Genomic DNA, 72,089 nt, shown 5'->3' with positions numbered 1-72,089 from the left:
GAATCACAGATGAGCCACGGTTAGCTGTAAGACTACCTCCCCCTGATGAACTACAGCTGATTTTGAGGCGAACTGTAAATCAACTTAAACTATCCACGCGAGAACATATAATAAGGATAACAAGAGGTACACTAAAGGCAGGTAATTTAGGACAATTAGGGCTTCCTCCAGATAGGCTGAGTCCGACTGTGAGGTACCTTCGTGGATCAGCAGTACAGTTATATATTAAGATTTCTCCAAGGGCTAGGTCGGGGGCGGGTCGAAATCGCGCGTATCACAGCTAGCATTGCCACTAAGCTGCAGCAAAAGTTCGACGAGTTCAAGTTTCAAAGTTTACACCATATGCGTGTTCTCGTAATTTCCGAGATTACCTGATAATACTATCTAACGAATGTGAATCAGACAGAAACGTTGTGAGATTTTGTTTTTCAAACATGGGTCCAAGAAACATCAATAATTTTGCAAGCGGGCACCTCCGGGTCCAATCTGAACATTACTCTTGTTGTGGACGCGAAAACTAAAAGATTCCAACGACGGGTTTACAAGCATACTCGCATGCATTCAGATTACGGCTCGTGTAGCCTTAATCCGTGGAGATATCAATGATGAAAACGACAAGATTACACACGAGAAGTTTCAGGATGGACTCTTTCCTCATACGCAGCGGTTTGGTGTGCGTTTTCCAGTATATACCTTTCCGTGGGTCGAGTTATATTTCAACACCAATGTGTATTCCATACCAAGCATTAATAAATGTGAAAAACGAGGATATAAGATATTTTAAATGGGCTATCACACCTCATCCATTCTGCATCTTCAGGGCGACTATACAGACCAACCTGGAAAACAAAAACAACGCCTGGGCAAATTCAAGTTTGGTAACATAATTTCCGGTATAGGATTCCAAGATTGCACTCAAGCAATTTGACCGACTTAACCCTGAAAGTGCTGTTATTGTATTTACTTAGGACAAATGTCATCTGTTTCAACTACCTACACATGCACACAAGTGGGATAAAATTATAGATCTATTGAGAAACACGGAAAACGCGGACAGTTCTGATGTTTCAGTGCTGCAGTACAACTATGTGGATAAAGGATTTTCCCCAATAGTTTACTGACATAGGAAGCATAAGATGAATATTTGGACCCTGCATGCATGTATTTTGCACCAAACAACTGCTTGAATATCATAATTTTACTTCAACGGGGTCAACGAGAAGAAGCAGCGCACGATCATTACATAATCTTGCAAGAACATTCGGAAGATGAAAATGCCTTAGTATCATTTAACTGACCTTGAATGCTTGAAGCCACGGTTCAATCAAATACAACGCGAATTGCTGAACAAGTACCGTTGTTAGATGTGACTGACAAACAAAGCCGAAAATATTATATCACAACCAGGACTCACTTAAAAAGTTTATTAATTTGTTTTAAATTACAAGCAAATGGAGAAGACAACAGCTTTACTCACCCGCAGACATGGTTATGATGCGTGATGACATTTACAAGTTTTCCGCGACAACACATGGTTAGATCTGTGATAGAGTTTTTCAGCTTGTCGTGCACCGATGAAATTACAAATTCAAACGTTCTCGAGCACTGTAATCTCACTCACTTGCGCTCACAGAGGATCCACACACAGTTACAATATTATCTAAACAAACAATAATTCCGGTTGTGCTTCATAACCTGCTTGGATATAATGATAACTAAATCAACCAAGGAGTCTCAGCAACATAAAATGCACCAATAACTGTTCTTCTGAACAACATACATCGCCTTTCGACTGGACCAGCTGTAGTTCATAGATTTGCTAAATGTCTTAATTATAGGCTGGACAAACTAGTTAACAGCCTTGCAGCAGGAATCGACGATCGCTTTTTGATTACTCGTTGATACTGTGACGCTGATTACGAAGTGTTCAAATTGCTTAAGCGCAAAGGAATATAATCCTGCGATAACATGACTGATTTGGAAACGTTTTGTGTTCCTCTGTTATCGTCGAAAGAGGCCCCTCGTTTATCGCTGTCCCTCGAAGTTATTGCCGCCGATGACTACGCTCTAGTCGATGTTTGGTTTTTAAAGACTCGGTGACTACCATAACTTGTATTTGCAAACGGATGTGTTGCCGATAGAGAATGTTTTGCGATTTTTTATGAAATACGTGTGTGTGTACAAGTTTAAATCCGCATTTAGGTTTTCATAATCGGGAATAGCTTGGGATGAGCTGTTGTAAAAACCAAGATAGAATTGGAACTGATGGATCAACATTTGTTTATCAAACGCGTTATGCGGAGGCGGATTTCCATGGTGAGTGACCGTGGCAAAATCATATATCTTGATGTGACCGATATATGTGGGTGATTTTACGTGGATTGACGCAGCGGGTACAAACAATAACAAACACGAGATGCTTCGCGTCTCACGCCAGTACGATACCTTGGACACTTCTTCGAAGTTGATTTGGAATACCCTAACGAGCTTCACAAGATCCTATGGTTGCAGAAGTGTTGTCGGTTTCTTGAGAATTGTTTTCACCGTACCAGTGTGCGATAGTGGATTATTCTGGGAGTAAGTTCACCGAAAGTACCAAGCTTGTCCTGAACCTGCGTCGCAAGTTCAACTATGCTGTACATATACGAAACTTACTGCTGAATATGTGGTTTGGAATGCTTCGTGATTTCAAAATTCCATCGGTGCTGAAAGTTTGCCAACGAGGGTGGATGGCTCCTTACATTCAGATGAATACAGTTCTGGTTAGTTCAGTCATCACCGTGTATTTGTGTATGCTACTCAACGACGTCTGGTGCAAGCTAAAATCGATTCGATGATTGCAAATCTGGTTTGGGAAGTGGATTAAGATCACGCAAAAGGTATTAGACGAACCGATAATGTATAAACAATGGCACATTTAAAAGACATCTCCGATCTCGCGTTTGACATGGACGCGTCTGTGTGGCAAGATCAAAACGTCAGCAACTTTCAATACCATTCATACACAGCTAAGGACCACATTTAACAAACAAAACAGAAATATAACTGAATGATAAGTTTCTTTATTTTCTCCCGTGTGAATCTGTCTTTGAAATCGATGGAAAAGACGACAAAGCCGATTACAATGTCGTTTACAAGAATTAATTTATCAACAAAAGCAGCATGACAGTATCAGACTAACTTTAGACAGTTGTTGCTAAGAACAGTTCTTGGTTGGCCCGAAAATTTAAATGAGATTTCAGCGGACAAACTAATCTTAGATACACGACCAGTCGGTACCATTTAGAATAATCGCCCGACTTGATCATGATAACATCGACTTTACGCCATCATTGGCAGGTACCGAGCGAACCTTACAGGTTCATCAAGTATCGCACCACTTGGCTATACATTGGTTTTTAGTTTTCCCGAATGTGTCCTTAGTGATTTGCTAACAATTTTCTCCCGCCACACCAGTGTATGTTTCATGTAACAATTCCCGGTTGGCACACCTTTGTTTCACACATATGGATCAAGAATGCCACGCCTCAGACCTCTGAGGAGAAATCTTAACAATACAAATGTACGATATCTCATTAATGGAAAGGGAATCGATGCATGTTTTGGACAGAGCCAGCGTCTCTACGACTATTCTCGGACCAGATGCAACGACGAATGTGCAACATCCTCTGGCCCGTCCATGATGCTTCACAAGTGACCTCTGTAACTGCTTTTAACCTGGATACCAATCTTGGCTTGGCAATGGTCTAAACCAACGCCACAGAGGCTCATGTGAATGCATGTAACAACCATTCGTTAACCGCAGAAGCGCGTTTATTAATTCTGGAGGCTTGTCAACGTTATAATTTATCGGTCAGACTCATATGAAGCCGCTGTTCAGTAGTCACCATGGCGTCCCAACAGGGTTTTAACTCTCCAGGACTCGAGCCTGTGGCGTTTATGTCTATAACACGTATACATGACAGACAGCTCACTAGTAGGATGAATTTGACAAGTTAGGAGTGTCAGACATTTCTCTGCGGTTAAGAGATCATCATGAATTCTTCAAAGAAACTTTACCATAAGCTATCGTCTATGGGTCGAATCCAAAACATTGGCATGGGTCAGCAGATATTCAAGAAAGACTTCTCTCGTTTGTACCCGTTGGAACTGTTTAAACAGTCCGTAGTTTATATACACTTTAATGAAATTGTTTCTGCCATTCCCATTGCATCGATTCTGCTGAAGCTCCTGCATCGAACCCCGGCAGAGTGATATCAAAGACTTATAAAAATGGTACTAACAGTTGCCTCGCTAGGTGCTCAACATTAAGAAGTTAGTGTTAGGACTGGTCTGCCTGGTGTTAGGGTAATGTGACTGGGTGGGACATCATGCTACATGTCTGCGGCATGATGCCTCAATTCTAGACATCACTATAAACTGCCATACTGCCGATATGACCGAAAAAGTGTTAAAGCTAAGTTAAAAATCCAAATCACACACACACACACGCACGCACGCACACACACACATACACACGCGCACGCGTCTTATGCGTCTTCATGTGGTACAAACTTTCGTAAATGATTTCCCGTGAGTTGAAAAATGGTATAATTCACTTGGATTCAACAACAGGTCCCAGAACTCACTGGGTTGCATTCGCGGTGACGCTTCGGTATCCTTTGTATTTTAACTGATAAGCCCTTGCACCGTGACGTGAAGTTCTTGATTATCTACATTGTGGCTTTGCATGTTCCGCTAACAACCCATGTCAACTTCTGTTGTCTTCAATACTGCCGTTGCAAAGTCTGAGAGACGGACCAATATGTATACATCTTGCTGTTGACGCACTGCATGCATTCGCAAGAAGCAAAGCTTCCTCAAGCCCAGTTCAGCAAGCACCTGTTGATTTTATTTTGTCACTTAGAAAGTGCTCAGCGACCAGACGCGAAGCAGCTGACGATTTAGCCAGGTTTGCTACCAAAGTGGATCTGAGTTACTTGGTTGTTGTTGGTGTCAACCCAAATGAGCTTGTAATTTTTCAAGACAAAACCGGGAAAATGATGAGCGTCCAACGTGGATATCAAAACTGCCGACAACTCCGTAAGTAGAACACGAAACTGGTAACTGATTTACCGGCTGTTGAACAATTGTAAACAGCTGTCAGGGGATAAAGATCTGTATGCAAGCTCACAATATTCCATCTTCACAACCGAAACACATGACATGGACTCACGCGGGCTATAGTTGTGGATGTACGCATGTGGAGAAAAGTTATGGAAATAAAGAAGGGGTTTCATTTCAGGTTGGAAAAGCCGGAATCGTTTATCCTATCTCAAAGCACCTTTATTAGACTAGTGAGAACGGCAATTTCGAATCCATGTTTTGAAATCATATGTTCATATTTGGATCATATTTAAATGAGTTTGCTTTGCTCTGTGCTATATATATATATATATATATATATATATATATATATATATATATATATATATATATATATGTGTGTGTGTGTGTGTGTGTGTGTGTGTGTGTGATTTTATACTACATTTACATTGGCGAAATTCGTACAATTAATGATATCGTAAACTGTTCTTACTCTCTACTTAAGACAAATGAATACATGTATGCCACATCGCTGCAGCGACGGGTTTCCCAGGTCTCTGACAGTTTTCAGCAGGTGATTTGCTGTAAAAGAGGAGAGATTACAAGTCGATTTTCTTATTACATACAGCAGCATACCATACTTCTCATAATCCATGAGTACGTTGGATAAGATGATGATGGTGAAGATGATGACGACGATGACGATGATGAGTATTTACTTTCACAATCCTTCAACTTCTATCATAAAACTCTGTACGAGCGAGTGCAATGTTCGAGAAGAAAACTTTGCCCTGTTCGATATGGTTATCAATCCTAAAAAAAAACGTGTCAAAGATGTTCTTTGTTATTTACAGAAAAAGATTTACAGAAAAAGTGGTTCCTCGTTGTTATTAAAGTACATATTTATGCTAACCATACCTCTGGGACAGTCAAATCAAGGTTTCTCCATCAACGTTCTCCCAAAATGAACACGTAATCTATATTCCATCCAGAACTAACGGCAAGTGATATATTTCCCTTAGTTGCAGATGAGGAGAAGTCGAGAGCGTTGTCTGTGCGACAAGAATCTTCAACAAAAACAGAGTGACAGCCTATTATTACGGGACATAAACAGGGCACGTTATTTTGATCCATTACATGAATGTTCTCTCAAGCTACCAATTACATTTTAGATCCCTTTGCACAAAAGTCAATCTTTATTAATTTACAAGAGCTTGTGAAAAAGACGGACAACTGACGAAAATATTCAAAGACATTGACCAGACTTTCTCTGACCCCGTAAAGCGATAAATTGGTTGAGCCGTGATTTTAAAGACACACAGAAAAAGAATGCATAAATCAGCAATAGCCGATCTCATAGTATTCTTTTTGATGTACTTGGAAACGGTAATTTCTATTGTTTCATTAAGTAGGCGATTAGTATAAAGTCTTTAGAATGTCATCAATGAAGATTAGTTCCTAAAGTATTTTTATTATTATTATCATTATTATTATTATTATTATTATTATTATTATTATTATTACTATTGCTACTGCTTCTCCTACTACTACGAGTATAATACTATTTTGTTATTGAGTACAATAAAATTTAAAAGGTATGGTAAAATCAATAACATTTTTATGAAAGCAATTTATGAAATGTTTGCTAATGAAAACAATATTGCACATCAAAAATAAAAGGAATCACTTCTAAATGATATTCCAAACATTTTCCACCTCTCTAAATACTTGGGCAATCTTTTACCAGAAACGTTAGCTGTCTAAGCAGGAAGAATAAAAGCTTGACCACTCTATTAAGCAGCACTATTATAAGCTTGACCACTCTAATAAGCAGCAACAGTCTAAGCTTGACCACTCTAGTAAGCAGCAATAGTATACCCTTGACCTCTCTAGTAAGCATCACTATAATAGCTTGACCACTCTAGTAAGCAGCAATAGTATATGCTTGACCACTCTAATAAGCAGCAATAGTATAAGCTTGACCACTCTAGTAAGCAGCAATAGTATAAGCTTGACCACTCTAGTAAGCAGCAATATTATAAGCTTGACCACTCAAGTAAGCAGCAATAGTACAAGCGTGACCACTCTAGTAACCCGCAATAGTCTAAGCTTGACCACTCTAGTAAGCAGCAATATTATAAGCTTGACCACTCTAGTAAGCAGCAAAGATTTTACAACTTTTATAGTGTATTACATAACAAAAACAAGCATGAGCATCGGTATGATCTTAAAAATTTATTAGATAATAAATCTAGCTCCTTTTCAAATATAGGAACAAGTTTTTTTTTTTAGGTTATCAAGGAAAACGTCATAAATCCACATGTAACGTGTTATCTTGACAATGACCACAAACTGATACACACACATAACGTCAGAAAGCAAAAAGTAATGCCGATAAAATATACAACAATACAATATTTGCATTTCTTATTTTTGTGAAATAGTTCATCGTGTTTTTTGGCAAGTGGGAATCACAACACTGCAAAATATTGGGGGATGTATATTATATGTTTACAATTCAGAAAACAATCAGAACGAAATGATGACCGTAGTAAACATTTAGTATACGGAATGTGGTTCCAACCTCAATGGGTAGCACACAAAATTTAGGAGAACTAAACTTGACAATGTATCCTGATGCCTTCAGAAAGATCCACACATTGACAGCAGTGTACAGTTTAAATATATAATTAGTTCTGAGCCAAACCTCTGGAAATACACCCTTTGCAGGTCCCGGTTTTTCCAGAGAAACACTAACTGAATTGAATAATTTGAACAAGTAAATTACAGCCAAATGAACTGCTATATACAACAATAATACAAACTGATTCTGCTTGATCTTAAAGCACGAATTAATGCATTTTTAAGTAACCCAGTAAAAAAATTATATAGTCTTCCACCTGACCTTCGGTCACAATCAACAGTTTTTTTAAAGAAAAATCCATTACCTAATTGAAAATACATACATATATACATCCCTCCATCCATACATTATTATTATTATTATTATTATTATTATTATTATTATTATTATTATTATTATTATTATATACTTTAAAAGAAAGAAACAGGCATATTAATAAATCTGTTATATTTTAGGAATAACACAACTGAAACAAACAAAATTATGTCAAAGTGTTGTTGAACATTCAATATGTCATTCATTTAATTAACAGAAACCTGTACACCTTGGAGTAATATACGTTACTTTAGTTGCTATGGAAACACACATATATGAAGTAAGAAATAAACATCTGTTTGCAAAACGAGAAATTGCAAATGCTGAATAGAGCACTTCCGCTATCAGATCTTCAGTTTTGGAGGTGAGTAGTTTTGCACGTTGTCAAACACTTTAATTTCGGAGGTAAGTAAATTTTGTATGTAGTCCGCAATTTCATAACGCCTAAATAGACGTGATTGGTTTTGCAAAATACCTGAACTCATGCTGGCCATCAGATATATAACGTCCTCAGAGTTCAACGACAATCGGAACGTCCTTGTTGTTTTGCATCGAATGCTAGAAAAAACTCGGGCCTAAATAATGACAATTTTTTTCTATCCTCAGGCACCTGGTTGTTCTACGTCAAATAACTTCACTGATGTCACAATGGTTAGATTACGTGTCATCGCTAAACGCAACGTAATCAATCATCTCAGGATATTAAAAACCGAACAATGTCTTCTGTATTTTCATGACAAATTTGCAGGAATACCATTCAAAAATACAAGTGTAGGAATTTCTTTGATTACTGAAACTTCGTCCAGTTTTATTTTCAATCCCTATATTTTTTATTATTAGAACCTGTTCTTAACGTGTCTAGTCGGATGTTTATCTGCCAGAATCTCACCAATTCGGGAAATATCACTACGATGTCATCTGAATCTCTTTCAAAAAGTTGAAGTTATTCGACTGGCATTGGAAAACGTAAAGGAGGTTCCGAATGAGCTACGCACATTCCGTTATCTGGCCATATAACACAATTAATTTTATTGTATGTTCTCTACATCTGTTTCTCAGTGCTGAACTTTCCACTGTGTAACAATCAATACAAATCATATATTAATCTAAAATACCTTCAAAGATGACTTCACAGTGAAATTCTTGTCAAAGGTTGACCTGCCCTTTTTGAGATGCTGGACTGTCAACAGAGCAGCATGTAAACAGAACACAGATTACTCACTGTGCACTGTCGCCGAAATACACACGGACAACCACACCCTGAGCTCATATTCTCAAGAATAAACAATTACCTTTTAAATCCCTACCAAACATGCATAAATAAAAACTCTTCTATCACCACCAAAATCATCAGAGAGGAAAAAATGTTCTAAAAATAGATTAGAACTACACCTGTGACCCGATTCCATCTGTAGCCAAAATAGCCTGGTTTTCGGCTACCATGTATCAACCGTACGGGCGCAAATTCGCTCTGCGAAAATGGTAGCAGTCTGGTTTAACTAACTATCCTGCCATTTGATTCTACAAGCAACACAACCAGCTCAGTATGGTTGATCAATTGTACTATGAAAGACGATTCGAGCGCACGTTTGTTCAGTTATCTTCAAGAAATGAACTTTAGATTGCCCATAGTTTAAATTATGAGTTATAAATACTACGTATTCATTTCAAATATAGAATACTCATACTAGACTAACTTGTAAAGGGGGACAACCTTGCTTCATTTGTTTACAGCGTAGACGCAATTCTTATAACTTTTGAAAGTTTCTACATGTATCAAATGACTTTAGCAATTCAGGCAATACTGACTTTTTCACTTTTGTAAATGAACTGCATAAAGGCAACTGTATAAAATTAACTATATGCACATACAAAAAAAAAAGGGTGTAAAGCATTCATTATTTTTCTCTTGATCTATTTGTCTGCACATGATTGTATACATTATGTATCCCTTCGTAAAAATTATGTTTATGTTCATTGTTTACAGATTGCAGTTGGGTGGTGGTGGATCCATAGAGCAAAAGAGAATTAATGTTAAGCAATACATTTTGTGTGCTGCAATAAAAAACTGAAATGTAGCAATTTTGAACGTGTGCACGTGCTATTGTCAGTTGGTAAATGTAACAGAACCGACTTTTGCTTCATCCCGAACGCTAATTATTGTATCAAATATTACAGTGCTGTATATCCTTTTAACGCATTCACTCAGTAATATAATTAAAACACGAAACAATGCAACATAAGAGCTAAAGATTCGAGTGATACTAGTTTTTGATCTTAAACTATGTTACGGAAAGAAATGAATCCTACAATTTTAATAAGATTATCAAATAATTCGTTTCTCTAATTTTTCAAAGTGAAAATTTAAGAAAATCATACAGTTGTATGAATTAAATCCCAAAAAATCCTAACTATCAAATCACAAGTAAAAAAAGGTTTAGAATGTTCCGGGTGAATTCTAATAGTCTTGAATGTGTTGATGCACCAATAATATTTATCTGCAACAATGATACAATGCAGTGTGTTTTTGAATGAGTTCTCAATAATGCCAAAATAGTGTTTTAGTCCAAAAATCAATTAGCACTTTGCAATACGAATCAATAATTTCACGAAATAATTCCACTCAAATTATATCTGAACACTTATATAAATTCTGATCATAGATTCCCAATGACTGATATTAAAACCGGAATGAATACTTGTTTACCAAGGCTGAACATGTCTTTCGGAATAAATATATTATTTGACTCAAACAACACAATTTTTCAACACAGAAAGTATATGCATGTTCAGTATGATGACATATAGTTTTGGATCGGTTAGAGAAATGTATAACAGCGAGAAAATGTGTCACTATGTTTCAATTCTAAGCATTCAGATTGTTGGGTATGTGATGGATGATTATGTGTGCAGATATTTCAGGATTACATTAATATATTTGTGACCGGATATTTGCATTACTTAATTTGGAACAGTAGCTACATCAGACGGAGACAAATTTTATGTCGAGTCGGAATTGCATCACATTATAAAACTATTTTACTGCGTAAACAAGCTTTGGTTGGATAACGTTCATAAAGTTTGGAGACCGGTTTATCTCAACATTCTTCTGAGAGCAAAAGTGTGTTTCCTTACTCCTATAGGTGAAACTTTAAACCTCTCTTGTATATAGGGTGAGTTCGGTGTTACAGCTTAACTACCCACCCCCACGTACGCTATCAGTTGATCAGTTTCGTTAGTTTTATTTGTTGCTGTTGTTCTTGTTTGAGGTTTAACGCTATATTTTAGCGCAAGATAGGATCTACATGGTTTAATGACCCCTCCTCGGGATAAAGTGGCCATAGTCAGACAAAATTGATCTTTTTCTCAATTATTTTTGGTCATTTGGTTAGAAGAAATGCCCGCCAAAAAAGTTGATAGTAGTTGTTAAAGCAACAAGTTAGAGAAGGCGGTGTAATGAAACTTATCCCACGGTCTCGGCCAATCACTAAGGAGAATACCGCGTTTTAACGTCATGCGCTTATATGGACCAATCAGAATCGTATAAACTGATATTTTAACCTGTTGTCATATCAAAAATACGAAATTGCTGATGCTATATATAAAGTGTACCGAAATTTGATAAACATATGATACTATAATAATTAAAATTACATCTGAAATTGTTTCATGAATGTCACAAAATAGATATGAAGCAATATATTGCTTCCGTACCCATGAAAGTGCATCTGCAATCACGTCTTCTTTTAGCTAATGTCGGTGTTGCATTCCTACAGCATCGAACTTCATTTAACAAAATCTGAATATTTGTTTATCATTTTATTAATGAAAGTAAGTGGTTGTGATCCCTGAATACAATAACCGGAGAAGAAACCAATAGCAAAGCCAAATATTCCTTCTCAACTGTGCAATGATTTATGTGTCCTTGTTTACTTTTGTTTAGAAAAATTACACACTGGATGATCTACACAATTATTATCTTCCTGAATCAATACTCCAGCATCTCCTACATCAGTTTCATCAACAGAAAGTTTAAATAATTGGCTAAACTTTGGAGCTGAAAGAATTACTGCACTTTTAAGTATAGCCTTTACTTCGTTAAAAGATACCTTTTACTTTTCAGACCAATAAAGCTTGGACTTCTTATTGAAGAAATTTGTTTGCGGCTCCACAATTATGGAGAAATTTGAACAAAATTTCCGATAATACTTAGCCAATTAGACACTGGGAATTCAGAGACCTAAACTTCTAGAGGTTTAACTTGACCATGTTTGACAATTTGTCCTAAAACTATGGAACAAGCACGGCAAAACTCACTTTCACCTGAATTAATTTTCAGATTTGCATCCCTAAGTCGATCAAAAAATTTCCGAATAATTTCGAATTGATCTTTCCAGGTGTCGTTATAGATGATGACATCATCGATGTAAGCATCACAGTTATCTAGGTGAGATATTACCATGTTCATTAAACGTTAGAAAGTTGACGGATAATTTTTCACACCAAACGCATCACTTTATGTTTATAAGTCCATCTGGAGTTTCCAATATCGAAGTTTCTTTAGCTCTTTCTGCGGGGGCCCCGAGTGGCCCAGTGGTCTAAAGCGCTCACCGTTACGGATCACTGCCATCTCACCTCTGTCTGCGTATGTTCGAGTCCAAGGCTCGGCTAGTGTGGGTACGTGGGAAAGCCTGCCAGTAGCTTCTCGTGGGTCGGTGGTTCTTTCCTGGGTTTTCCAGGGTTCTTCCTCCACCAGTTATACTGGCCGCCATATATGGCCTATCTTGTGCTGAAAAATGGCGTTAAACCCTAGAACAACAACAACAACAACAACAACAACAACAAAAAGCTCTTTCTGCGAGAGGAATTTCCTAGAATCCCTTTAAAAGATCAAACTTGGTGACATATGTTGCCTTTCCATTTTGTCAATGCAGTCATCTATTCTTGGAATTGGAAATGAATTCGTTTTGGTCACACTGTTGAGTTTTCTATAATAAGTACTCATACAGAAAGTATTATCTGCTACAAGAATATACGATGCCGTAACTCCAGCAAATATAGAATTTCTTTTGTCTAACATTCCTGTCTGGAATGATTCATCCTGAAGGATGCTGTTTCACATGTGTTAAATATACAATCTCATTATCACGATAGATTTTTATTTGGAACATCAGGAAACAAGTGTGACAAGATATACAGTATTTAGAACATCACCTTGAATTTTAGACCAGTAACAGTGATACTAGATCTTATGATAAGTCTTACTGACTCCTAAATGATCAGCCAAAGGAGTTTCATGGGCTAGACTAAGAATCCCCTGTCTTTATCACTTCGGAACGACATTATGATAGCTCACTGACCACTCGTCACCAGCGGGTACCTTTGGTGGTCTCCCTTTTCTGATAAGGACCCCATTTGTCACAGAGTAACACACTGGTACTTATGTGGCTTCCATTTCGCTGCAGCCCTATGAAACGAAAAGGAGATATCATGATCTTGTTTCTGTTCGACAACGATTGTTTGTCTTTCGTCACCCTGGTCAGAATAGAGATCCACATCATTTTCAAGAGCTACTATTGTCATTGCTCTTGTAACTGCGCAAGCGGGAGCCAAACCAGGGATTACATACTCATTATGATCAAGCTTTTGATCCAGATAAAGTTTGTCAATTACTAATGGATTAACCACAACCTCGTCTCAAACTAGGCCATTGTCTAGTTATAAATGAATAACCTCAATAGGTATAGAAGTCACTGCTCTGACACCACCTATCAAATAGTTGTTCTTTTCCCTTTGCGAATACGACATGGGTTTGTCCATTTTATTTCTCCTAAACATTTGTCTATAAGCATCAGGTACCAGCTCATACCCCACAGGATTTTTTCTTTGACCTCATCATAATCAGCACTTTGTTGTGCTAACCTCATCCTAATCAGCACTTTGTTGTGCTAACCTCATCTTAATCAGCACTTTGTTGTGCCAACCTCATCTTAATCAGCACTTTGTTGTGCCAACCTCATCTTAATCAGCACTTTGTTGTGCCAACCTCATCCTAATCAGCACTTTGTTGTGCCAACCTCATCTTAATCAGCACTTTGTTGTGCCTACCTCATCCTAATCAGCACTGTGTTGTGCCAATGACTTATTATATACCCAAATCATGATTTGTTTATACAAATGCATTGTGTGAGACGATCGAGTACATTTTCGACTTATTGGTTGCCTTCAAGCAATAAATGGATGTTGCTATGCACACCTAGGACCCAATTCGATTATTGTTACGTAAAATGCCACATCCGGTCTCTAATAACGCAGCAGTCGGTAGAATCCCATCACGTATGTATTTATGCGATATTCAGCACACACAAAAATCCCAATTAATTGTAACAGGGTTTCTCTTCCAATATACTATTCAATGTAATGTTATGAACTCGAATACAATTTATCAAGCAATCTGTAATTATCGATAGCACGTGACGTCATGCAATCAAACACATATCTGCCCGGGATCAAGAATTAATCTGGTTGACGGGAAAATTCCAAACGCAACTAATATTTCCGTAAATTCAATCGTAGCTACACAAACCTATACTTACTCTTGCATAAGCCACTGTAGTCAGAGGTTAGGTGCAACTTAGAACGGCATGAAAAACTACTTAACGTTCATGGATTTCCATCCTATGTACAAGTTGAAACAGAGGGAAAATACATTATCAACCTTTCTGAAATAATTAACTATGAATGTAAAAATGAATTAGATAGTTACACATCAATCTCTTATTTGTATTTGGTTACTAGTTTGTAAAAAGTTATGTTTCATGTTGAATTCAAAATTAACTATGATGCTTCCCATATCTAAGGAACTGCGTAGTATGAAAATGTATTTTCATTATCATTATGTATACCATGTTCTATCTGCAATGGATCTTAATTGTTCCTGTTTTGATTAATTCGATGGTTTATAGCAATTACTTTTAAGCAACACATGGAAATAAACGGAAGCCTATGATGTTTAACGTTCCGTTCGAATATTTACGGTGCATATACTGGCCTTTGATATTTCTAAAATTCAAAACAAGAAGGTGACAAAACCTAGATTAGCAGAAGCCATTAATAAAATCAAAGCTTACAATAAAGATAGGATTTTCATCTTCAAAACGTCGTTGCAAGTATACAAGATTTATTTGATTCTTAAGTCCCTTTCTATCATAACAAATAAGCTCATGTTATCTCGATATAAAACAAGTGTGCATGTGAATGCTATCTCGATATAAGACAAGTGTGCTTTCATACCAGGAGAAAACTCTTAAAAGCTGAGCTCAGGGGGAAATTTTGTTACATATCTTATCCTTCAACCATAAACACAAGCATGATGCAGCAGTTGTGTCTCAGAGTGAGTGCAGATAATTAACAAAAGGGAAGATAGTAAATTAACATCCTACACGGACGAATTATAATTCCTAGGCGCCACATTAATTACGAACATATTGAACCTCTTACGCAGTCATCTTGAAGTCCTTCTCATATGAATAGGTACAACACACACACACACACACACACACACGCACACACGCACGCACGCACACACACACATACATTCATACATATATATCACAAATATAAAGGCACTGTTGTAAACAGGTACATCATAAATATAAAGCCATTGTTTTGTAAGAAAGTTCACAAATATAAAGCCGTTGTTGTAAGAAGGTTCACAAATATATAGCCGTTGTTGTAAGCAGGTACAAAAGAAATATAAAGCCGTTGTTGTAAGCAGGTACATCATAAATATAAACTCATTGTTGTAAGCAGGTAAATTACAAATATAAAGCCACTGGTGTAAGCAGGAACATCATAAATATAAAGCCATTGTCGTAAGCAGGAACATCATAAATATAAAGTCACTGTTGTATGCAGGGACATCATAAATATAAAACCATTGTTGTAAGCAGGTACATCAAAAATATAAAACCACTGTTGTAAGCAGTTACATCATAAATATAAAGCCATGGTTGTAAGCAGGTACACCACGAATATAAAACCATTATTTTCAGCAAGTACATCATAAATATAAAGCCGTTGTTTTCAGCAGGTACATCACAAACATAAAGCCGTTGTTGTCAGCAGGTACATCACAGATATAAAGCCTTTGTTGTAAGCAGGTACATCATAAATATAAAACCATTGTTTTCAGCAAGTACATCATAAATATAAAGCCGTTGTTTTCAGCAGGTACGTCACAAATATAAAGCCGTTGTTGTAAGCAGGTACATCATAAATATAAAACCATTGTTTTCAGCAGGTACATCAAAAATATAAAACCACTGTTGTAAGCAGTTACATCATAAATATAAAGCCATGGTTGTAAGCAGGTACACCACGAATATAAAACCATTGTTTTCAGCAAGTACATCATAAATATAAAGCCGTTGTTTTCAGCAGGTACGTCACAAATATAAAGCCGTTGTTGTAAGCAGGTACATCATAAATATAAAACCATTGTTTTCAGCAGGTACATCAAAAATATAAAACCACTGTTGTAAGCAGTTACATCATAAATATAAAGCCATGGTTGTAAGCAGGTACACCACGAATATAAAACCATTGTTTTCAGCAAGTACATCATAAATATAAAGCCGCTGTTTTCAGCAGGTACATCACAAACATAAAGCCGTTGTTGTCAGCAGGTACATCACAAATATAAAGCCTTTGTTGTAAGCAGGTACATCAAAAATATAAAACCATTGTTTTCAGCAAGTACATCATAAATATAAAGCCGTTTTTTTCAGCAGGTACGTCACAAATATAAAGCCGTTGTTGTAAGCAGGTGCATCATAAATATAAAGCCATTGTTTTCAGCAGGTACATCATAAATATAAAACCGTTGTTTTCAGCGCGTACATCACAAATATAAAGCCGTTGTTGTCAGCAGGTACATCACAAATATAAAACCATTGTTTTCAGCAGGTACATCATAAATATAAAACCATTGTTTACAGCAGGTACATCATAAATATAAACCTGTTGTCTTCAGCAGGTACATCACAAATATAAAGCCGTTGTTGTCAGCAGGTACATCACAAATATAAAGCCTTTGTTGTAAGCAGGTACATCAAAAATATAAAACCATTGTTTTCAGCAAGTACATCATAAATATAAAGCCGTTGTTTTCAGCAGGTACGTCACAAATATAAAGCCGTTGTTGTAAGCAGGTACATCATAAATATAAAGCCATTGTTTTCAGCAGGTACATCATAAATATAAAACCGTTGTTTTCAGCGGGTACATCACAAATATAAAGCCGTTGTTGTCAGCAGGTACATCACAAATATAAAACCATTGTTTTCAGCAGGTACATCATAAATTTAAAACCATTGTTTTCAGCAGGTACATCATAAATATAAACCTGTTGTCTTCAGCAGGTACATCACAAATATAAAGCGGTTGTTGTAAGCAGGTACATCACAAATATAAAGCCTTTTTTGTAAGCAGGTATGTCATAAATATAAAGCCGTTGTTGTAAGAAGGTTCACAAATATAAAGCCGTTGTTGTAAGCAGGTAAATCACAAATATAAAGCCACTGATGTAAGCAGGAACATCATAAATATAAAGTCACTGTTGTATGCAGGGACATCATAAATATAAAGCCATTGTTGTAAGCAATTACATCACAAATATAAAGCCATTGCTGTAAGCAGGTACATCACAAATATAAAACCAATGTTGTAAGCAGGTACATCAAAAATATAAAACCACTGTTGTAAGCAGTTACATCATGAATATAAAGCCATTGATGTAAGCAGTTACATCACAACTATAAAACCACTCTTGTACGCAGGTACATCATAAATATAAAACCATTGTTTTCAGCAGGTACATCATAAATATAAAACCTTTGTTTTCAGCAGGTACATCACAAATATAAAGCCGTTGTTGTAAGCAGGTACATCACAAATATAAAACCACTGTTGTAAGCAGTTACATCATAAATATAAAGCCTTTGTTGTAAGAAGATTCACAAATATAAAGCCGTTGTTGTAAGAATGTACATCATAAGTAAAAAGCCGTTGTTGTAAGCAGGTACGTCACAAATATAAAGCCGTTGTTGTAAGCAGGTACGTCACAAATATAAAGCCGTTGTTGTAAGCATGCGTAAGACATATAACGCCATTGTTGTTAAGCAGTCAGTCAGCCATAAAATCATTGTTATTAAGCATGTACGTCAGAATTTTATATGTATTGTTTTTTTTTTAAAGCAGATACATCAGAAATATAACGCCATTGTTTTTTCAAGCAGGTACGTTAGAAAGATAAAGGTATTGTTTTTAAGCAGGTACATTATAAATATAAAGCTATTGTTCTTGAAGCCAACTTTACTTCTCTTAATGTATTAGTTTCGGGAATTAAAACTGTAGCTAAGATGGTGAAGTCATTGATTTGCAAATCTACTGTGTGTATGTGTGCGTGTGTGTTGCTGATGAGAAATATTGGCGTGCAAAGCAGGCAGTCAGGAAGAGAGGTAATTATGGACAATGACTTGTGTTACGTGTTTAGGCTCGAATAAACAGTAAGACAGAGTGAAAACAACAAGCTTTTTAAAACTTAACAAATAATTTATTTTCCTGGAAAAATTCTGTAAAAATGAAGAAAAAAAGGAGAAGAACTTACGGTTTCAAGAATCAAATCCAAAAATTGTCTAAGAATAATCCACAAATTAAATTGCAAAAGTTCTAGTAATAAATACCTTAATAATTTCAAGTTCGAAAATTCTGATGGAAAATCTGTAGTCTGTACTGTACTTATTTACAGTTCCTTGAAGAAATAATGACACTCCGGTGTTGGAAATCCAAATTAAATTTGTAAGCAATGTCTTTCCAAAATTTATGTGTACGTACTCCTCAAAATATTTCCAGAGAAAAAAAGAATTAATCCTTTTGAAATCCAACTGATCTAAAGAAAATTATAGCTCGAATCTGTCTACAACAAAATAACTTGACATCAGTGTAAAAAGCCCAAAACTGAAAAATCTCTCTCTACGCATCTCTATTAAAACTAACAAATGCGCAGTAATGGAAAACCCGGAATTAAGAAATCGAAAAAAATAAAAAAAAAAGGGGGGTGTCACGTGATCGTGTTTATGTCACGTACACCAAAAATGACCCTGACGAAAACCAATCATTTTAAAATAAAATAGAACTTGTTTACGAAGGTTGCTACAAATTTTGAAACAGGGTCAGAAATTAGATCAACACCTGGAGTTTACGAATGGATGATTCAGGTCAACTAATTTTCTGGAAAAATATCATCTCCAGTGAATAAATTTACATTATAATAGCATATAATAGAATACAAAATTTAAAACTGACAACAATTAAATTAAAATAAATATTAATTAAATCAGATATACGTAACACTTGTAACCCTTAACGCATTGCTATCATACTTAAGGCACAGACCAGAAGTGTTCCGTAACATAAAATCAAACTGATATCGGTGTTTGCATGAAAGTAAATAATATAGCACTTTAAATTCGTTGACTGCATCTGCAGACGGACTAGGAATCTACCCGGCAGGCTGACATGTACTGTTCTCAAATTCTGAACTCTTTTAAAAATTAAACCGATCAATGAATTCCATATAAACCTAAAATCTAGACGGAAAGAAAGAAACTTGCTGTATACCCATTTTAGAAACTTTATTTCAGTCTTTTCTTAAAAGTAATCAATGAATTCATCATTGTTCCATAATACATAGATATCTGGTTCAAGAGACTTAATTATATGTTCTCTGGTACAGTGTGTATTCAAGAAATTAGACACAAACAAACTGCCAAGTCCGCGGCACAGTTTAAGTTACCATATTGCCGGAAACTCCATTTTCACATAGATTAAAAAAGTTTACAGGAGGCACAACCACCGCTTGATTTATGAAATTAACTGCATCAGGTAATTGGCCATTTTATTCTGCTGGCTTTCTGTTTAAATTCATGAAGGTTGAGAGAAGAATACATTCCGACTGCATCCACTCTATTTCAAACGCAGCGAATATAATCTCAGTAAATGTAAGATATATAACTTGTTCCATGAAATGCAAATAACGGCAATGCATCCAGGCTTTCTTTCTGGATGGAAACTGACAATGACGTCATTTAGTTTTATTAGTGACAATGAAAATTGTATTTTCTCCAAATCTACGATTTTTAAAGAAATATTTCATCGTGAATGAATTGATTCCTTAGAAACAAATTTCTAATTAGAGCAGAGACAATTTTTGGACAAAAATCATACCTAAATAAAACATGAATAATTACTGTCCGAAATGAATATATCATTTACGCATTTATTAATTTTACGTGAAATACTGGGAGTCCATGTTTATAGCAACATTTCACAGCATTATGTATCTCCAAAATGTCTAAAAATTATAATCAAAGTTTCGTATTTAATATCCATGTGAGACTGAGAATGGTTTATAAAAGAAACATGAGGTTGACCATTGTATAATAAATACTCTCGTACTTTGTGTTCCACTTTAAATTAGGTCTGCATTTTCTTTCAACTAGTAAAACAGACAAAACTAACGCAATACACAAGTTTGAGAGATAGACTTCATGTCATATCTACATGTATCAAAACAATACAATTTGTAATAATTATGAAATTTAGGAACTTCTTTTAGTTGATGAAGTTCAGAACTCAATAATTATATCTTCCTTTCGTGTCATTGTAAAGAGCGAATCTAAGGAGTTAAGCACGCTGCTTTTAAAGTGTTAAATATACTGAATATTTTGTGTATAAGATATATGGGTATGAACTATGAGATATGGGTATGAACTATAAGATATGGGCATCAAGTGTAAGATATGGGTATCAAATATGAGTATGAACCAGGACCGGCCCTAGGCTGTGCGGGGCCCAAAGTTGCAAGCGGTGAGCGGGGCCCCAAGCAAAACAATTACATTGCGGAGTTGATTTCCTGAAAGCGCAGTGCCAAAGGCGGTTGCCTCGTTCGCCTTGCCCTAGTGCTGGGCCTGCAATGAACTAGGATATATGGGTATCATCTATGAGATATGGCTATCAACTATACCTAACCAAATAAGGGTTCGGGTAACCTCTCGTCTTGACGAGGTAAAACTTGGCTGTGCCGAAGAATGTCTTTACTACTTACTCCTACCTGGTCCGAGTAGATGTAGATTTGCCCCTTCAGATCAGTCTGTGTACATGTTCTACCTTTAACAAACACCGAAGTTCAACAGTGCTTAATATCCACCGTGCGTCAGTTATCTATGGCTTTCGATTTTTGTTTTTTTTGCCTTCTTGTTATCAACGCAGAACGTGTCACAAAGGAAGTCTATTTTGTGTTTTCTTACATATACCCGAGCAGAGCTGATACCAAATTGGGTCTAGATCATGAAAATATTACACGAAGACAGCGAAGTTAAAACTATTTAAATACATGGCCCTGACATAAATATGCTATACGAGATAAGGTTTGTATACTAAATCGAGAAATTGCTGTGTAACACCCGGCCCTCATTTTCATAATGGTATTCACCTTTACAGTCAATCTGATTAAAATCAGATCTTCACTGTCCTACGTAAAGATCTGACGGAGACCGATAAGGGGTTATGTTCTGGTGACCTATGCCATTCCATAATCGCTATTTGTATCAGCCAGGCAGATGAAGTCTTATATCTTTGCGTTTGGGAGACGGGCATTGTGGCTAAAGAGCATCAATATATGCCGGACGATTTGATTCACTTCAGATTTTGAAAACTGCATTTCCATCGACTAATTCAAAGGTCACCAGAACATGACCCATAAACGGTCGTTGTCAGATCTTCACGTAGGACAGATTGCGTTTACAGTGCACTTTTCAGTAATCTGATCTTCAGTTGAAGATGGAGACATTTTCCTCTTCATCTTTATGAGTAAGACCTGTGATATTATTAGGAGACAGAGAATGTACAGACGTTTGTGATTTTTCGTCTGGTCAGTGTTAGGTCACCTCAAGTCACCGACTTGAAAACTCTAGCATTATTGATACATTTTCATGCCAAAGCGATGAGACCAGTAGTTATTCCTATACGTATGTAATCAATTTTCACAAGAAAATGTATGTGACTTACATTCAAAAGATGGATTTTAAGTGACTGCGCTGATTCCCACCAACTTTCTCCCACTGCATGCCGTTGCAATATATTTATAAACTACATAATGTCGAGATAACAGCTAATTAATCGCAATTTAATTGCGTTAATTACGTGATAATCTTTCGGTTTTTGAGTGTGTCAGAATTGTTCCCTTTGAAATGTGCCCTTGAGTAGTTCTATAAAAGTGGAAATTTGCCTGAAATGGATTACTTCGTACGAAAGTTGGCGAAAATTGATGAGACGCTATAAATTTTCTCTTTCAGATGCAAATGGGCAAAATTTTCTCACGAAATGTAATTACATATTGACAGACATGGCAACATTTTCTCACGAAATGTAATTACATATTGATAGACATGACAACATTTTCTCACGAAATGTAATTACATATTGACAGACATGGCAACATTTTCTCACGAAATGTAATTACATATTGACAGACATGGCAAAATTTTCTCACGAAATGTAATTACATATTGACAGACATGGCAAAATTTTCTCACGAAATGTAATTACATATTGACAGACATGGCAACATTTTCTCACGAAATGTAATTACATATTGACAGACATGGCAACATTTTCTCACGAAATGTAATTACATATTGACAGACATATATGCTGGCGTCTGACGGTGTATCAATAAAGTAGTACTGTCTTGAAAATGCCGGTGATGTGGAGATAACTTGACACTTTTTGACCATACGAAAAGTGACAAAGTTGTGACATTTTCTGGTACTTAAGTCCCCAGATGTCTAACTCATTGATATGTGTGATAGCTTGTTGAAAAGCAAATAATTTTCCACATTAAAATGATTCATATATTGCTGAAAAATGTCACCTTAAACGCCAAAACCGTTAAAAAATAAAAGGCTAGGAGTGAAAGTGTAACCCACCTTGTGGGGCCGGGTTAATTGGCGGATTGTACCGTCTTACAAGATGTCCGCTTTATTCGGATCTCGTTATCTAGGAGATGATAGCCCTCGGTGTTATTGTCCGGATCGAGTAAATATTAATATAAAGTGTGGGACTTATAGGTGGAAGAAAATAGAGATCTGAGCAGATACATAGAACAGAATGACACGAGACCCCGTATATGAATTTTTTAATAAAAAAGATCAATTACATCAACAATTGTGATGACACATTACAATAAGAAGATACATTTCTTTTTTAAATAAATTTTTCACCATATTTCAAACACAAATATATTTAAATAAATAGCCGATCTGTTTGCCTTGTACAACTTCATAACCTGTGAATTTCCGGTTTACTCCAACGTCACGGTAGTTGTTCCTCTGGGTCCTTCCGCTCTTTTGTTTTTTTCCTCCAACCTCCCTACTGTCTCGTCTCTTTCCTGCCCTCAAACTTTGTGTGCGTAGGTGGATACGCAAGCAAGTAGATACGTAGATACTTGTATCAGTATGTACCTGGATAGTTCAGTGGATACGTCACTGTATATGTCAGTGGAGCTATTTCTCTTTTTAAAATAAACAGAGAAGCAACATAAATTTTCTGTCGGTTATTCTACTGGGAATCGATCATTACTCCCCTCTCGTTATGGTCAGATATCGTTTTATCGGAATTCAGACAGATACCAAGGCTATCTGGTCAGCTAAACATGGCAGACCATAAACAAGTCTAGTTGCATAAGATTAGTGTACGTCCTAATGGCTTTTCGATCCTGACTCACATTAATAGCACACGAGACATAACAGTTCCATTCTTGTCTCAACTACACAAATGTATGAATGAAATTCATTAACTACGCTATTTTCAGGTAATACACACATTCAAGTCTTTATCATACATGAAATCATCTAAGATCGGTGAATACAAACGGATTCTCGTAACTCAAATCAATTAAAGTAGTGCATGAAATCTTAGAATACCCAATTCCTATACAAACAAGACGACAACTTCAACCAATTCGTAAAGCTTATATAAAAAAGGTTATTGTACTAATTCAGATGAACTCACAGTTATACTCATATCAAGAAAATTGATATACGAATTTAAACAAATAAATTCATGCAAATATAAGCAAATAAATTCATGCAAGTCATAATATTGGTATCAACAAATTACATGAAATTGAGGCAGATACCTCGTGCTTTAAACTTTGTTCGCTAATACCGTCAGAATTGTGTCCGTTGACTTTCCAGACATCCGGCCCCTTTGATAACTGTTTTTACGAGAGAATTTCTTCCAAATTTACTCTCGGTGTCTCTTATAGTTTCATTCTTACAGGAATAATGCAGACTAATTAGATTTTTTCGATCAGGGCATTTTAAAACCCAGAACTTTGTGTGTGAAACACGACCATTATTTCGCGTAACCAGAGGTAGTTTAATGTGAAGGCATTAGACACGAGGCGGTCCCGAGCCAGTGTTGGGTTGCCACCAGCCTTTCATTTTCCGGATGATGCCTTAGTTCCAGAAAAATAGTTACAGAGAAGAAAACAAGAATGACTGCCATATTGCCTGAATGTATCCGGTTTTGATTTTGGCTTGAAAATCGTTTTTGATAATATCTCTATTTTAATACTGTAATTTGATCCTTTTGTAATTGCCATCAACATTTTTTCAGGTTCATTTTATGCGTGATACAAAACGATGCGCGAGTCATTTTGACTTAGCTGATTGGAATTTATTAAGTAATTGTATGTACACTTTGTACACTAAATTCTAACTTTATAAAGGAATCATTATGAAATTTATTGACATATTGATCTGAAAAATTGCATAGGTGCCTTACACATTATTGACATTTATTTTTTTGTTCATTAGAAATAACTGGACTAGATTTAAACAAGTACGAGCTGGCGTTTCAGGGCTCTGTGCGCTTGCGCCTCTTGCCGGTCCATTCATTCCTTGCCTCTCTCTAACATTTCGTACCTGGATGGACATGTGAACAATGTCCACCCGTTCACAATACCAGGTGCCCCGATGTGACGAAATAGTCGCGACCAATCGTGACTGACGTCTCATTCTGCTTTGGTTGACAGCTGTTATCTCAGTAGAACAGACTGAAATTTCTTTAACATGAGTGTGTGGTGGGTCCATTCCCACTTATGTACAGCCTTACTTTCAGGTCATTAGGGTCTTCATAAGGTCCCATGACCTGAGGATAAATTAACTACACTCTTTGAGTGTATTAATGCCTAAGGGATGTGGCTCAGATTTCTTCGCCCAGGAACAATTAACATCCTGCTGTGTAGGAATTAACCAGACGTACATGCTTTGGTGGACGAACACGTCTATAATTCAAGTAATCAATCAGTCTGGCTACCCAACGTTGATTCACCAACGTCAAGAACAAATGAGCAGAATTACCAAGCTCTTGGAGCTTCCGATGCACCTGGAATATGCTTGGCGCCGTTTAGATGAGTTGGCTATGGAGGCCATAGCAGAAAGTGCCAGGATAGAGGAGGAGGAAGAAGAGAAGGAAAGGAACGAAGAGGAGAAGGAAAGGAAGAGAGGGATCCAGCCTTACCTCATGCTGAGACCTTTGCATGAGGTGAAGCCTGAGGTTAGGACGCATCCGCAACCATTAGCAGCACCACCACAACAACGTCAACCACAGCTACAGCCATAACAATCAGTACAGCGTCTACAGGAGGCCAGGAGGCTAGATCATCCCCAAGTGCGGCATAGAAGACAGAGAGAACAACAATAACAAGTCTTCACTATCCTTCAAACTGAGAAAGGGGATAGTGAAGCAAATCAACGTCCTTCTGCGCTCATAACCACACGCATTAATTGGGAGCAGGGCCTGGATCAGACAATGTATCCGTGGTGACCAGCCTGGGTGGTGCCAACATTAAGCTGGTGCATCTGAAGTTTTAAAAAAACAGCCCTTCTCAGGGCTACTCGTATCTCTAGAAAAGAGCCTATTCAAATTGCCAATTGTTGTATATATGGAGTAGTGTGATCATAAACACTCACTCCTTTCCTGATATGTGTTGTATGTGTGTGTGATTGTATGCATTCGCGTACGTTTTGGTGGATAGTAGAGTGTGTGTTTGCGTGCGTTCGCGTACGTTTAAGTGGATAGTAGATATTGTGTTTGTATGCGTTTGAGCACGTTTATGTGGATAGTATATTACATTTTTTTATCTTCCCTCTGTGTGGATAGTATATTTGAGAGTTGTTTTTCCTCTTCCCGTGTGTGAATAGTATATTTTGGGTTTGTTTTCTCTCCTTTCTGTGTGGACAGTAGATTCTGGATTTGTATTTCTCTCCTTCCTTTCTGTGTGGATAGTAGAGTATGTGTTTGGGAATAGTCACGTTGTACAAGCCAGAAGCACAACAGTTATGGAAGAAAACACCGCAACACAAAGAGTGAACGGCGTGGCACCAAGCTTTCTACCAGCCATTGCAGTCATACCAGCTCCAGCACAAAGAGCCATTAAAGTTCTTGGCAAAAAACAAGCTTCAAATTGGAGATTGAGAGCAGGAGAAAAAACAACAACTCTACTACTGGTCTGGATTTCTAACAATGAAGGTGAGGACCTACATGTCGGAGATGAGGGAGACTACTGTATAGTCAAAAGAAAAAAATAGCAACAGAGAAGGAAACCTGTCCACAAAGAGGCAGCTAACCACTCTGATATTCCTGCTAATAGCTTAGGCAGTATACATGGACACCAACACCCGGCACAGGCTCCCCCAGTGGTTATAATTGCTATATCTACACAGACAAGCGATCGGCAGCAAAAGAAAACGAAGTGTGCAGAAACGCAAACGGACGTAGCCGCAAAATGATGCTACCACCATAACGTATATAGAAGAGAAGAACTCAGGAGAGCTAACAACAACAACACTGGAAGAAAAAAGCACTGACGAGGAAAATGAAGAAGGGGTCACGAATGAGCAACGATATGAGGAATTGGGTTTAAAGGAAACTTTAAGTGACCCCCAAAAGACCAAGAACTGTATCAGTTCGATAAAGTATATGGCCTGGAGGTCACTTAAACCGAAGAGAAGACCCAATACACAACAATGGCTCTTTGCGCAACGTATCCTATCGCAACATTACTCTAAGGCTTATCAGGAAACGTATCTCACTATCCTTGTGGTTTATGACACTGCGTTAACAACAATATATGGTAAGAGGCATTTCCCAATGAAACATACGAAGATCAACATACACGGCAGTAGATACATGGGACTTCGGGAATCACCGCAACACCTTCAGGCTGCCGACCTAAATCATAAAAGCCCTTCTTAGGGCTAAAAGAAAAATTGCCTAATATCTAAGAGATTCCACTTTGGCTTGGAATCCCGATTCGATAAAACCACAAAACTAATTTGATCGTTTTCTCCACCGCTTCAAAATTAACAACTTACTACACCTAACAATGACTATAAAAAGAATCTAAGTCGCTTAGACATAATAATTAGCACAAATTTTTAGGGCAATTACAACGTACACTATTTACTAGAATTCTTTGGAACAGATAAGATGTAGGAAAATTCCGAAACTCGAACAATTTGACAGAATTGCACAGGTGGCTTACACATTATTGGATTTATTTATTGTCCACTAGTAAAACTGGACTTGATTTGAAATGAAATAAGTCCTGGCATTTTAGGGCTGTTAGTGTGATACGCTCGGTGTATGTAGTTGTAAAACTAAATCTGATTGGCAGTTGAATTTTTCGGATCGTACTCTTACTTAGTGGTGGCAGGTATGTAAACCCAAATTTGATTGGTAGTTGAATTCTTTAGTTGGTTTTCTACCTTGGTTGTGTCAGGCATGTAAACTCGAACTTGATTGGAAGTTAAAACCTTTTTCTACTTGGGCTAACTCGAACGTAGTGATTATGAAAGTCTGCATCTGATTGGAGGTTGAATTATTTGGCTTGTTTTCGAACTTGATAGTGTCCAATGTATAAACTCAAATTTGATTGGTAGTTGAAAACTCGGATTGAATTCTGATCTAAACATGAGAGATTAAATCTAATTGAGAGCTGAGTTCATTACTTCTTTCATTTAGTTGTGAATATCTGGTATTAAATATGATTGGGAACACTAATTTAACTCAGTAAAACGCTTATTAGTTGGCGGAGGATTGGAATTGTTTATTTGGGTTTGAGCGCCGTTCCTGGATTCCTTTCCACCTTGCCTCGTCCAGACAGACTAATCAAGAAGTGTGACACTCACACATAAACAAAGACTGTAGTGTCACCATTCCTACAGTCCGACTAATTGAAAATCTCGACATTCTTAAATCTGGAAAATCTTAACCAATCGCGAAAGCACTCAGTGCATAGGCGACTTAAATTTATTTTCATCATTATCGTACATGGGAATAAATAGTCGAGTTCATATTGGTGCCATCACATATAGGAATCCCTGGCAATGAACAGGCAGATAAAGTCTCAAAAAGTAAGTTAAGTTAAAACCACACTTAGATACAGCATCACAGAAGCTCAATGCTTCATAAAAACATATATCAATCAAAAATGGCAGGTACACTGGAATTCCACCCCTAAAGGTAGGAAACTTCACTCCATCCTAACAACAGTTAACAGGTCCATTAAGCCACCCAAATGTAACAATGTTAATCAAAAAATAATTAACCAAATAATGACAGGTAAAACCAAATTAGCAGAAAGTTTTGGAAAATACATAGGCCCCAAACCTGTAAATATAAACTGCTACCACTTTCACACAGTAGAAGACCTGCAACATGTATTCAATGATTGCACTAAATTCCAACCAGCAAGAACCAATTTCCAAAAAGCACAAAAAGCAATTGGAAACCCTTGTACCTTTCCAGAAATCATAGACTTGAAAAACCGTAACATATAATTGACATCCCATAATATATTAAAATTCCTAGAAAAAACAGAACTTAAAAATAGGATATAACCAGCCTCAAAGACACTGATTCCTTACCCCAGAAACAATTAACAGGCCGCAGTGCAGTCCTAAACCCGATGTATGTGCACTTAATGTGCGCACACCTCGCTAATTCAATAATAGAAAGTACATGGGTATAAATAAGATCAGATGTATTTGACTTGTCTTAGCGACCCGAGCATTCGGCAAAGATATCTGTCTTATTCAAATAGACTTAGTCTGAGAATAAAATAACAACGTACTGATAGCTTCATCAATAAAACTAGGGAAAAAAAAAATCAAAACCACCCTAAACCCAAACATAAAGAAACAATAAAATGCAATAACCCGTAATCTATATTTTTAAAAAAATTATTTTATTTTATTTAAAGAAATTGTATTAATTGTTTTTCTAGGGCACTAAAATCCCGCAACATGGAATTAAGGACACTAACATCGCTGATTATCTGAAGTACAACCAACGCTATTGCACTAAGGCACAGCCTCTCTTCAAGGCACAAGAACAATTAGAACACCTAGATAAGACCCCAAAACAACTAGAATATATAAGGTGGTCTAAAAAGTCAGGCCCCGCTGCATAAGGTGGCAAAGTCTAACAAGATAAGAGAACTTACTTTAACCCCAAAATTAATACCTATAAGGTGATATAACCCCAAGGACCATCAGGCCCAGCTGCACAATGCGGCAACCAAATACTAGCGAAACTAGTTAGAACCCCAAAACTTAAGAATATATGAGGTGGTCCAAACCCCAAGGACCATCAGGCCTAGCTGCACAAAGCAGCACACCAAACAGCCTAGGAAAGCTTAAGATAAACATAAGAAAAAGGGTGAACTCAACCAAAATCACCCCATCCAAATCAGACAAACTGGATACAGTTATAATAACCCCACAGACTATCACTAAGCGGTCACTGGTGCGGTACTATCCTTAATTAAAACAGCACAGAATATTCTTCAATATATCTCAAAAGTCCATCAAGACAATTCAGTAACCTTTTGGCAAGGGATCCTAAAAATTAATATCCTCGATACACCAAGGTGCCTTCCTGTTGCGCGGGATCCTCCCTGACCGAACCTTTATCCTTGCCACTGCCGGACATGAAATTAATTAATGTGCCTAGCACATATTAATTACAAGAAGGGAGAGGCACTTTTTCCTTTCCTCATGATCAAATAACCAAAAACCTAGGTGTCCTGATGTGACGTCATAGTGGCGATCAATCGCTACTGGCGTCACATACTGCTTGGTCGACGCCTGGGCAGTAAATGCAGACTGAATTACCACTTTTAACTCGAGTGTGTGCTGAGACTATCCCCACTCGAGTATAGCCTTATATCCAGCCTTATAGTCTTACATCCAGGTCGCTAGGGTCTATGAAGCCAGTCATATTGACCCAAGACCTGACGGTCAATTAAACAGTGCATTCTATGCACAGTAATGCCTGGGGAATGTGGCACCATTCCGCTCCCCACGACCAATAAAATTGTCCGTTTCGGATATTAAACAGACGTGCATGCCCGTATGGGCGATTGCGTATATAATTTAAATATGATGATGATGACGTACAGGCCCCCAAGTATAGCCGAGTTACTTTCAAAGTTGCATGGTCGAATAATCCTGGTTCTCATTTTGGCTAGAGAACCTATATGATAATATCTATTTTAACAACAAAACCTAATTTGATTTGTTTCGTTACCGACATCAAAATGTTATTCTCTTATTTTCTTTTATGCGTGATACAAACTATTTACAAGTCATTTCTACTGTATTGATTGGTACTTAATTAGTATATCTAACGAACACTTTGTACACTAAATTCCAACTTTAGAATGAATCATTTTCAACATTTCTGACTTAGTTGATTTGAACAACTGCACAGGTAGCTTACACATTAATGACATTTTATTGTCCATTTATATAACTGGACTAGATTTGAAATAAGTACGAGCTGGTTTTTCTGGGAGTACACAACATCCATGGCTGGCTTGCCGAGTTCCTTGCCTCCTCTGCCTATCTCGGATATCATACAATGACGGAGATGTGGAACCATTTCCAACTGTCTAAAGCCTGGTGTCCCGATGTGACGTCATAGTGGCGATCAATCGCTACTGGCTTCACATACTGCTTTGGTTGACACCCTTCCTCAGTTGTGGCAGACTGAAATTCATCTTAGAACATCAGTGCGTGCTGGGTTCATCCCACTCATGACGGCTCTTCATTCAGGTCGTTAGGGACTTATTAGTCCCAAGACCTGCAGGCCAACTTAATCAGTTTTCTATGAACACATAAATGCCGGGGGGGGGGGGGGGGGGGGGGGGCTAAGGCACTAATTCCTTCTCCCAGTCCTCCAGGATCAATTATGCAGCCAGCTTTGCTGGCATTACCTCGTCGTACATGCCCTGACGGGCGAAAACGAAGTTAATCCAAATAGTCAGACAGTCAGTACATGCCCTTGTTGGGCGCAAACGTGGTTAATTTAATTTAAGTAAGTAATTTGCGCCACATGCAACACTTGCATATAAAAGCGGAGCCGTAGTGGCATCATTCATACAGTCCAACCAACTAAGGCTATTGACCATCAAGATTTAACCTGTCGTGAAAGCACCAAGTTTGCGTAAGCGACTTTAATTCGTATTGATTGATTGATTTGTGCCATTCTACACAGAATAACCAAAGAAGAAGATGGCACGGAACTATGGAGATGTTGAAATTACAGGAAGTGGTGGATACGATAGGCGTGGTAGAAGTGCTGCTAGTAAGAATAGAGAATGGTACCTATATTCCATACATTTTGAAAATGGAAATGAACAGTTTAAAAAAGGCTGAGGAACAACTGAAACAATGATCACAGTAGAAAAAGAGGAGAAGGAGTATGAAGAGGACATATAGAGGATAAGATAGTGGAATAACAAAATAGAAAAGGAAGAAGAAAATGAAAGGAAGAAAGAGGAAGCGAAGAAGGAAAAACAGAAGGAGGAATAAAATGAAATAATAAGAAGACAACAGCTGTAACAAAACTAAGTAGATGGTGGAGGAAAAGAAGAAACTAGAAGAACAAGAATAGGAAACCCAAAAGACCCTTTCAGGGACAGTTATATGCCTCGAAAAGATATTCTCTTTGCCTACATTTTTTTAGTCGATTTTATATTTTAGGGTTGCCTCCCAAGATATTTATTCTCTTGCCTAAATTTTTTTAGTCGATGTTATAGTTTAGGTGTGATAGAGTGATATTCATCAATCTATGTATGTGTTATATATGTCTATATCTCTACTGTCTTTGTTTACCCACCTCTCCTATTGGTCCTACACAAATCTTCCCCATTACCTTGTCCATATACAGTTCCAATATTCCCCATGTTAAATTCCCATTGTCCGTATATTGACCCAGGGGGTCTGAAAAATCTTGTCCGTATATCGTCTCAGGGGGTCTTGTAATGCTAATTCCCATTGTCCGTATATCGTCCCCACTCACTACTACCGTGGTTAATAATTTTTCGTGGGACCCAGCTCTAGTTGCATAGGTTCTTATGGGGGTGGGGGGTGGGGGTGGGACTAATGTGTACACTCACCATTTAACAAAGAATTGGTGAGGATACATATTCGTTTCCCTCCGAATCAAGTGCCTGTGTTTAGTTGCTAATGCACGGTATATAAGCTCATTGGAAACGTTATCGTTAAATTAGCCAGCGTAGCAAGATGTTTAAGGTAGATATCCGTTCCATTTGAAATCAGATAAACTCTTCTTCCTTATGCTTTTATGCATATTCAACAATGATGAGGTGTTACTTTTTTTGTCAAGTAATCGGCATTGATTGTTTTCCCTTTGCAATGAATCGATATTTTCTCTTTTTGGCCTTTTTGAAACAAATTTCAGGTCTCTATACATATATAAGCAGCACACGTGTCTATAATTATTTAAAGAGCAACCATTCAACGAGAAGGGAATAACCTAAACAAATGATACGTTCTGGACTTCAAAGTTAGGTCGTAAATTTGCTGATTTTGTAAAGGATAATAACTAAGTTTTAACCCGGATGTAAAACACTGTTGTGTGCTAACTAAAGTAAAATGTACATTTGCTTAAAGCCATAAATCTATAAATAGTTATTTATGGTAAATAAAACAGAGCGTAACAGCTGGCTAGGAATGAAAATCGTCTTATCAATCGATAAAATTCGTAGCATGTAATACACCATAATGATAGGCTGCATCACGTCTATTTATAAGGGCCAAATGTCGCGAGCATAACATACTCTCGACTGGTCTTCGACAATAAGCGGGCACTTGCCAAAACTCCTAAATGAGACATGAACAGTGCTCTTAAATATGTCTCTCCCCATCGGTAGAATTTGTGTCAAAGGCCATAATTGTTATTAAAAGTTGTTATCTTGACTGTCTCAGAGGCAAAGTTTGCATATCAAAATAAGGCACTAAAAGTGAAACATGGAACCAGTCTGTCATTAATCAAAAAGTCATTTCCCTGGGCACCACTGCCTGCATATATAATCGTCTCATACACATCAAAATTGTCCCTTACGGAGGCATATTCTATGAACTAGACCGTTTGATTGCATGCTTTTGACAGAGCACTATTCAAATTATAAACTAAAGATTCAGTTAGATTTGTTTTGTCATTGACATGGTACTTTTAAAACAGGCACTTTTAAAACAGTCCTATTTATTACTGTTCTTATCTGAGCTGGGTACCACGAGAAATTCTGTACGGCGTTATACCTTGGTATTTCTAAACATACCGTGATACGTAACATTGAATGCCCCAATTATATATTAGGGATCAGCAATTTAATACTCTGAAGCAGGGGCTTTTTCTTTTTTTCCCCCCAAGTTCCAGTCTGTCAAGAACTGGAAAAAATATTTTGCTCTGATATATAGCAAAATAAAACAGTCATATCAATTTTTATTATTTGAAAAAATTACCCTAAGATAAAAAAATAATAATAATATTTTAATAATATTTGAAAAGAAAATCTCAGCAACCACCCAACCCCCCGAAAATTAAATGGTCCATACCTTATACTAGATAAATTTGCTATGTGTATACTAATGGTTGTAAACGTTATAATCTAAAGTACAAATTAAATTGGGGTGATTAAGTATACACTATGGCTAACATCCTGTGAAGGACATTGCTCACACATGAAAGAACTTTTCGTTAAAAATAGGAAGTGTTGACCTGAAGCCTACAATTTACTAGTCACTGTATTAATATAATAGGCAGGGAAACTTTGAGTGGGATGCCTACACCCGGGCAAACTATTTATCAGAGAGGGCCAATAAACAAAATGAAACACTTACTCCTATAAACATGAAACTATTTAGTGGACTTGAGAAATGACGCAAAATTCAAACAGAAAACAAGTGCTCTCCTGAAAATCGTAGGATGATTCACAGTCTTACAAAGGAATACATGTACTTAAATTAACACATTAACGTACGCTATTAAATAACTAATAAATGACATGTGTTTTTCTTTTTGTTTGTTCTAATCAGAACGTTTCAAAAAGTTGGGTTAAACCCGATTTTGTTTCACAAAAGTCCATGTAGCCACCACGTTGACATACGTGACACGTGCCGCTAGTCTAGTGGGGTACCCAACGGACAATGGAAATCCGAGTCAAAAACCCCTTGGGAACGTTTACGGACAAGAGTTTTCAGATCTCCCTGGGAACGTTTACAGACAATGGGAATTTCACATGGGGAATATTGGGACTGTATACGAGCAAGGGAAAGTGGGGTTGTTGTTTAGGGTAGCGGGTAGCGGGTAGCGGGTAAGTCCATCTAGTTCAGCGGGTAGCGGGTGCATCCAGCTAGTTCATAAACTATACCAATAAACAGCGCTTGGCGGGGCGGGACATACATCTTCTTTATAGACAGAGACATAGACATAGGACACATACATATATTGGTGAACATCAGTCTACCACACAAACAACTATACAACCGACTAAAAAAGAATTAGGCAAGAAAGCAAATCTTTTTGAGCCCTGAAAATGGCTGTGTTTTCAACGTCAGATGCACCTCTTAATGTGTGCACATTCCAGGTCTGGCCCCACACACGCAACGTCTACTCCAGTCCTGCTCCCAGTTAAAGTCTTGCTCTTGGGAGCGCAGAGACTGCTATAATGGATTCAGTACCCCAATCTTCCGTTTGTGGGATTCTGAAGACTTCTTCTTGCCTTCTTCTCCTATTCCACAACCGTGGATGATGTGGTCTATTTACCTCCTGCTTACGCAACTCCTCCTCCCAGTCTTCCGTCTGGGGGTCCACGTGTCTCTGTGCTGGTGGTGATGGTTGTGGATGAGCTATTGGCCGTGTTTGTGGTAGTAGTGGTGTTACCAGAGGCTCCACTTCACACACTGACCTAATCATCAGGTGAGGCAAGATCCTTTCTTTCATCTCTATTTTCTTTCTCTTCTCCTCTTCCTCAAGCATGGTTTCCTCCTCTATTGCTTCTATGGCCAGTTCATCCAGAAGCCGCCTGGCATACTCCAGGTGCATCTTAGATTCTATCAATTTAGCAGATCTGATCATGTTAACGAGTGAACGCTGGGTAGCCAGACTGACAAAAGCTTTCGCTTTATATTTTTAATGCGTGGACGTGAAGGAAAACATTCCCCGTCACAAACTCAAACACATACAGAATTTTTTTTTTGACAAGCCATGGAAATGAAGTGCTTATAGACACACTTCTATTTATTTTGGACATAAAACAAAGAAACGAAGTGCTTATAACCATATTTCTATTTTTTTAAAACTTGCAAACATACAACTGACAACTGAACTAGTATATCTTTTCTTGAGTACTGGTGTAGCCCTGAAAAGGGCTGTTGTTTTGTGGATGCTGAGTTATGGCAATCTTTTATTGTATAAGATTGCATCCCCGTCTGGCGACAGACTTTTTCACAGGATATGGCCTGCTTCTTCGGAAAGAGACGGAAATCTTTTTCGTGTTTACACGACAGTCAACAAATCGTTTGTGTGGTTCCTGCTGTTGTTGTTACTGCTGCTCTCTCTGCTTCTGAAGTCTGTACTTCTCCGTCCACTCTTCTTGCTCTTTCTTAATTTCCTCTGAAGATCTCTTCTATCAAGTCTTCGACCACTTTCAACATTCGGACATTCTCTATATCTTCAGTTTTGAGTATCAGGCTTTGCCTGACTTGGTGCAAATGCACATGGCTTCATTTAGTCTAGCTAAAGTAGAAGGCATCTTCATAGGAGGATGAGTCAATAATGGATGGTCAGAATGGAGACTGCTTTGCTTTATATTTTCAAGAGCGAAGCGACAGAAAACATCCATACAATGTTTAGAGTCTGAACGCTATGATAGTTTGATTTTAGGGTGTTAGATAGAGAGAAGTCAAAGAGCATGCATTATAATAAAAATTGAAAACAAACGACAGGCACATTTTTCAAAACATTTTTGTTCAAATAACTGACAACAAAGAAACATTTTTCAAATAACAATATATTTTTGACAAGGTAGACAACGTTGTGAAGTTAAGCTAGACTTCCACTGATGGAAGTCATTGGGCCATTGATGTACACTAACTAATGACAAAAGATCGTCATAATGGTCACAAAAACATCGATCTACTTTGTCATATTTTCTAGAAGAGTGACGATCAAAATAAGTCACTAAATGTTATCAAGAATATCCAAGACTGCGTTGATGAAGAAAATACACTCAGTATTGTCCACTCACCAAGGAATCTGTGCCTCGTAATTTCACAAAAATTGAATCGTGTCGTCTGGGCGTTTCCTCTCATAAGGTCGATGATGTCGTCTTCCAAAGGTGGTAATCCATACGAATCAAAATGCTCAACACAACCATCGCGGGGAAAGTAGATGGCTACCCAGTGAGTTCCTGGGAGATGACTGTCGTTTGTGTTGATGATATAAGCTTGATGGTCTTGAGGTTTGCGATGAGGAAATTCATCTTTAGCACACACGACATGATTCCAAGAAGCAGTATACTAACTGTGGTTCAAAAGGTAATAAAGTTCCCAGGTATTCATTTCTTTGTGGTTTTTTTTTTTCTTCCCCGCAGGCAATGATAAGTCATCTATTCAATCCGAACATTTTGCTTGAAAATCTCTGAGTCAAGAGAGCTTCAGTGTGATGGATCTCTAGAGCCATCAATTAAGGAGAGGAATGATCACGCAAGTCTTTATACAACTGATGTAACGCTGCTTCTTCCGAGACGAGACTCCAATCTTCATCCAGATACTCGCCCAATTTGTCTTCGTGACTCACATCAGACCTATATCGTGTTTAACTTCACTGGGAGGATCGTCTTGACATCCATAGCAATCTTTCTTGATCAATTCCATAATTATTTCTGCCAGGTGTTTGGCAAAACAGTAGATTAAATGTTGTTACTTTTCTGGCCATCTGGACTTTATCACTATGTTCTCTTCATCTTTGTCTTTGGGTTGATTGATTGATTGATTACTTGGAATATAGATTCGTTCGCACGGAGCGCATTTGATTCTGGTGTATTCCTGCACAGCAGGATGATAATTATTCCTGGGAAAAGGAATTAGAGCCACATACCCCAGGCATTTATGCACTCAAGGGGTGTTGATAATTAAGCCGTCAGTTAGCGAGACATATTGTCCCATGCTCCTTGAATGGTGGGCTGTCATGGGTGGGAATGGACCCAACACGCACTCAAGTTTAAGTAAGCTAGTACCAACTGTGGGGATGAGTGGGATTGGAACCGACACTTACTCATGATTTTTATTGTTAAAAATTAATGCGCGCATTGCACGCTGTTAATTGATGTCCGGTCGTGGCATGAGAGGAGGTGGGCGGGAGGGCAGGTGCCGATCCATAGGAATCTGTCTGTTCACTAGTCCAGGGTGTTGATCTAAAGTTGTCGTCTTGCATGAATTTTGAATTTATAATCATCGAGTTTAATTCCGAAAGGTTCTGAATATTTGCTGAATTGAGAGAGGCTCTGTGCTGTTTAATGCTTTTAATAATGAGAGAGGAAACATTATAAGTTTGAGAGTGTTAATAGCAGGTAAATGAGATAATTTGTTTTGGTCTTTTGGTTCTACTTCCACGGTCTCCTCCCATTCCATTTCAATAGATATTCCACTATTCAAAGAGGGAATACAGTCTTCCATATCTTATAATAGTCTAGAATGACTTCTCTCAAACTGTTGATTTCCATCATATTATCAAATTCGGCATCAAAGATGACGTTTACCGTGTTATCTGGGGGTAGAGGATTTGCAAACTGAAGTTCTACACGAATCTGGCCTGATTTTATATGGTGGAAATGTCCTTCGTCGCTGCCTTGGTCTGGAGTGAAATCAAAATCCCACAAAGCATAGCCTCCTGCACAATCCTCGTACGTAATACTGTGACTGGTGTTGGTTCCTTACTGTCCGGTGGCTTCGTACATGGACAAGTACGATCTCAAGTAATTCTTCTCCTTAGGTTCGAAGGGTCTGGTACACAGTGTCTTGCCATTGCGAGTGACTTTGATCATTGTCACAAAATAATGCTTAAACTCGAAAGGATTTTCACTGTGAAGTCCGTTGAAGGCTGAATTTCTGATGACGCCAGTGATCAAATGCTTGAGTAATTATCGTTGGAACAGATGATCTTCGATGGATTGATAAACAGCGGAAATGGTGACGGTTTTCACTTCCACACGTAGTATCGGATACTTGGCAGTCGTTCTGCTCAAAGTGTGACTGATGTCAGTTCCCACTTTAGGTAACATTTCCATGCGTTGTACATAAAGTCTGGCTTCTTGGATAATGGTTTTGTAATCGGCAGTTTCAGCCATCAGATGGACAGCGTCGCTGCTAGGATTCAGTCTCAGGCGGACATCCACTCAGTTGATCAAATACTTCTCTTGCAGCCTCATGTCTAAATTCAAACGATCCATCTGTTCTAAACTACGGCTGTCTTTGATTTTCTTTTGACGTTCAATAAATCCCTTATATCGTCATCTACTTCGTTGAATTCTACTGCCGTGTCAGATTTCCATACTACGCAGGCATCCAGATGAGTGTTTTTGGCTTCTTTACCGTAAGTCAATAACTTTACCAGGTACGCTCGGTAAGGGTAAGTATCCATATTGTTTCTAACCACGCGCTCCGCCAGTGACACGAAACAATCCGGTGGTCCAGTTGGATAAGTAACGTTTCTTCGAAGGTGCGTTTTGTTTTGCCAATGCGCACCCAATCTCCTGCTACCAACACTGCACTTTGTATCCACCGTCGGGAATGTACCAAACAGACTGCTCTAAAACGGTCACTTCGTTGTTGGGAGTCATTTCTTTGGGGGCACGTCCGATGCTTCGATGATTAGATCGGTTATACGCTTGAACCAGGTGTTTTAAGGTGTCGATGTACTTGAGAGTGTGTTGATGCGTAAAACATTTCCACATCCATTCTTTCAAGGTGCATTGAAAATATTCCACAATGCTGGCTTTGGTTTCGGGGTTCTCGGAGGTGATAAAATGAATGTCTCGTTTCTTTAATTAATTTTGGAAAGGTTGGTTCAGAAATTTGGTGCCTTTGTCCGTTTGCGATCAAAGACGGTGACGACCACTTTGTTTCAACACCAGCTGGATGGCATGCACTAACTCACTGCTCGATTTGGATGTCAATGGCACGACCCAGGCAAATTTGGAAAATGCGTCGATGACACAAAACAAATATTTGTAGCCACGATTTTAGGTGGCCAAATGAGAGATATCGGCTAAATCGGCTTGCCAGTGTTGATGATACCCTCCAATCGGATGCGACTTCTGGAAACGTTTCGTCGAATGGGTTTGTGTAAAGTGTACGTGGCTTGTTCTTGTAACCATCGTTGCACTTGAGGTAAACGGAGACTTTTCAGTCGAGTTTTGGCAGCACGATACAATATCTGAACTCCTCCGTAACCTGCAGGATGGGATGGATAGTAGTAAATGCAAGCGAACACTTTCTCCATTTTTTACTAAGGCACCCACTCTTCGCTGATGATACTTCGGATGGAGCGAAATGGTGGTTTGGAAACGGCTTTACGTGTCTCATGTGCCACGGGAGTAGATGTCGAGGGTACTGGTAGTGGTGGGATGGTAATGGGAGAACTTTGGTCTTATTTTCTTTTTTTACTTCTGGTTTCCCTTCTTCCTATTTTACTTCTGTCAAAGGAGGAGTGGAGATCAACTCTTTAACCCAAGCGTTCAGATCGTCTCGTTGGAGAGTGGGGGAAGGGGTCAACAAGGACGCTGCAATCTTACTATTAATGGGAGCTGCTGACGGTGTTTGAAAGACTTCTCGTGATTCTTCTTCCTCTGGCATCATTGGTGCTGCGTCTGTCTTCACCCTTGGAGGTGGTGATGGTGGTGATGGTGAGGCACTTTTCATCAGGGTCTTAAAGAATTTTCAGAGTGGGCAGAACTGTTACATCTGCAGCTTTCTTGTGAATAAGTTGCAGTCGTTGCAATAGTTGACCCTACTTTTGTGATTTTTGTTTCGGACGAATCGCTGAGATCCATGAACGACTGCGATTCGTGTTGTAACTGGGACATCTCGGTCAAATGAGGATTGGGAGGCAAATGCGTGGTCTGTTGTTCTTTCCACGATGGTATTTCCATCCATCGTTTGTAAGACACTAAACCAGTTTGCGTCCTTCCATTCGATTTCAATGGTCACGTCTGAGATATTTAGACTCTAGAGGTCAATTTTATCTCCTTTGTCTTTTTTTTATCTTGCTCCCATGAGACCTCACAGCATTGTTCCTAATGATCCTTTCAGCAATGGTCCTAACAAAATGGGCGTACCAGCATCTTTTTCCTTTTTGACGAATGGGTATTTTCATTTGAACCATTTGCCGAAGAACGTGACGATGTTTGGCTACGCATTTATTCTGGTGTTTAGACAAAGGTATCGTACCTTTCAAGACATTCAAACAAAATTCGCACACGTCATTGATGACGTCATTGGAAGCTGTTTGAATGAGTTGTTTTCGTATGGATGGAGGGGCTTTAGACAGCACGCATGACACGTCCCATGTTTGGCCAAACGAGGTCGAAGTCCTTTCCTTTTCTTTCATTTGGGGTTAGAAGAAGGATGGTTTCTAGGGGTGGGAGTGACATCTTTATTTGTTCCTGAGCACAAATCACTGATTCACATTCTCTGACGCAGGTCTTTTTATATTGGAATGCGTCGCTATTTATTGTCTTTACGTAGTATCAGAAGGATGACAGGCATCACACTTAGTGGAGGGGTTCTCAACGGACTAAATCGGGTCAGTTCTTGCTTGGACAAATGCAGTAAACTATGTAACATGCCCGACCTCTCTTGGACTTTGATTTTGGACGAAAGTACTTTGTAAGCAGCTGCAACTGCAGCTAAAGAGGAGGAGGGTGTAACCGCTGAAGGAGGAGTTCTTGGAGACGCGGGTTTCCATTGGTTCATCAAATGAGGAAGAACGGGTGTCAAATTGAACTTGGCAGACATCACCAGCAACTGAGAAGTGCAAGAACCTGTGACTACTGGAGACGCGGTCACCGTCTCTGAAGGTCGTCGTTTGCAAATGTACGGTGAATCCTGACCAAAGTGCATGTTTTGCGGGTAGAAGCTGTTTTCTGGAGACTTTTCTGAGGACCTTTCTTTTTCTGGGGCTGTGACCTGGTCTTGACAATGTTGCTCGTTTTCTTCTTCTGGGTTCGTTTGGGAGTAGCTTATTTATTGGGGATGACTTTGGTGGTATTGATCCCATTTTAAGAGGGAGTGAATGGTAACACCTCCTAGAGATCCTCTACTTGCAGGCTTCAAAATGATTTGCTTTTTTATTTGAGTATCGATGCGGGGATCGACCAGTTGCTTTGTTTTTCACAAAAAAACTTTGGTTTGATGAGTAATGTGAATGATGCCTTGTAGTAATTGACGTGCTGTCACCGTAAAACATCGTAAAACTTCTTTGAGACTGGCTTCTAAGACACGAGCATGTATTTGGGGATTTTATTTCGCGACTGATGCCATACAATGCACGAATCAATTTGACGGGAAGATGAGACTGAATTGAAGGGACGTCATTGTTGAACCTGTATGAAACAGACCCAAAGTGTCTGAGGATTTTATGACTTGTTTGCTGTTGTTGTGAAGTCGATGACGGGACGTGTACACGGCAGGTCCTACGTCTTGGCACCAGTGGTGAAACAGATGGGTACGAAATCGCGAATAATTGGTGGTAGTAGATTTTAAATCCATAAATAGGTATGTGATGTTTAAGTGACATCGTCTTACGATCGAGCCAGCCAAGGTGTTCCTAATTGTTTGTGTTTTTAAACAAGACCACGTGATGAGCTTTGAAACTGATGGTGCGATGGCCTTTACTTGGTCAAAATAAATTTTGGGTGATGTAAATTACACTGGCGTTACCATATGCCCCTTGCGCGTAAACCACAATTTAATTATTTCGTCGTCTTCTCCTAACATGTCGTCGAAAATGAGCAGATGGGTTTGACTGGGGACAGACACGATCTTGTCGTCTTTGCCGTGAATGCCTTCCACAAACACGATGGAATCGCCTTGAATTTCTCCCAAGAGACTGTACATCGATTGACAATCTTTGTAAGACCACACGATCCGTTGAGGTGGACTATCGATCAAATGATGTTTATGTTCGATCAAACGTTTGACGAATTCGGTTTTGCTTGAACAGCTAGGTCGGGCAATTAACATTTTAAAAGGATGGCGAAGATACAAGGCCTCCCAACTGGTACGATCTAAGTGTTCGTCGATGACTTTGAAAGTGGAGGAAGAGGGAGCAGAGACAATAGTGGTAGTCATAGTGTAGGTTATGTCACTTTTGACACGAAGAAAGACAAGACAAGAGTTTTTATACTTTTTTTGAGGACACGTTTAGTTCTTTAAGATGGAACAACACGAAAGACAAAAATACACAGAAGTCAAAATGGTTAAGTACAGCGGTAAAATATACATCACAGTGATCAAAGTGGAATCTAAGCAAGTGACTGTACTCCATGTTTTTGGTAACAACGGTATCCTAGGGACAGCGTGTAATGTTCTTACAGTCTCTACATTGGGTACAGCCACAGAGGTGTCCTCCCGGAATTGTCGTTCGGTAATGTCCATGACAGTCCTGTCCTGAAGGGAGTGGATGTCCTCTGTGTCAAGTTCTTCTTCTGGTACTGTCACTAACACGGGTTTCAAAGTTATTTTTTCGCTGGACGTGTGAATTTAGGATCACAACTCTTGGGCATAATTGGCCTCCTCTTTGGTCCAAGCCTCGAAATCCCAATTTTGCTAGTCACGTACATCTGTCCAGTGAGGGTGTAAGTATCAAGCTACACACACATCGTCGTACACATCTTCAGTACCTAAAGGTTGATGAATCACTTTCTCCCGTAGAGATCGGGAAGTATCTAGATGAAAACGCAAGGCTTTTAATAAAATGAGTCTCTAGTGGACATTTAAAGGGACCACTTTCATGTTTTATTTTGTGGTAAGTACTGATCGTAAAGAGTCCACAAGGAATCGACTGATAAACGAAATCCCAGAAAGCAATTCACTAATACACACACCACATGTCGACCCTAATTCATGGGACACAGTTCTCGTAATAAGTGTTGGCAATAATCCACCGTTTGAATACTCTCATTGATTTCCTTCCATGGAATATGTTATATCACCACTGATAAAGGTCGTGGCATGGTAGGTCGTTTTTGTACCTCCTTTTGTCGGAGGGAATAAGTGTATTTTCTTCAGAGAGATGATCGTCCTCCAGTGGCGAATCGAAATGGTTTAGTCACAAATTTGCACATTACAACATACCGCTCAGAAGTTTTCTCTTGAACTAAGTTTACGTTGTGTAAAGGATTTAGGTAACTCTTCCCCTGGAATTCGCTGCAGTATGTCTACCTTGTAGTAAAAAGAATGAGTCACAACAAGCCAATCCTGCTCGCTCACGTCCAGTTTAACAATGTCTGACCACTGGAACACTTTCATCTGAATAAGTCCTCTTACAGCATTCAGGTACCAATGGTTTGAACATTGGTGACGTAACGGATGCAATTGTTCTTTGCGTTTCACATGTATTTGGACCATCACTCGGCCAATGCGTTCTCTCAACTCTAGAAGCAAACTACGAATGTTCTCTTGTGAAGTATCCATGATCATGACAGTCAGTAGTTATACCCACGTTAGAGGGTCACTTCTAATAATCCTTATTTTATTAAATATCTTCTCCTAGAGCGAAAGTAATGAACATAGTGAATAATTTCTGAACAGTGTCATTCAGGGTAAAGGTCAAGAATGTTAATAAAATCTTCTAATGTCAACGGTCGAAAGCGGAATAATAGGATGAACGCAGACTTAATCCAGAGAAATCTGATGAGTTGATTTTACTCCAGTGGCGAATCTCAATGGTTTAGGCACTAACTTGCACATCACACTCCGTTCAGAAGTTTCTTCTTGAACTAAGTTTACGTTGTGTAAAACATTTTGGAAATCCTCTAACTTTTCCTCTGGATTTCGTTGCAGTATGTCTATCTTGTAGTAAAAAGATTGAGTCACAACAAACCAATATTTATCGCCCACGTCCAGTTTAACAATGTCTGACCACTGGAACACTTTCATCTGAATCAGTCCTCTTATAGCATTCAGGTACCAGTGGTTTAAACATCGATGAAGTAACGGATGCAATTGTTCTTTGCGTTTCACTTGTAATTTAATCAGCTCTCGGTAAATGCATTCTCTTAACTCCACAGGCAAATCAAGAATGTTCTCTTGTAAAGTATCCATGATCATGTCAGTCAGTATTATTTTATTTAAAATCTTCTCCTAGAGCGAAAGTAATGGACATAACGAGTAATTTCTGACCGATACCATTCAGGGTAACGCGTAAAAATATCAGTAAAATCGTCTGATGTAAACGGTCTAAAGCGGAACAATCGGATGAACGTACACTCGATCCAGAGAAATCTGACGCGTTTGTCGACTTTTTTTCACTTTCCTCTTGTGAATTTCTCGACACAAGTTCTAGAGGCACCAAATGAGATTTTGCTCTGGCAAGTCCCTGCCAAACATCCTTGTAGATCTTCTCTTGCGGTTCGTTTGATAATCCTTGAATATTATATTTCAAATGGGATTTGAATACTTGTCTCGGTATTGTCCAACGTTTGACTCTTAGCCAAGCTGCATTTCTTAAACGACATGGTATGTCACTTCAATGACTAGAGTCCCGCTAAAGGTAAATAGTGACAAGGCGGAGACCATCGAACATGTTCCAGGTAAGCCGAATCTTTTTTTTTTCCCACTGGTGAAGTAGCACACAGCAACTGAAGCACTTGACCCCTTCGTCCAAGTAGAAAAATAATATCCTCGCTAATTCTTTGGGGATAGATCCTCCCAGTTATTTAGACCATTTTCCTTTGAAGGTTTGAAAACGACTTTCAAAGTTGCAGTATTCGGGAAATCGCTCAGGGTTTATTTCGATGAGGGTACGGTGAAATCCGCAGAAATTTGCTCAGTTTTGGATGACATCAGTAGGGTGGTAGCTCCATGGTTTCACGTGGAAGATACAACTGACACTGCGAACCAGTAAAGAGTCCACGATAACCAATGTCATCGCTTTCGCATCCGTCAGGTTTGACACGCACATAATCATTTTCCATGGTTGGTGTAATGGTAGTAGTAGTAGTCATAGCAAAGTTCCCATGATGTGACACTGAAATCGCTGAGGTCACCGAGTATGGCATCGCTCTCATCGCAAGGCACAGCATCAGACTCAAATTGAGAATCCCAGAACTTGAATGATGTCTGTTTAAAAGTATTCATCTTTCTCGCTTGGTCTTTGTAGTTACAATGAGCTATCGATCTTAGACATTGTCCTTTTTTATACGTTAAGCAATATTGACGTGTCGGTACGGCAATGTGAATTGGTTGGGAAACTGCACTCGCATCTGGAACATAATTTTATACACTTTTCCAAAGGTCTACTGACGATTTGGTATTTAGATAAACGTATAATCTTGTGCGGTTCGAAGGTGGTCACTTCAAAGTTTCCATCCTGCCATGATTTCAATGCTTCTTTCAAGACCCTAAAGTTCATCACTCAACTTATGCGATAATTGAGGTTCAATCCTTTCATTTTACACTCCGTGTGCACTTCTTGTGGGTCACGGTATTCGTAGCCGCAATTTTTAGGACCGCCACTAGCAAAACTTAGAATCTTGTCGTCGGGATGCTCGTCTGTTCAGGCTTCTAAAAGGTCTCCTTCAATTTTAAGATACCAGTGACCCAGGCGATCGATGTAGATGCAACTGTCCGTGCCAAAATACAGCACACGATCTCCTAACAGTTCTAATACTTCGTACAATTTTAAGCGAGCATGGGCTGTCACGCAAGCCGCAATGATGACATTTCCAAATTCGTCAGCTTATACAAAGTACAGTTCTTCTTCGTAATTTACCAGGATCAAGTCCTCACGAAGGACGTCCACGTGCTTCATGTATTTGGTTTCGTCGTGAATCGTACTGAAGTAGAGGGAAGGGTCTGTCAAATACTCCGACTTGGGTAAACACTGTCGTTGTGCCATTTTGCCCCACAAACAATTCAACATCACTTTGGCAAACGATCGCCTTCCTTCGTTTTTCTCGGTGTGGTCTAAAGTGAAGCATTCCAGCTCCCAGTATTTCTCTTTGAATTTCTTTTGGTCATCGGGAGTGTGGCACCAATAAGTATAGCCGCTGGCTTCTTGTTTCAGTTTCAAAAACATCCACGTAGTCGGCGAAAATGCCTTTCTGAGTCTCGTCGCCCTTGTGGTACTATTCTGTATTGGGAAAGTGGTACATTTTGTGCAGTTCTAACAGTTGGTACCCCAGGTCCAGAGCTTTGAACAATTCCACGCTGACCCGCGTTCCCGTCAAAGCAGTCTTCCTGGGTGTGCTGACAAGGCTGGTCTTGATTGCACGTTTCGGCACAAGCACGGCACAAGGGAATCATCAGTTTTCCCTGGCAATGGTGAGGTAAAACGGGATGGTGTAAGCCCGTGGGAGGCAAGACTTTGCACTTCATCAAGCCTTCATATTGTCGAATATTTTCCAGGTCGATGTGTACCGTCAGCAATTGCGGGTTCCCTGCAGGAAAGCGACAACATTTGCACTCGTAAGAATACAGCGAACACACTTCCAGGTATTTGATTTCTTCTTCTTTCTCCTCCTCGGCTTGGTACAGCAAACAGGTGCTATTTATCCGTCCTGTGTACAAACTATCCCTTGGGTTTAGAGGGTCCATCAACTTATAACTTTCCACAATACATTTAAACTCGGCATCCGTTTTCAAACGGCAATTGTACCCGTATTCCCAAATTTCCCCATCTTGGTATCCTTGTTGTTCTAACATCAAACGACGCTGACAAGTGATCTGGTACAAGTCTTCCATGGTCCGTTGTAAAAACTGTGTCACACTGAGGGTAGCAGAGGGGACATCTGTGAAATAATCATCAGGTAAACTAGTTCATGATCTTGGGGTTTTCTAAGTCGCAGCAATGAACCGAACACGTTATGATGATCTTTTCGCCTCTCCCGTTGCGTACATCTTGGACCCATTTGCCTTCCTTGTCGCACAAGTAATGTAGCCAACGTAGGGCTTTGACTGAGTATTGACGTTTGATAAAGTTCTTAGCTTGAGGGCTGATGACAACCAGGGTGTTTTCGGGCATGGATTTGTTGGTGTTACACTAAGGAACAGGCTTTGGAGATGTTGCAGGATTCCTTCAAAGGATCGATCCCTCCGAGCTCCGTGAACAGTTCTCGAAATTTTCCACAGCAACGCCGTACAAACGACGATACTTTAACATTTCTTCCTAAAAGGGGGTCCGATGCATGAGTCTGGTACCAAGCGTAGAAAGTTTCTCTTTGTTCGGTACGAATGTTATCGGGGTGGCAGTAATGGGCCTCATGCAAATGGAGTATAGCGGCGTGATGATTGGCTTCGGTATTGAAAACGTGTGGAAAATAGCCTTTGGCCATTTCTTTCATTCCAACGTTTTTAGGCATTCGGCTCAAAGGCATGGTCAAGTAACTCATCGAAGCTTTAAATTGTACTTGTCCCACTTGGATGGATATGATTTTAGCTCCGTTCAAAGTGACTTTAGGAAGTTGGGTACTTTGCTCCGTATAGTATCTCGAAAGTAACTGTCCATTGTATCCCGGGAAATTGTGAGCATTCACCGTGGCATGGCGATGACAATCTCTGTAACGTTCGATGTCCTCTTAGTTCCACGTCAAGTTGATGAGGTCTAAGGGTCATTGGGTAAAATCGGCCATCGTGTTCGGTCCCAGAAAGATTTTGTTTACGTCCTGCAGGAGTCTTGCTGCACTGAGGACAATGCCTACAGATAGGCTATTGGATGCACTGCTCGCACGCTGAATGAGGCACACATACATTCGGAATTTGAATGCCGGTCTCTTGCATGGATTCGAAATCGAAAAAGATAAAATTCCATTTCTTCTGGTCATCTTCCTCTCGATGCTTGGAATGATATTTTTGAATGTAGCTTTCGTGTTCCAAGTCTACGATTTGGCTACAAATGTAACATCGTTTCTTTCCTGAACATAAGTGTGCCTTGGCATTATTGGTACGTATGCATTGTCTACAAGTAGGGCACAATCTCAGCAGTTGACAAGCACTGTTCTGCTGTGAACCTTGCGTCTTTAGATGGAATTGGTAACAGGCATGGATAGCAATAGTGCGCTGACTAGCCGGGCAATGCACCCGTTCTTGTCATTCGTCAAGACATGGCTGAGAGGCCAAACTTCTGTCATATTTCGATCCGCAATGATTGTGTTGTTCTCTATTGTTATAGCCATAGTCACATTTCTCTCAGTAATAACCGTATCCCAGGAATGTGGCGATACCGTCATTGAAAGGTTTGCCTCAAAACAACAAATGTCCGCGCTTTTCATGAGGGTGTATTTTCAAGGTGAAGCGTGGAGCCAATACGTCTTGCAAGTTTTGAATTTTAGGAATGCCACAGTGTGTGTCTTTGTATAGCCCCTCTTGCTGTAATAAGAGTTTGGATTCTCTTTGTTGTTTGGCTCTGTTCGATTTTTGAATAGTTTGTTAAGATCTTTTCCATTCTACCGTGTCGTTCTTGTCGTGAAACATTCGACCCACCACGATAGCACAGGCAGCACACATCTGGTCTTGAGGGTTGTTAATTCGGACGAGACTCTTTGGTGCTGCGAAGGTTGTCCATCAATAATGCCTTTTTGCGTCCTGTTCCTTGGGGAAGAGACACGTGGGTCAGGAACAGCGTAGCTTTTCCATCGGTGATGTGAAACTTGTCGTTGGATTGTTGTACGTGTTGAATCTTGTTGATGACTTTGGAATGTGTCAATTCTGCTGGGCTGATAAACTGCCAAATCGGGGGACTTCAAACTGTCGTGATGAATGGAAAGTCCAATCGATCGACTTCTTTGGCTTGACATTGTCGTTTCAGTGTGGTTAACAAAGAATCCACACCTCGGTGATGAACCCATCTGCTTTCTCCAAAGGTACTTCGGACTTGAAATCTTTAAACTTCACCGTGTACGTGTAAGCCGTAGTTCTTTTCCGTCTCTCGTATGTGTTTATTGGTGAACATTGGTTGGGTGTAGACTCTCTGGGTCTGGATTCTGGCTCACTCATGTCATCGTCAAAATCGCTGGCATGAATTTTAGCCAAAACATCAGCTACTGTGCGAGACGATAAATCACGTTTCTGCTTGTTACTTTCTTCTCCTTTCTCCCCGAAATTATGCTATCGTTTCATCTTGACTGCAATATATCAAATGACTACATTTTAAACGCCATGGTCCCCTATATCCAGGGTCTTCCCTATATAAAGGATCAGTGTCTTCCCTTCCAGTATTCATTTCACTCTCAAATCCACCAGAAAGACGGAAGAGCCCACACAGATCGAAATTCTGATCAGAGCTTTGCGAGGTTTCATACGGTTTCACACAAACCGACGGACTATTCCCCCACATTTTGAGATGAAAATCAAGATGTCTGCTATATTTGTAAGAATAAAGGACACTGGGCTACAGAGTGCCTAGACCGTCAAAAGAGCAAGAGAAAAGTAAAGATACCTGTTATCATTGTCAAGAGAAAAGATATTGGTCTTCAGAATGTCCTAAGAAACTACAGCAGCAAGAGGTAGAGAGGGGTTTCGAACAGGAAGAAGAAGCACCCTCTCCAACTGAGGAACTCAGACACGTAGAGAAAGGGGGAAAAAGAGACGAAAAGAAGACGAGGAGAAGGTGAGGAAGAGGAGGAAAGATATGTGAAAGTAAAGAAATTAACACAAAAAAACAGAGAGAGTGAACGAAGACACAGAATAAGTCTATGAACTTTTTAAAGTGTTGTGTTGTGTTGTAAATTGTATTGTAAAATTTGTACCAGAATAGACCATAAAGAAAACGTGCGTGTCTCATGGTTTTGATTGTTTAGAATAAGGACCTACACTCATGCATTCTCACACACATACACACACATAGACAGACACACACACGTATATCATGGACAAAAAATAAGGGATTTGGAGTTTTAATTTATTTCGAGAGAAGTGGGCGGTTATGAAAAGGACCGGTGGTTTCTTATATATCAAACTCAGGAACTGGACGTAATCAGCTTTAAGTGCTTTAAGCCTTTGCCACCTACTTCTGGTCTTGCTCCTGTCGATGATTTGGTAGAAATCACAAGGGTGGGTATCTCAGGCCTAGCAACATAGTTGGACTGCTTGACTCGGGAAGGTCTTTTTCTCTTTGATCATATCAAAGAAGACTGATACATTTGTTTCAGACTCCTTAACACTTAGACCTTGTTTCTTCTCTGCTGCTGATTCTTCTTCCTGTAGTTTCATTCTTGCCTCTTCTTCTCGTTGTTGCTATTTAAGTAGAAAAGCTTCTTCTACTTCTTTCTGCTGCTGTAAAAATTTCTCCAATTCTTCTGTCTGTCTCTGTTTAAAATCCACGATTTGTGGGAAGGAAGAATAAGGCGGCGAAGGTACTGGAACAGGAACAAGTTCTTGCGAAGAAAAGAGAAAATCGACTAAACCCAAATTAAAATCGGTCTCTTCTGGAAGTAGAACTGTGTTGACTTTGATAGCCGCTGCTTCACCACCATCACTTCTCGTCTCCACAGCCAGTGCATCCCCATTCATCGTCTTCTTAGTTTCCGTTATGTTTGAAAATTCTGTCGCATTGATTCATTGCGTACAGATGCTCGCTAACCTATATAGGGAATGTGAATTTACAGGTATTTCTTTTCGGATTGTAAGACAGACTTCGCACTGTGGCTGAATGGTGTACCGCGCGTTACGATTGATGAAAAAACTCAATCCGTTTAGTTCCGCTCTTCCACTATAAATAACCGCAGTTCATTGCATTCCCTTGACCTGCTCTCGTCACAAGATGTGGACTAACGTTGAATCATCTACTCTCATATCGTCGATGCTGTTCGTTACGGACGTACCCATGTATGTCATATCTTCGTGGACAATCATCCGGATCACCGATAGGAGCGTTTGGAAAAGAAGAACCTATGTGGAGAGACAAGGCTGTCTGAAGAGAGTCATCATGTACGGAGCAGAAGTTAGAAGAAATTTGAGGAAAAGAAGAAGACCTATGCAATTCTCTCTAAGTTAACGGAATGATGTTAACAAACAAACCAAAAGGCCCTTTTCAGGGCCACTCATATGCCTCGAAAAGACTTGCTTTCTTGCTTAATATTCTTTTTTTTAAAAGTCGGTTGTATAGTTCTTTATGTGATAGATTGATGTTCATCAATCTATGTGTGTGTCCTTTGTCTATGTCTCTATCAATAAAGAAGTTCTATGTACCGACCCGCCAAGCGCTGTTTTATTAGTATAGCTTATGAACTTGCTGAATGTACCCGCCATCCGCTAAACTAACCCGCTACCGGCTGAACTGATGAACTTACACGCTACCCTCTACCCTATACAACAACCCTACTTTTCTTTGTCCGTATAGAGTCCCAATATTCCTCTGATGTTAAATTTCCATTGTCCATAAACGTTCCCAGGAGGGTCAGAAAAATCTTGTCTGTAAATGTTCACAAGGGTTTTTTGACTGCGATTTCCATTGTCCGTAGGGTATCCTACTATGTAATATTTTAAATTAATTTGTGACAAATACAATGTTTGTACAAAATTATAATAATGTTTGGAATTATTTCGTCATGAAACATGAAAGCATGATATATATATATATAAATATATATATATATATATATATATATATATATATATATATATATATATATATATATATATATATATATATATATATATATATAATTTAATTTCTTGCACGATTACTAGGGAAATACTGTTTAAAACACCAACACTTCCTCGTCGGAATCAAGTATTTATACAGGTAAAAGACAAACATTGTCTCATCTGAATCAAGTGCATACAGTTGAAAGACAAACACTGCCACATCTAAATCAAGTAGATACAGTTCAAAGACAAACACTGCCTCAACTGAATCAATTATATCGAGTTAAAAGAGAAACACTGCATCATTTGAATCAAGTACATACATCTGAAATACAAACACTAGTTCGTCTGATTTAAGTATATACAGTTTAAAGGCAAACACTGGCTCGTCTGAATCAAGTATATACAGTTGAAGGACAAGCAGTGGCTCATCGAAATCAAGTATGTCCAGTGGAAAGACAAACACTGCCTTGTCTGAATGAAGTATAAACAATTAAAAGACAAACAATTATATCGAGTGAAAAGACAAGTTCATTTCAATTTTGCCCGTCACCCCATGCCGGCGTATATGCCACCCACAAAAGATCGCCAGAGGATTCTGTCCACCTCAATGCCTGTCTGGTAATGTTGGTTGGCGGTTTACGTAAAGTGTGTCCTATTTAACCCCACCTTCTCTTCTTGATATCGTCCTCTACCGGAAGCTGAGAGGTTCTCTGCTACCGGTTGGTGTTGCTGATGGTGTCTGGCCAGCGGATCTGGAGATTTCTTCTTAGGCAGCTGTTGATGAAGGTCTGAACTCTCTTTATAGTCGACTTGGTAGTTCTCTAGGTGTCTGCTCCATACAGTAAGACTGACTTTGCGTTGGAGTTGAACAGTCTGACCTTGTTAGTCAAGGACATTTCTTTGGAGCTCTAGATGTTCTTGAGCTGTATTAGAGATGCTCTCACCTTTCCGATCTTTGCCTTGTCGTCTGCGTCTGTGCCACTCTGCTGGTTGATAATGCTCTCCAGGTACGTGAAGGACTCCCCCTCTTCCAGGGGACTTCCCTGTAGTGTGAATGGGTTGTTACTGACATAATTGATCTTGAGGATCTTTGTCTTGTATTTGTGGATGTTGAGGCCAACCTGTGCTGATGTGGCTGAAAGTATGTCTGTCTTGTCCTGCATTTGCTGCTGACTGTAAGACTAGAGCTAGGTCATCGGCAATGTCCAGGTCCTCAAGTTGACACCACAATGTTCACTTGATCCCAATTATCCGCCCATTGGTGGAAGTCTTCATAATCCAGTCAATGGCGAGAAGGAAGAGAAATGTCGACAGCAAGCAGCCTTGCCTGAAGCACGTCCGCACTAGGAAGCTGTCTGTGTGCTGTCCTGCATGAATGACTCTGCAGGACATTCCGTTGTAAGTGTTCTTGATCATGTTCACCAGCTTGGTTGGGATGCCGTAGTGGCGAAGAAGTGTCCATAGTGTATCTCGGTCCACGCTGTCGAATGCCTACTCATAATCGAAAAATATGATATAGAGCGAAGAATTCCAAACCAACGACTGCTCAACTATGATGCGAATAGTAGCTATTTGTTCCGTACACGATCTGTTCTAACGGAAGCCCGCTTGCTCATCTCGTAACTGGGTCAACAACCTCCTTCATCCTCTCCAAGAGGACCCGGTTGAAGCTTTTCCCTGGTACTGACAAGAGTGTGATTCCTCCGTAGTTGGAGCAGTTGCAGTCTTTTCCCCTCCTTCTAGTCAGTCAGTATTTCTTCTTCCTTCCAGATCTTCTCAAAGACGGAGTATAGCATTTCCACTGAAGCCTCTAGATCTGCTCTGAGGGCTTATGCTGGGATGTCATCAGGTCCTTAAAAGACAAACGCTGCCTGATTTGAATCAAGTGCATACAGCTAGAAGACAAACACTGGCTCGTCTGAATCAAGTATATACAGTTTACAGGCAAATACTGGCTCGTCTGAATCAAGTACATGTATATACAGCTGAAAGACAAACACTACCTCATCTGAATCAAGTAAATACAATTGAAAGATCAACACTGCCTGGTCTGAATCCAGTATATGCAATTGAAAGACAAACACTACCTTGTCCGAATCAAGCATATACAGTTGAAAGACAAACACGGGCTCGTCCAAATAAAGTATATAAAGTTAAAAGACAAATACTGCTTCATCTGAATCAAGTTTATCCAGTTAAAAGGCAAACACAGGCTTATCGACAACAAGTGCATAAGCTTAAAAGAGAAACACCGGCTTATCGGAAACAAGTACATACGGTTTAAAGACAAACAGTGGATCATACTTACGATTAAAAGTCAAACAATGGCTCATCAGAATAAAGTATATACAGTTAAAAGTAATACACGGTGAAAAGGTAAACCATGGCTCATTTGAATCAAGTATATACATTTGAAAGAAAAACACTGCCAGATCTGAATCAGTTATATGCAGTTTAAAGGCAAACACAGGCACGTGTAAATCAAATAGATACAGTTAAAAGACAAACACTGGCTCATCTGAATCAAGTATATCCAGTTAAAAGACAAACACTGGATCGTCTGAATCAAGTGTATATAGTTAAACGATAAAAACTGGCTCATCGGAAACAAGTGCATACGGTATAAAGACAAACACTGGCTCATCTGAAAATATATGACTCAGACCGAAACGTTCAGAAGTTCAACAACTGGATTAAGCTTCAACATTAACCCCAAAATTGGGATGCTCCATAAGAAGTTGTATTTACCTACTACATGAAAGAACGCTGTCCTCAAATATGTTGGCAAAAATGTGGGCATATTGAAAATTATGAACAACCACAAAATAACACTTCGTATATAGCACTGACTTAAAACTCGCTAAACACTACAACTGAACTGAATTGAACATCTGTGCAATCTGTTCACATGCTAATAATTTAGTCAATCCACAGATGCAACGTGCAAGGAAGAAAAACTGGATTGAGAAGACTTGAGGAATTCGGCTTAAAGGAGAAAATCTACCCATCAACTTCGATACTTACTAACAGACAAACAATCGCCACATTTTTGTCCTTTCTCGCTTCATTTCCTCTTCAGGTAGTTTTTCATGACCTTCATTCCAACTAACACTTCACTGTTATTATTATTATTATTATTATTATTTAATATATTTCTCTGTACATAAATTCATCACGAGATCTAATTCTTCGAGTATGTGTGTGATTTGGATTTTTAACGTAGTTTTTACAATTGTCCAGTCATATCGTTACGATGTCTGCAGGGGCCCCGAGTGGCCGAGTGGTCTAATGCGCTCTCCGTTACGGATCACTGCCATCTCACCTCTGTCTGCGTGGGTTCGAGTCTCGGATTCGGCCAATGTGGATATGTGAGAAAGCTTGCCAGTAGCTTCTCGAGGGTCGCTGGTTCTTTCCGGGTTTTCCCGGGTTCTTCCTCCACCATTAATACTGGCCGCCATGTATAGCCTATCGTGTGCTGAAAAATGGCGTTAAACCCAACAACAACAACAACAACGATGTCTGCAGTATGGCAGGTTATAGTGATGTCTCGCACTGGGGCATCATACCGTAGATACGTAGCATCATGTTCCACCAAGTCACATTATCTTGACACCAGGTCGACCAGTCCTAACACTAACTTATTAATGTTGAACGCCAAGCGAGGCAGAAGCTAGTACCATTTTTATAAATAAGTTTTTGGTATGACTAGTGCGGGATTTGAACCCATGACCTCCTGCGTTTGAGGCGGACGCTCTAAAGATTTAAGCTACCAGAACGCTTAATTTTTCGAGTAGATATTTTGCTTAATTATGTCGCACTGTGTTCGAAAAAGCGGTTTGTTTTATCACGCGTCCAAAAGTTCAAGTCTGTTTCAAATCCGAGCACTTCCCTGTAGGCATTATGGTAATGCGTAGTGCACGTAAGATCCACTTACCTCCGGAAATGAAGAGCTTGACAACGTGCACACTCCTCACAGATGAGACTCTTTCATAAATACTTTAGTAGTATATGGGGTCACCCTAGCGTCAAGTGGACTTACCATGCAAAAACAGTCGATTCACTCTGGCGTCAAGGGGAATTTAACATGGGAAATTTTAACATGGATGGAACTGTAGAGCGTCAAGGGGAATTGAACATGGAAATTGAACAGGACCGGTACTTTAACGTCAATGGGACTTTAACGTTAAAATATGGGGTTTGCACTTTGTCGTAAATGGAAATTGAACATGGGAATGTCACCTGGATGTCAATGGGAATTGAACTTTGGGTGACGTCATGAGGTTTATAGGGTCAAAACATTTTATAGGGATTTTAATGTATTTGTAAGGACAAAGGGTAGATAGGGACAAACATACAAATACACATTTAAACACACAGAAAAGACGACAGAAATGTTCTAAAACAAACCTCACAGAGAGAATAATGGCTCAAAAAAGAAAAGTCTATTGTATGGGTTCAAAACATTTATTCAAGTATATACATGGGCTCTCTGGCCTGTGCTTTGGTCTAAGCACTATCCATTTAATACATAAACATTTCTACATCAAACAAACCTATTTACTAGTTATTTAGTTCTTGGCTCTAGTAAACCTGTTTACATTTAATGTTCATTTATAAGAAAAAGCTAACACAAAACAAGTAACATGCAATCAAATAGGACAAAGTTCATGTTTCTCTCTCTCTATTCGTCTCACACGTTGTTAAAAATCTGGTCAGCTAGCACTTGTGTCCCAGCGTAGATATTTCCCATCACTTAATCCGTTTCATTCATAAATCGGCTGTTATATCCATCGTGCTAGGTACACTTATCAGTAAGCAGATCAAGTGCAGTCATCGTCTTCTTCCCATGGAGGTACAATGTATACCATATGAATGGTTACTTTTCCTTCGTTGATGTCAAATTTTCCTCTCATCGACTGCACGTCTTCAATAGCCCTAAAAAGTTTGGACGAAGTTATTTCTGCAGGTGTGCTAAATCCGAGACATACAGGTGAGTTCAAACTGTCGCGATACATAGATAGGCTCAAACGACCTCGATCTTTGACTTGGCAATGACATTTGAGTTCCTCTAACAGTGAGTCAAGTAGGTCCGCAATGAAACCTGCTACTTCCTCGGCTGAAATGTCAGACGCGAAGTCTCTAAATTTCACCGTGTAGGTGTAAGTTGTCGTTCTAAATTTTCTTGAGGTCACTGTCTGAGTCATTTGGATGCTAAAATACTCCTGTAGGTCTACTGAATCCTTTCCCTTCTTGGACGCACTTTGCTGTGACGGTATGGTAGTGAAAGAGGTCAGTGATGTTTGTTCCTTCTCTTTTTTCATCTGCGTAGAGTGATTCATCTTTCTCGTTGCTTGTCCTCGCAATGAAGTGTCGTTCTTGGAAGTCGTCCCTTTTTATACTGGGTGATATCAGTATGTCCATAAGGTAAAGTTTTGTGGTCTGGAAGTTTCACTAGCTGCACGTAGTTTGTCATGGCGTTAGTACATAAATAACTAAGATGTGTTACTGCATTGGTGATGTGATAGTGAGGCAAAGAATCACACCCGAGTTTCTCGTTGGACTTGAGTCTTACGCTCTATACTTGCTGTTTGAAGGGATTCATTTTTTCTCAATTGGTCTTAGTAGTGACAATGAACTGTTGGTCTTGGACGTTGTCCTTTTTTATATGCTGACCAATATTGATGTGACCGTACGGCAAAGTAAAGTGGTTGGGAAGTCGCACTCGCTTCTGGTACACGATTTGATAGACTTTTTCCAAGGGTCGACTGACGATGTGGTGAGTGGGTAAACGTACAATCTTGTTCGGCTGGTAGGTGGTCACTTTAAAGTTTGCATCCTCTCCAGACTGCAATGCTTCTTTCAATACGCCAAAGTTGACCACACGACTGGTACGATAATTCAGAGTCAATCCTTTCACTTTACACTCTGTGTGCACTTCTCCTTGTGGGTCCCGGTATTCGTAGCCGTAATTTTTAGGACCGCCACTCGCGAAACTTAGAATCTTGTCGTCAGGATGTTCGTCTGTCCAGGCTCCTAAACGGTCTCCTTCGATGTTAGGGTGTTGCTGACCCGGTCGATCGATGTAGATGCAACTGTCCGTGTCAAAGTACAGGACGCGATCCCCTAACAGTTCTAAAGCTTCGTACAATTTTAAGCGAGCATGAGCTGTCACGTAAGCCGCAATGATGACATTTCCAAAAGGGTCGTCTTGTACAAAGTCCAGATCTTCTTCGTAATTGACCAAGATTAAATTCTCTCGAACGACGTCCACGTGTTTCATGTATTTGGTTTTGTCGTGAATCATCTGGAAGTAGCGGGAAGGTTCTGTCAAATATTCCGTCTTGGGTAAACACGGTCGTTGTGCCATTTTACCCCACAAGCAATTTAACATCACTTTGGCAAACGATCGCCTGCCTTCGTTTTTCTCGATGTGGTCTAAAGTGATGCCTTCTTGTTCCCGGTATTTCTCTTTGAATTTTATTTGGTCTTCGGGAGTGTGACACCAGGAAGGATAGCCGCTGCCTTCTTGCTTCAGTTTCAAAAAGGCATCCACGTAGTCTGCGAAAATGCCTTTCTGAGTAGGGTCACCCTTGCGGTATTGTTGTGTCTTGGGAAAGTGGCAAATTTCGTACACTTCTAACAGTTGGTATCCCATGTCCATAGCTTTGAACAATTCTACGCTGACCCAGGTTCCCGTCAAGGCCCGTTCTTCCTGGGTGTGCTGACAAGGCTGATCTTGGTTGCACGTTTCGGCACAAGTACGGCACAAGGGAAACATCAGTTTGCCTTGACAATGGTGAGGTAAGACGGGATGGTATAGGTTCGTGGGAGGTAAAACTTTGCACTTGATCAAGCCTTCGTATTGTCGAATGTTGACCAGGTCGATGTGTTCCGTCAGCAATCGCGGGTGCCCTGTAGGAAAGTGACAATATTTGCACACGTAGGGATACAGCGAACACACATCCAAGTATTTGATTTCTTCTCCTTTCTCTTCGTCGGCTTGGTACAGCAAACAGGTGGCATTGGTCCTTCCTCCGTACAAACTATCCCTCGGGTTCAGGGGGTCCATCAGCTTGTAACTTTCCACGACACGTTTAAACTCGGGATCGATTTTCAAACGGTGATCGTATTCGTGTTCCCACATTTCCACCACTTGGTATCCTTGCTGTTCTAACTTCAAGCGTCGCTGACAAGTGTCCTGGTACAGGTCTTCCATGGTCCGTTGTAAAAACTGATTTTTAGTGTCACGGTCAGGGTAGCAGACGGGACATCCGTGAAATAAGCAACCGTTAAACTCATACACGATCTTGGGGTTTTTTAAGTCCCAGCCATCGACCGAATACGTTCCGATGGTCCTTTCGCCTCCTCCGTTGCGGGCATGCTGAATCCATTTGCCTTCCTTGTCGCACAAGTAATGTAACCAGCGTAGGGCTTTGACCGAGTATTGACGCTTGACATAGTTGGTCGTTTGAGGACTGATGACAGCCACGGTCTTTTGAGGCATGAATCGTTGGCGGTACACTAAGGAACACGCTTTGGCAATGGTGCAAGCTTCTTTCAAAGGATCGACCCCTCCGTGTTCCATGAACAGTTCTCGAAATTTTCCACAGCAACGTCGTAAAATGTCCACGTCGGAACGACAATACTTTAACATTTCTTCCTGAAAGTCGAAGGGGTCAGAGGCATGAGCCTGGTACCAAGCGTAGAAATCTTCTCGTTGTTCGGTACGCATGTTGTCGGGGTCGTAATAGTGAGCCTCAGGCAAATGGGGTAGAACGGCATGTTGATTGGCTTCCGTATTGAAAAAGTGTGGAAAGTACCCTTTAGCCATTTCTGTCATTCCAAACGTTTTAGGCATTCGACTCAAAGGCATGGCCAAGTAACTCATCGAATCTTTAAACTGCACTTGTCCCACTTGCATGAAAATGATTTTGGCTCCGTTCAAAGTGACTTTAGGACGTTCGGTGCCATGTTCCGTATAGTACCTCAAAAGAAACTGTCCATCGTATCCGGAGAAATTGTGAGCCATCACTGTGGCATGACGATGACAATCTCGGTAACGTTCGATGTCCTCTTTGCTCCATGTCTTGTCGATGGGGTCTAAGACCCATTTGGCAAAATCGTCTAGCGTCTTTGGTCCTCGAAAGATTTTTTCACGCCCTCCAGGAATTTTGCTGCAGTGAGGGCAATAACTGAAGATAGGTTCTTGAATACACTTCTCGCACGCTCGATGAGCCACGCAGAAATTAGGAATGTGAATGCCAGTCTCTTGCATGCATTCGAAATCGAAAAAGATGAAATTGCCTTTCTTCTTGTGACCGTCCTCTTTCTCTGGTGGGGGTTGGTATTTTTGCACGTAACATTGGTGTTCCAAGTCCACGATGTGGTGACAAATGTGACATTTTTTCTTTCCTGAACATACGTGTGCCTTGACACTATTGGTACGTATGCCTTGTCCACACGCGGGGCACAATCTCAGCAGTTGACAAGCGCATTTCTTCTGTGAACCTTGCGTCTTCAAATGTTGTTGGTAACAGGTAGGGCTGACAAACGTGCGCAGACAAGTTGAACAAGGCACTGGTTCTTCGCTCAGACAGGGTTGAGAGGCCAAACATCCTGAGCATTTCCATCCACAATGTTTGTGTTGCTCTCGATTATTATAACCATAGTCACATTTCTCACAATAATAAACATATCCCAGGAATCCAGTGATACTGGTAATGGTATCGAAATGTTCATCGTGATGATAAAGGTGAATGTATTTTCCGTCCTTAAAATGTTGGCCTCGAAACAACAGAGGCCCGCGCATTTCTTGAGGGTGCACTTTCAAGGTGTAGCGTGGAGCTAGGGCATCTTGCAATTTTTGCATCTCAGGAATGCCACAGGGTGTGTCTTTGGACAGTCCGGCTTGTTGTAACAGGAGTTCTGCTTCATTTCGTTGTTTGGCTCGGTCGGATTGTTGAATAGTTTTCCAGGTTCTTTTCCATTCTACCGTGTCGTTCTTGTTGGCATAGGTTCGTCCCACCACGATGGCACGGGCTAAACACATCTGGTCATGAGGGTTCTTAATTCGGACGAGACTTGTTTTGGTGTTGCGAAGGTCGTCCACCAATAAGACCTTTCTGCGTCCTGTCCCTTGAGGAAGAGAGACGTGAGCCATTTTCAGTGTGGCTTTACCATCGGTGATGTCAAACTTGTCATTGGATTGTTGCACCTGTTGTATCTTGTCCATGACTTTGGAAGGGGTCAGTTCTGCGGGTCTGCTAAACTCGATCCAAACAGGGGATTTCAAGCTGTCGTGTTGTATGGATAGTGTCAAGCGATCGTCTTCTTTGGGTTGACATTGTCGCTTGAGTGTGGTGAGCAAAGAATCCCACATCTCGGTGATGAACCCTTCTGCTTTCTCCAACGGTACGTCGGACTTGAAATCTTTAAACTTCACCGTGTAGGTGTAAGCCGTGGTTCTAAATTTTCTAGAGGAGCGCTTTTCCGTCTCTCGAATGTGATAGTACTTTTCAGGGTTGACTGGTGAACTTTGGTTTGGAGTAGACTCTCTCTGTCTGGTCGCAGACGTGGAAGGTGTTGGTTCAGGTTCGCTCATGTCTTCTATTTGAGCGAACACTTCTTTTCGTGTGTGAGGCGATACCTCACTTCGCTGCCTCTTACGTTCTTCTTCTCTCTCACTGAAATCGTGCGATCGTTTCATCTCGATTGCTGATTCAGAAATGATTTAACCAAGTTCATTCTTTCCATATATACCCTCTCTACCTCTCGTTGTGACAATGACTTGGTATATTTCACAAGGCAAGTGAAAGCCAAGCATATAGGAACCCAACGACAGCGTTGCGTCTTAAACACCTCATGCATCTTGACGACCCTTCGATTCAAACCCTACCACGAAAGAAAATAGTTGCAAGAAAAATAAAACAGACAGTTGGTGTCTTCAAGAGAGCTAGAGACGGCACTGTGTCGCTGGGACACGTACGTACGTACTCCAGAAAACTACGCTACTCGACAACGTGAGTGTGCTTGTCAAAATGTTTGAATAAGATTAAAAATGTTTGTCAGTTTCAAAACGCGAACCAGTACTGTGGCCGTTTAATATTTGATGTGGCAAGAAGAAATGGTACAATACGCAACAAAGGGTTTGTACGTTTACACTCCAATCTGTCTGTACTGCAATGGTAACAGCGCTCTTGCGTTGGCATTATTTTGCCACACTACCTTTTAAATAAAACAATGCATCACTCATCATAAACGATTTCATTGGCTATACTTATTTTCTTACCGCTTTCGCTTCAAACTGACTTCAGTACCTTTTCGCACAGCGACAAGATCGGACGTGTTTTTTTATTCTGCGTCTGGTCGCTACACTACTTGCCCTGAATTTACAACCAAACAATGTGTTACACATTGTAATTGACTTCATTGGCTAACCGATATTTTACACTTCTGTCTCTGTTGATGTGAGTGTGCTTGTCAAAATGTTTGAGTAAGATTAAAAATGTTTGTTAGTTTCAAAACGCGAACCAGTACTGTGGCCGTTTAATATTTGATGTGGCAAGAAGAAATGGTACAATACGCAACAAAGGGTTTGTATGTTTACACTCCAATCTGTCTGTACTGCAATGGTAACAGCGCTCTTGCGTTGGGATTATTTTGCCACACTACCTTAAAAAAAAAACCCAATGCATCACTCATCATAAACGATTTCATTGGCTATACTTATTTTCTTACCGCTTTCGCTTCGTATTGACTTCAGTACCTTTTTGCACAGCGACAAGATCGGACGTGTTTTTTTTATTCTGCGGCTGGTCGCTACACTACTGTCAACAAGCCCTGAATTTACAACCAAACAATGTGTTACACATTGTAAGTGACTTCATTGGCTAACCGATATTTTACAATTCTGTCTCTATTGATGTGAGTGTGCTTGTCGAAATGTTTGAGTAAGATTAAAAATGTTTGTCAGTTTCAAAACGCGAACCAGTACTGTGGCCGTTTAATATTTGACGTGGCAAGAAGAAATGGTACAATACGCAACAAAGGGTTTGTACGTTTACACTCCAATCTGTCTGCACTGCAATGGTAATAGCACACTTGCGTTGGTATTATTTTGCCACACTACCTTTAATAAAACCCCAATGCATCACTCATCATAAACGATTTCATTGGCTATACTTATTTTCTTACCGCTTTCGCTTCGAATTGACTTCAGTACCTTTTCGCACAGCGACAAGATCGGACGTGTTTTTTTATTCTGCGGCTGGTCGCTACTCTACTTGCCCTGAATTTACAATCAAACAATGTGTTACACATTGTAAGTGACTTCATTGGTCAGTCGATATTTTCCACCGCCTTAGCTTCAAATTGGTTTCACTTGTTATTCGCACCGTGAGATGATCAGACACGTTTTTCTGTACCTGACCATTAGTCACTTCACAAACAATAAAACTAAAACACAAATGATCACGCCATGAGCGGCTCATGGAAATTATGTTAGTCATGTTACGAAATATAGCACGACTTGTTTGGATGTACTTTTCTGTGGTCACTCTTTAATTACATGCGTCTTCAGTTCACTCTTGTGATATTTTTTGCAAAGGGTGTATTTTTTCTATTTTCGTAACATGACTAACATAATTTCCATGAGCCGCTCATGGCGTGATCATTTGTGTTTTAGTTTTATTGTTTGTGAAGTGACTAATGGTCAGGTACAGAAAAACGTGTCTGATCATCTCACGGTGCGAATAACAAGTGAAACCAATTTGAAGCTAAGGCGGTGGAAAATATCGACTGACCAATGAAGTCACTTACAATGTGTAACACATTGTTTGATTGTAAATTCAGGGCAAGTAGAGTAGCGACCAGCCGCAGAATAAAAAAACACGTCCGATCTTGTCGCTGTGCGAAAAGGTACTGAAGTCAATTCGAAGCGAAAGCGGTAAGAAAATAAGTATAGCCAATGAAATCGTTTATGATGAGTGATGCATTGGGGTTTTATTAAAGGTAGTGTGGCAAAATAATACCAACGCAAGTGTGCTATTACCATTGCAGTGCAGACAGATTGGAGTGTAAACGTACAAACCCTTTGTTGCGTATTGTACCATTTCTTCTTGCCACGTCAAATATTAAACGGCCACAGTACTGGTTCGCGTTTTGAAACTGACAAACATTTTTAATCTTACTCAAACATTTCGACAAGCACACTCACATCAATAGAGACAGAATTGTAAAATATCGGTTAGCCAATGAAGTCACTTACAATGTGTAACACATTGTTTGGTTGTAAATTCAGGGCTTGTTGACAGTAGTGTAGCGACCAGCCGCAGAATAAAAAAAACACGTCCGATCTTGTCGCTGTGCAAAAAGGTACTGAAGTCAATACGAAGCGAAGCGGTAAGAAAATAAGTATAGCCAATGAAATCGTTTATGATGAGTGATGCATTGGGTTTTTTTTTTAAGGTAGTGTGGCAAAATAATCCCAACGCAAGAGCGCTGTTACCATTGCAGTACAGACAGATTGGAGTGTAAACATACAAACCCTTTGTTGCGTATTGTACCATTTCTTCTTGCCACATCAAATATTAAACGGCCACAGTACTGGTTCGCGTTTTGAAACTAACAAACATTTTTAATCTTACTCAAACATTTTGACAAGCACACTCACATCAACAGAGACAGAAGTGTAAAATATCGGTTAGCCAATGAAGTCAATTACAATGTGTAACACATTGTTTGGTTGTAAATTCAGGGCAAGTAGTGTAGCGACCAGACGCAGAATAAAAAAACACGTCCGATCTTGTCGCTGTGCGAAAAGGTACTGAAGTCAGTTTGAAGCGAGAGCGGTAAGAAAATAAGTATAGCCAATGAAATCGTTTATGATGAGTGATGCATTGTTTTATTTAAAAGGTAGTGTGGCAAAATAATGCCAACGCAAGAGCGCTGTTACCATTGCAGTACAGACAGATTGGAGTGTAAACGTACAAACCCTTTGTTGCGTATTGTACCATTTCTTCTTGCCACATCAAATATTAAACGGCCACAGTACTGGTTCGCGTTTTGAAACTGACAAACATTTTTAATCTTATTCAAACATTTTGACAAGCACACTCACGTTGTCGAGTAGCGTAGTTTTCTGGAGTACGTACGTACGTGTCCCAGCGACACAGTGCCGTCTCTAGCTCTCTTGAAGACACCAACTGTCTGTTTTATTTTTCTTGCAACTATTTTCTTTCGTGGTAGGGTTTGAATCGAAGGGTCGTCAAGATGCATGAGGTGTTTAAGACGCAACGCTGTCGTTGGGTTCCTATATGCTTGGCTTTCACTTGCCTTGTGAAATATACCAAGTCATTGTCACAACGAGAGGTAGAGAGGGTATATATGGAAAGAATGAACTTGGTTAAATCATTTCTGAATCAGCAATCGAGATGAAACGATCGCACGATTTCAGTGAGAGAGAAGAAGAACGTAAGAGGCAGCGAAGTGAGGTATCGCCTCACACACGAAAAGAAGTGTTCGCTCAAATAGAAGACATGAGCGAACCTGAACCAACACCTTCCACGTCTGCGACCAGACAGAGAGAGTCTACTCCAAACCAAAGTTCACCAGTCAACCCTGAAAAGTACTATCACATTCGAGAGACGGAAAAGCGCTCCTCTAGAAAATTTAGAACCACGGCTTACACCTACACGGTGAAGTTTAAAGATTTCAAGTCCGACGTACCGTTGGAGAAAGCAGAAGGGTTCATCACCGAGATGTGGGATTCTTTGCTCACCACACTCAAGCGACAATGTCAACCCAAAGAAGACGATCGCTTGACACTATCCATACAACACGACAGCTTGAAATCCCCTGTTTGGATCGAGTTTAGCAGACCCGCAGAACTGACCCCTTCCAAAGTCATGGACAAGATACAACAGGTGCAACAATCCAATGACAAGTTTGACATCACCGATGGTAAAGCCACACTGAAAATGGCTCACGTCTCTCTTCCTCAAGGGACAGGACGCAGAAAGGTCTTATTGGTGGACGACCTTCGCAACACCAAAACAAGTCTCGTCCGAATTAAGAACCCTCATGACCAGATGTGTTTAGCCCGTGCCATCGTGGTGGGACGAACCTATGCCAACAAGAACGACACGGTAGAATGGAAAAGAACCTGGAAAACTATTCAACAATCCGACCGAGCCAAACAACGAAATGAAGCAGAACTCCTGTTACAACAAGCCGGACTGTCCAAAGACACACCCTGTGGCATTCCTGAGATGCAAAAATTGCAAGATGCCCTAGCTCCACGCTACACCTTGAAAGTGCACCCTCAAGAAATGCGCGGGCCTCTGTTGTTTCGAGGCCAACATTTTAAGGACGGAAAATACATTCACCTTTATCATCACGATGAACATTTCGATACCATTACCAGTATCACTGGATTCCTGGGATATGTTTATTATTGTGAGAAATGTGACTATGGTTATAATAATCGAGAGCAACACAAACATTGTGGATGGAAATGCTCAGGATGTTTGGCCTCTCAACCCTGTCTGAGCGAAGAACCAGTGCCTTGTTCAACTTGTCTGCGCACGTTTGTCAGCCCTACCTGTTACCAACAACATTTGAAGACGCAAGGTTCACAGAAGAAATGCGCTTGTCAACTGCTGAGATTGTGCCCCGCGTGTGGACAAGGCATACGTACCAATAGTGTCAAGGCACACGTATGTTCAGGAAAGAAAAAATGTCACATTTGTCACCACATCGTGGACTTGGAACACCAATGTTACGTGCAAAAATACCAACCCCCACCAGAGAAAGAGGACGGTCACAAGAAGAAAGGCAATTTCATCTTTTTCGATTTCGAATGCATGCAAGAGACTGGCATTCACATTCCTAATTTCTGCGTGGCTCATCGAGCGTGCGAGAAGTGTATTCAAGAACCTATCTTCAGTTATTGCCCTCACTGCAGCAAAATTCCTGGAGGGCGTGAAAAAATCTTTCGAGGACCAAAGACGCTAGACGATTTTGCCAAATGGGTCTTAGACCCCATCGACAAGACATGGAGCAAAGAGGACATCGAACGTTACCGAGATTGTCATCGTCATGCCACAGTGATGGCTCACAATTTCTCCGGATACGATGGACAGTTTCTTTTGAGGTACTATACGGAACATGGCACCGAACGTCCTAAAGTCACTTTGAACGGAGCCAAAATCATTTTCATGCAAGTGGGACAAGTGCAGTTTAAAGATTCGATGAGTTACTTGGCCATGCCTTTGAGTCGAATGCCTAAAACGTTTGGAATGACAGAAATGGCTAAAGGGTACTTTCCACACTTTTTCAATACGGAAGCCAATCAACATGCCGTTCTACCCCATTTGCCTGAGGCTCACTATTACGACCCCGACAACATGCGTACCGAACAACGAGAAGATTTCTACGCTTGGTACCAGGCTCATGCCTCTGACCCCTTCGACTTTCAGGAAGAAATGTTAAAGTATTGTCGTTCCGACGTGGACATTTTACGACGTTGCTGTGGAAAATTTCGAGAACTGTTCATGGAACACGGAGGGGTCGATCCTTTGAAAGAAGCTTGCACCATTGCCAAAGCGTGTTCCTTAGTGTACCGCCAACGATTCATGCCTCAAAAGACCGTGGCTGTCATCAGTCCTCAAACGACCAACTATGTCAAGCGTCAATACTCGGTCAAAGCCCTACGCTGGTTACATTACTTGTGCGACAAGGAAGGCAAATGGATTCAGCATGCCCGCAACGGAGGAGGCGAAAGGACCATCGGAACGTATTCGGTCGATGGCTGGGACTTAAAAAACCCCAAGATCGTGTATGAGTTTAACGGTTGCTTATTTCACGGATGTCCCGTCTGCTACCCTGACCGTGACACTAAAAATCAGTTTTTACAACGGACCATGGAAGACCTGTACCAGGACACTTGTCAGCGACGCTTGAAGTTAGAACAGCAAGGATACCAAGTGGTGGAAATGTGGGAACACGAATACGATCACCGTTTGAAAATCGATCCCGAGTTTAAACGTGTCGTGGAAAGTTACAAGCTGATGGACCCCCTGAACCCGAGGGATAGTTTGTACGGAGGAAGGACCAATGCCACCTGTTTGCTGTACCAAGCCGACGAAGAGAAAGGAGAAGAAATCAAATACTTGGATGTGTGTTCGCTGTATCCCTACGTGTGCAAATATTGTCACTTTCCTACAGGGCACCCGCGATTGCTGACGGAACACATCGACCTGGTCAACATTCGACAATACGAAGGCTTGATCAAGTGCAAAGTTTTACCTCCCACGAACCTATACCATCCCGTCTTACCTCACCATTGTCAAGGCAAACTGATGTTTCCCTTGTGCCGTACTTGTGCCGAAACGTGCAACCAAGATCAGCCTTGTCAGCACACCCAGGAAGAACGGGCCTTGACGGGAACCTGGGTCAGCGTAGAATTGTTCAAAGCTATGGACATGGGATACCAACTGTTAGAAGTGTACGAAATTTGCCACTTTCCCAAGACACAACAATACCGCAAGGGTGACCCTACTCAGAAAGGCATTTTCGCAGACTACGTGGATGCCTTTTTGAAACTGAAGCAAGAAGGCAGCGGCTATCCTTCCTGGTGTCACACTCCGAAGACCAAATAAAATTCAAAGAGAAATACCGGGAACAAGAAGGCATCACTTTAGACCACATCGAGAAAAACGAAGGCAGGCGATCGTTTGCCAAAGTGATGTTAAATTGCTTGTGGGGTAAAATGGCACAACGACCGTGTTTACCCAAGACGGAATATTTGACAGAACCTTCCCGCTACTTCCAGATGATTCACGACAAAACCAAATACATGAAACACGTGGACGTCGTTCGAGAGAATTTAATCTTGGTCAATTACGAAGAAGATCTGGACTTTGTACAAGACGACCCTTTTGGAAATGTCATCATTGCGGCTTACGTGACAGCTCATGCTCGCTTAAAATTGTACGAAGCTTTAGAACTGTTAGGGGATCGCGTCCTGTACTTTGACACGGACAGTTGCATCTACATCGATCGACCGGGTCAGCAACACCCTAACATCGAAGGAGACCGTTTAGGAGCCTGGACAGACGAACATCCTGACGACAAGATTCTAAGTTTCGCGAGTGGCGGTCCTAAAAATTACGGCTACGAATACCGGGACCCACAAGGAGAAGTGCACACAGAGTGTAAAGTGAAAGGATTGACTCTGAATTATCGTACCAGTCGTGTGGTCAACTTTGGCGTATTGAAAGAAGCATTGCAGTCTGGAGAGGATGCAAACTTTAAAGTGACCACCTACCAGCCGAACAAGATTGTACGTTTACCCACTCACCACATCGTCAGTCGACCCTTGGAAAAAGTCTATCAAATCGTGTACCAGAAGCGAGTGCGACTTCCCAACCACTTTACTTTGCCGTACGGTCACATCAATATTGGTCAGCATATAAAAAAGGACAACGTCCAAGACCAACAGTTCATTGTCACTACTAAGACCAATTGAGAAAAAATGAATCCCTTCAAACAGCAAGTATAGAGCGTAAGACTCAAGTCCAACGAGAAACTCGGGTGTGATTCTTTGCCTCACTATCACATCACCAATGCAGTAACACATCTTAGTTATTTATGTACTAACGCCATGACAAACTACGTGCAGCTAGTGAAACTTCCAGACCACAAAACTTTACCTTATGGACATACTGATATCACCCAGTATAAAAAGGGACGACTTCCAAGAACGACACTTCATTGCGAGGACAAGCAACGAGAAAGATGAATCACTCTACGCAGATGAAAAAAGAGAAGGAACAAACATCACTGACCTCTTTCACTACCATACCGTCACAGCAAAGTGCGTCCAAGAAGGGAAAGGATTCAGTAGACCTACAGGAGTATTTTAGCATCCAAATGACTCAGACAGTGACCTCAAGAAAATTTAGAACGACAACTTACACCTACACGGTGAAATTTAGAGACTTCGCGTCTGACATTTCAGCCGAGGAAGTAGCAGGTTTCATTGCGGACCTACTTGACTCACTGTTAGAGGAACTCAAATGTCATTGCCAAGTCAAAGATCGAGGTCGTTTGAGCCTATCTATGTATCGCGACAGTTTGAACTCACCTGTATGTCTCGGATTTAGCACACCTGCAGAAATAACTTCGTCCAAACTTTTTAGGGCTATTGAAGACGTGCAGTCGATGAGAGGAAAATTTGACATCAACGAAGGAAAAGTAACCATTCATATGGTATACATTGTACCTCCATGGGAAGAAGACGATGACTGCACTTGATCTGCTTACTGATAAGTGTACCTAGCACGATGGATATAACAGCCGATTTATGAATGAAACGGATTAAGTGATGGGAAATATCTACGCTGGGACACAAGTGCTAGCTGACCAGATTTTTAACAACGTGTGAGACGAATAGAGAGAGAGAAACATGAACTTTGTCCTATTTGATTGCATGTTACTTGTTTTGTGTTAGCTTTTTCTTATAAATGAACATTAAATGTAAACAGGTTTACTAGAGCCAAGAACTAAATAACTAGTAAATAGGTTTGTTTGATGTAGAAATGTTTATGTATTAAATGGATAGTGCTTAGACCAAAGCACAGGCCAGAGAGCCCATGTATATACTTGAATAAATGTTTTGAACCCATACAATAGACTTTTCTTTTTTGAGCCATTATTCTCTCTGTGAGGTTTGTTTTAGAACATTTCTGTCGTCTTTTCTGTGTGTTTAAATGTGTATTTGTATGTTTGTCCCTATCTACCCTTTGTCCTTACAAATACATTAAAATCCCTATAAAATGTTTTGACCCTATAAACCTCATGACGTCACCCAAAGTTCAATTCCCATTGACATCCAGGTGACATTCCCATGTTCAATTTCCATTTACGACAAAGTGCAAACCCCATATTTTAACGTTAAAGTCCCATTGACGTTAAAGTACCGGTCCTGTTCAATTTCCATGTTCAATTCCCCTTGACGCTCTACAGTTCCATCCATGTTAAAATTTCCCATGTTAAATTCCCCTTGACGCCAGAGTGAATCGACTGTTTTTGCATGGTAAGTCCACTTGACGCTAGGGTGACCCCATATACTACTTACTTTCTTCTGTTGGGCTGTTTTGACCCATGATTCCTTTAAACCTTGGTACCGTTTCCACGAATTAACACATGATCCTTTCTAGCATCCTCATCACACACTGAAATCCACTTTTTTTAATGGAAAAAGATTCAGTATATGTCTGGCGACTCTGATGCGGCTCACTGTATTATCTTATGGTATAATGCTATGTCTGCGGCGTGCTACGTTGTAACGTCGTCAGCCATATCCTCCTCCATCAATGCAAAGCACTCCTGACCTTGCCCCGTACCTATCTGGCGAAACATTCTCGTTTTGCGCTAAAGCTACTTTAAAGAAAAGATAATATCAATTACAATCTAACTAGAGTATGATCAAGTTATCAAAACGTACGGTTTTATCCAGGTGGCATTTTAACATCGGATATACAACACAGTAGCTATGGTAGAGGCATTCCAAAGGACAAGGGAGGAAACCCACTATGAGGAATATGGACTAGGCAACGTGCAATAACTAGTTACCTCCGAAACTGTGGAGTTTGTCTAAGGAAGTGCTTGAATCATTGTCTTAAGCCACGGGCGACAATCCGCGACGCTCCTTTATCACCTTTGGCTGCCAG

General features: G+C 39.9%; 1 long non-coding RNA gene across 1 annotated transcript; it reads right to left on the bottom strand.

Annotated features, from left to right (window-relative positions):
- Positions 1-23,291: 23,291 nt before the first annotated feature.
- Positions 23,292-56,356, bottom strand: LOC149800864 (uncharacterized). The gene is made up of 2 exons (XR_016420427.1): positions 56,291-56,356; positions 23,292-23,678 (listed from the first exon to the last, which is right to left on the bottom strand). It is a non-coding gene; the product is annotated as an uncharacterized LOC149800864 (long non-coding RNA).
- Positions 56,357-72,089: the final 15,733 nt, after the last annotated feature.

This window comes from Sinohyriopsis cumingii, chromosome 4 (assembly GCF_028554795.1).
Source record: "Sinohyriopsis cumingii isolate HCF-2022 chromosome 4, ASM2855479v2, whole genome shotgun sequence".
Classification (NCBI taxonomy): domain Eukaryota; kingdom Metazoa; phylum Mollusca; class Bivalvia; order Unionida; family Unionidae; genus Sinohyriopsis; species Sinohyriopsis cumingii.
Note: the sequence above shows the minus strand (reverse complement) of the source record. Positions and strands in the feature narration are given on the sequence as shown.